Source organism: Schistocerca piceifrons, chromosome 3 (genome assembly GCF_021461385.2).
Source record: "Schistocerca piceifrons isolate TAMUIC-IGC-003096 chromosome 3, iqSchPice1.1, whole genome shotgun sequence".
Taxonomy (NCBI): domain Eukaryota; kingdom Metazoa; phylum Arthropoda; class Insecta; order Orthoptera; family Acrididae; genus Schistocerca; species Schistocerca piceifrons.
The window spans coordinates 662,539,458-662,611,546 of NC_060140.1; the positions used below are offsets into that span (position 1 = coordinate 662,539,458).

The 72,089-nt window shown below is 39.7% G+C and overlaps 1 protein-coding gene across 5 annotated transcripts; it reads left to right on the forward strand.

The window, feature by feature from the left end:
* Nucleotides 1–329: 329 nt before the first annotated feature.
* On the forward strand, nucleotides 330–60,569 carry LOC124789631 (SAGA-associated factor 29). Of its 5 annotated transcripts, none has more exons than XM_047257053.1 (6): nucleotides 330–432; nucleotides 5,400–5,559; nucleotides 16,962–17,096; nucleotides 31,129–31,410; nucleotides 42,180–42,408; nucleotides 60,375–60,569. In XM_047257053.1, the coding sequence occupies exons 2-6, from the start codon at nucleotides 5,521–5,523 to the stop codon at nucleotides 60,563–60,565; spliced, it is 876 nt and encodes a 291-aa protein (XP_047113009.1). In that variant the 5' UTR covers nucleotides 330–432; nucleotides 5,400–5,520; the 3' UTR covers nucleotides 60,566–60,569. The 5 variants fall into 5 exon arrangements, with proteins under 5 accessions (XP_047113009.1, XP_047113008.1, XP_047113011.1 ...); XM_047257052.1 differs by having other exon boundaries at nucleotides 336–432; nucleotides 5,397–5,559; XM_047257051.1 differs by having other exon boundaries at nucleotides 356–432; nucleotides 5,554–5,559.
* The last annotated feature ends 11,520 nt before the right edge of the window (nucleotides 60,570–72,089 follow it).

The following is a 72,089-nucleotide window of genomic DNA, read 5'->3' on the forward strand; positions in this document are numbered from 1 at the left end:
ACATCTACCGGTTTCAGTATTAGACCATCAACATGGTATAAATCATCAGTTATTAACGACATGCTTTTGCATCTATTATTATGGCAGTCTACCTAATTCTTGTCCCATTTAAATTGCTAATCAAATGCAGAGCCCAACTGGTTTTCTTTGCACAGATGATGGCGTGTCCAGTTTATAAATTAAGTGGTAATCGGATTTGTATACAGCTACAATAAGAGCACGTGTTGCCCCTAGCGTCTCCCGAATCAGTTGTACCACCCACAGGCGATAGAGTATATACATCTTCAATGATACCAAACAGGAGATTCGGTGCGTATAAAATCAAAGAATTTCGACTCCACAGTGTCTACTGCAGACAGCCGGACTTGTGTTTGTTTGTTTACAATTGGAGTAATGAGAAACGAGAAGCAGTTGCGACGTGTAGCGAATTTTGTTAGTGTACACATTAGAGAACGTGAATTTTATTAGCATTTATTATCGCATATGTTACATTGATTATCCCATCAAGATGTGAATAAAAACTGTTTGTTTACTTTCTTGCATGAGAATAAATGTATAATTCGTTTATTTATTTATTTATAAGTTATGATTTTAAAGGAAATACTTAAGTGAAAGTTAATTTAATGTTATTTCGTGTCCACCTAAATAGGGGATCTTTGAACACTACAAATACACAGCGTATTTGCTATATATATTTTCGCTGTCGGCGATTTGAAAAAAAAAAAAAAAAAGTGCATTACATTTACATTGTGTTTTATATTTTGCGTGTAGGTGCTGCGTGATAAACCCCCCCCCCCCCCCATTTCAACAATATTTCGTTGTAGGATATTTACTTGTAATAGGCAACAAAAGTCTCGTCCGAGAATGTTGAGCTGTCTGATACAACTTTAATTTACTGTGTAAATTTAGTTTGTATGACGAAATGTGCATTGAATATGGTGCTAACGTAGACATCATGCAATGTTACTATAACTTTGAGGTCAGAATGTAATATTTACACCCCACCCCCAGAATCTTGGTTATGGTGTCAGACTGATCTGTATGGTAGTCCAAGGTTTTTTTTGTTTTTATGATTTGTGTGTATTCATATGCTGATTTGAATATTGCTAGATATTATTTTGGTATTGATTATTTATATTTTAGTTTAATTTTGGGGTCTAGTGTAGCAGGGGATACAACCCGTCGGCTTTGGACAATGACGTCACAAGTCCCTAGATAGCAGTTTACCATTTTCGCTTTTGCTGTTATGTTTCAGTTTCGTTTTTTTACTGATTGCTTAATAAAGTGGATCTGTTTATTCTATCTCTTGAGATTTTTTTTTAAAAAGCCAAAAAACACTTATCAGCCACTGAAGGGAGCTACAACACTAAGAAGAATCGCTTCTCGATTGGCGACTTGTGACGTCAATGTCCAAAGCCGACGGGTTGTATCCCCTGCTGCACTAGTCCCAGATTGCCTATGTTGTTAGTTTTATTTAGGGATTATGATTTTTCTAATACTTTGTATTTCCCTTTATTGGTTGATTTTGGTTCTTATTATTTTATGTTTTTGTAAATTTGGCCTTTTTTTAGTTAAGATGCCAATATTTTTGGTTCATTTATGACTTCCTAAGGCCCATTTAGAGGCTCCTATTTCTGGTCGAATAATTCTTGCTGGTGTTTTATTGAAGCTAGGTGGTTATGGGAGGTCTGCATGGATAACCCTGTTAGCAAGAACAATGTCAGTGAAATATAAGATTCCAAGTTTAAGATCCATGTCGACATAGGAGTGTAATTGGTTATGGATATTAGTTGGTTATATATTTATACTCCAATTTTAAATTGTAATCCTAAGAACTCGTTGATGTAACTGACTTCTTTTGTGTTTCCTTGGAGTCTTATGCAGTGGCATGTAAAATCTTATCTGTTTGTAAGCCGCATCACTTCAAATTTAACACTCGAACTTTCAGTAGCTGTCTCTGCCATCGTTATGAGGAGTTAAAATCATTGACTGCCAGGACTGGCATGATATTCTCCTTGTGTTGTCTGATAGATTAAAGACCAATATGTGTGTTCATAATAGTGTAAAGCCTGCAAAAGAAGCTGGTTGTAGGATGAAATGTGCATTGGTGCCGAAGTAAATGCAAAGTTAATATCAACATTCGAAATTCTATTGAAAATATGCTTTGTTGCAAGATACTTTCTTAGTTTTCTGTATTGAAGGTCTGTCAGATTCTGTAGCTATAGAATTTGTTTCTGAGGTAGCCTCTCTCTCTTTTTACAATAGTATACCATAGAACTCTTGGGCTGGGAGAGGAACTGTGCTCAGTAGTTGGAAAAGCTTCCTTAGTTATGCCTGTCTACTAGAAGGATAGCAGATTTGATGCACAAAACTGGTATCTGGCATCTTTGACATCTATCTTTTGCAGAATTTTAAAACAGAATGACCTCCTTCATGCCATCCAGCATTAATTCCAAAAACATTGTTTTCTCAAAGCTCAACTAATACTTTTCTCACATGACATCGAAAAAAGCAATCAGGTAGATGCAGTAATTGTTGACTTCCTAAAGGCATTTGAGTCGTCATCACACCAATAATTTTTAACAAAAGTAAAATCAAATCTGTGTACTGGACTGGGATTTGAACCTTGGACCTTAGCCTTTAATGGGTTAGTGCTGTACCGACTGAGCTACTGTGAGGTGGGCGTGGATAACTCAGTTTGGTGGAGCACATGCCCCTGAAAGGCAAAGGTCCCACATTTGAGTCCCAGTCCAGTACACAGTTTTAATCTGGCAGAGAGTTTCGTATCATGGCACACTCTGATGTAGAGTGAAAATTCGTTGTGAAAAATAAATTAGTGTGAAGTATCAAACAAAATGTGTGACCAGACTGAAGATTTCTTGGGTGGAAGATGCAGTACATTATCTTAGATGGAGAATCATTGACCAGAAGTAGACATAACTTCTGGCATGCTCCAGGGAAATCTCCTCGCTTTTCGTGTTGTGTATTAATGACGTGGCAGACGATATTAATACACTACTGGCCATTAAAATTGCTACACCACGAAGATGGCGTGCTACAGATGTGAAACTTAACTGACAGGAAGAAGATGCTGTGATATGCAAATGATTAGCTTTTCAGAGCATTCATACAAGGTTGGCGCCGGTGGCGACACCTACAACATGCTGACATGAGGAAAGTTTCCATACACAAACAGCAGTTGACCGGCGTTGCCTGGTGAAACGTTGTTGTGATGCCTTGTGTAAGGAGGAGAAATACTTACCTTCACGTTTCCGACTTTGATAAAGGTCAGATTGTAGCCTATCGCGATTGCGGTTTATCGTATCACGACATTGCTGCTCGTGTTGGTCGAGATCCATTGACTGTTAGCAGAAATGGAATTGGTGGGTTCTGGAGGGTAATAGGGAATGCCATGCTGGATCCCAATGGCCTCGTATAACTAGCAGTCGAGATGACAGGCATCTTATCTGCATGGCTGTAATGGATCGTGCAGCCACGTCTCGATCCCTGAGTCAACAGATGGGGACGTTTACAAGACAACAATCGTCTGCACGAGCAGTTCGACGACGTTTGCAGCAGCATGGACTATCAGCTCGGAGACCATGGCTGCAGTTACCCTTGACGCTGCATCACAGGCAGGAGTGCCTGCGATGGTGTACTCAACAACGAACCTGGGTGCGTGAATGGAAAAACGTCATTTTTTCGGATGAATCCAGGTTCTGTTTACAGCATCATGATGGTCGCATCCGTGTTTGGCGACATCGCGGTGAACGCACATTGGAAGCGTGTATTCGTCATCACCATACTGGCATATCACCCGGTGTGATGGTATGGGGTGCCATTGATTACACGTCTTGATCACCTCTTATTTGCATTGACAGCACTTTGAACAGTGGACGTTACATTTCAGATGTGTTACGACCCGTGGCTGTACCCTTCATTCGATCCCTGCGAAACCCTACATTTCAGCAGGATAATGCACGACATCATGTTGCAGGATACAGAAAATGTTCGACTGCTGCCGTGGCCAGCACATTCTCCAAATCTCTCACCAATTGAAAATGTCTGGTCAGTGGTGGGCGAGCAACTGGCTCGTCACAATATGCCAGTCACTACTCTTGATGAACTGTGGTATCGTGTTGAAGCTGCATGGGCAGCTGTACCTGTACACGCCATCCAAGCTCTGTTTGACTCAATGCCCAGGCGTATCAAGGCGGTTATTACGGCCAGAGGTGGTTGTTCTGATTACTGATTTCTCAGGATCTATGCACCCAAATTGCGTGAAAACGTAGTCACATGTCAGTTCTAGTATAATATATTTGTCCAATGAATACCTGTATATCATCTGCATTTCTTCTTGTTGTAGCAATTTTAATGACCAGTAGTGTAGTAGTCTTGGGATTTTTGCAGGGGATGTAATTATCTGTAGTGCAGTACTAACTGAAAAAGCTGCACCAGCATTCAGAAAAATCTTTGTAAGATAGTAGTGCAAACATTGGCAGCTTGCTTTAAATGTTCAGAAATGTAAAACTATGTGCTTTACAAAACAAAAAAAAGAAATTTCCTATCACTCAATATCAGTGAGTCACAATTGAAGTCAGTCAACTCATACAGATACCTGTCGGATCCTCTTTACTGATGTTTCAGGTCAAGTCTGAAACCTGAACACTATGAAGAATACAGAATGCTGCAAAATGCCTTAAAATGCGAGTATCATGTATGCTAGTCCCTTTGTGTTCAGCAATATATTAGCTGTGTGATTCTGTGGAAGAACCTCTGTAGATGTGACATGTGGTAGATTGAGTCGGGCTTGAAGGTTTCTCATTTAACAAAAGTGGTTAAGACAACCATTCCTGATAGTTGGGAAATCCAGGTTCGAGTCCCAGTCTAGCACATATTTTCATGCGTCATAAATAGCTGTTGGCAATGTATGCTCACAATATGCAAATCTGTTTCGTAATGTTTACCACAGCTGTAATTGTCAGTGACAGTGTCTGCTCTTTAAGAGAAACATTCATGTTTTAATGACATTGTATTGTGAAGATACAGACACTGTACAAACAGAGACACTGTAACCATCAGTATCTTTCAGAAAGCAAATCACAAAGTTTCAAGATCCAGCATTAATGGAGGAATCTTGGTATATAATGAAACTTCTGATTACAGCATGCACAAACACATATATGCAGTTTTTCTTGCACACTCCATAAATTAATAAAACTGTAAGGAACCCTAATAGCGACACAACAGGAAGTACTATCTACCATACACTTCACAAGTGTTTTTGTTATGTTCCTTTTTTCCAGTGTACTGTAGATTTGTACAGCCATTCCTGATTTGGCAAATGATAGTGTTGCTGTATTTTGTGCAATGGAATTTATTTTGTTCTCCTCCAGCAGGTATTGTCCATTGTTGTGTTTATTGCTTGGGGTTATGTGATAGCTACTGGTTATTATATGTCAAACCGAAATTTAAGAAAAAGTCAGCTGATGTGTTAAATTTCTTATAATATTCAAAGTTATGGCATTTTCTGCTGATGCTGCTGCCTTCCAGGTGCAGGTAAGTTATTAAAATTATTATTTCTATTTTCTGTAAATAATTATGATTAACTACTCATTTTAGTCTCAAATTTCCCCCCTTTGTTTAAAATATAGATAATAGTTACATCATTGTCATTATGTTCAAATAATAGTTATTTTATTGTATAATCTGCATGTACTCCTGTATAGAACAAGGTTGTCCATCAGTCAAAATGTTAGGCTCTAATTTGGAAGGGTGACAGTTCATGTCCCTATCCAACCATACAGATTTAGATTTTCAGTGGTTTCTCTAAGTTACTGAAAGTGAAGACTGGGCTGGTTACTGTGAAAATGACTTGACCCAGTTACCCTCCTTGCCCATACCAGGTTTGTTCTGTGTATCTAGTGTTGATGGATTGTTGAACACAATATGATAGACTACTACGGAGATGGTGGTGGGGATAGGAGTAGGCCCTGCCTATGTGCATTAATTTTCATGGAGGAGCCATTAACATCATTGTGACATACAAAGAACCTCTTTGATAGTCTTTCTAAAACAGACATGATGTCCAACAATTGCTTCTGAACATAATGTTTTATCATTATGTAGGCTGTGCCTTCACATATAATACTAGTTCTCTGCCGTCTTCTGACTTCTGCTAGTGCAGGTGTAGAGAGCTGAACACTAGAAAATGTTTGCAGATTGTATGAAGAGAATATGCTACGGGGTGATTATACCTTTTCGGATCAGTGTAAGATGAGATAAGGAAAGGTACTTTGATAAAAGTGCACTGACAGTGTACTGTGGCATTTCTGTTGAATTCTGTTGTTGGTAACTGCTGGCTCCGTGAATGATGGGAAGTCAACACGACTTGTGAGTCTGTTGTCAGAAGTAAATCGGCATACTCATCTGTAATTTCCAATGGTTCATGAATGAAGGTAGCTGATATCTTGTTCCATTAAGTTACAATATAACTACAGGGTCAAAAAGAAGAGCTGCCAGAAGGTTATTGCATTGACCAACATATATTGTGCTGCACATTGGGCTATGACTGCAATCATATTTTCATGTGGATAATTTGTTGCCTTCAGCAATTACCAACCAAATTGTCACACTCCAACCTAACCTAGGCCTTGGAATTTGCTACTGGTCAATATGCCAGCTCATCATTACTTTGTATTACATCAGATTTTCTTCCTGGTCTCCATAATGAAAACAGATCAAATCACACATTCAGCCAAGAGGAATCATTAGAATCAGTGACTCTCAATGATAACCATTTATTATCATCCCATTAGTTACGACCAATGGAAACAAATTGCAATCGGCAACTCGTGGTGGAGTAAGCCTAGGACACTAGCTGGTCCTTTTTAACTAAATGAAGAGTTACACATAGTCCAAGTAAGACAGTATGGACCAAATAGTAAATAGGACTGCTGTGGTGTAATTTTTTGTATCATTAAGTTTCTACATCTACATCCATACTCCGCAAGCCACCTGACGGTGTGTGGCAGAGGGTACCCTGAGTACCTCTATCGGTTCTCCCTTCTATTCCAGTCTCGTATTGTTTGTGGAAAGAAGGATTGTCGGTGTGCTTCTGTGTGGGCTCTAATCTCTCTGATTTTATCCTTATGGTCTCTTCGTGAGATATACGTAGGAGGGAGGAATATACTGCTTGACTCCTCGGTGAAGGTATGCTCTCAGAACTTCAACAAAAGCCCGTACCGAGCTACTGAGCGTCTCTCTTGCAGAGTCTTCCACTGGAGTTTGTCTATCATCTCCGTAACGCTTTCGCAATTACTAAATGATCCTGTAACGAAGCGCGCTGCTCTCCGTTGGACCTTCTCTCTCTCTTCTATCAACCCTATCTGGTACGGATCCCACACTGCTGAGCAGTATTCAAGCAGTGGGCGAACAACCGTACTGTAACCTACTTCCTTTGTTTTCGGATTGCATTTCCTTAGGATTCTTCCAATGAATCTCAGTCTGGCATCTGCTTTACCGACGATCAACTTTATAGGATCATTCCATTTTAAATCACTCCTAATGCGTACTCCCAGATAATTTATGGAATTAACTGCTTCCAGTTGCTGACCTGATATATTGTAGCTAAATGATAAAGGATCTATCTTTCTATGTATTCGCAGCACTTTACACTTGTCTACATTGAGATTCAATTGCCATTCCCTGCACCATGCGTCAATTCGCTGCAGATCCTCCTGCATTTCAGTACAATTTTCCATTGTTACAACCGCTCGATACACCACAGCATCATCCGCAAAAAGCCTCAGTGAACTCCCGATGTCATCCACAAGGTCATTTATGTATATTGTGAATAGCAACGGTCCTATGACACTCCCTAGCGGCACACCTGAAATCGCTCTTACTTCGGAAGACTTCTCTCCATTGAGAATGACATGCTGCGTTCTGTTATCTAGGAACTCTTCAATCCAGTCACACAATTGGTCTGATAGTTCATATGCTCTTACTTTGTTCATTAAACGACTGTGGGGAACTGTATCGAACGCATTGCGGAAGTCAAGAAACACGGCATCTACCTGTGAACCCGTGTCTATGGCCCTCTGAGTCTCGTGGATGAATAGCGCGAGCTGAGTTTCACACAACCGTCTTTTTCGAAACCCATGCTGATTCCTACAGAGTAGATTTCTAGACTCCAGGAAAGTCATTATACTTGAACATAATATGTGTTCCAAAATTCTACAACTGATCGACGTTAGAGATATAGGTCTATAGTTTGCACATCTGTTCGACGTCCCTTCTTGAAAACGGGGATGACTTGTGCCCTTTTCCAATCCTTTGGAACGCTACGCTCTTCTAGAGACCTACGGTACACCGCTGCAAGAAGGGGGGGCAAGTTTGCTCAGATAATGACTAGTATGAATGTTTACCAAAATGACATCTTAAAACTAATATAATACAAAAGGAACAGAATGTATGATATGGTACTTTTGAATTCTTATGTGGCTCCTACTCTCATTCTCATGTAATTTTTTGTGTAGATAATGAAGGTATGTTGTAAAGAAATGATAGACGTCTTCATGTAGTCTCCGATATAACTCCAATGCCATCAAAATGCTTAAATACAGTTCTGTCACTCACTGTCTCTTCAGTAGTTACTATTTTATTCACGTAGTGCATGTTTCTTTATTACTTGCCAAATGGCTCTTACTGCAGGCTGATAGTGTTTAGCATGTCATTAAGTTTCATGTATAGAAAGTCATATTGAAGACTTTTATCACTGAGTAAAGTGGTACACTGATTAAGGCACTGGACTCAGATTTGGAGGATTGGAGTTTAAAATCCCATCTACCTACTTAAATTTTCCATTGTTTCTCTAAGCCACACATTTGGTGTCCAATTAAAACTTCTTGTCTGTGTCGAATGACATCTTTCTGTATAGTAGTGTTACATAAAGCACAATCTTTCTTCCACCCCTTTCCCGAGTACATTTCTGACTGGGATAAAATTCTATGTGAATTGATATGCATAATTTTACTGAAGGCAAACTGTATTTTCAGTAGAAAAAAGGTTACACGCCAGTATAAATTACTGAAGTGTAATAGTAAAATCAAACAATGGAAGATCCAGGATGGAATAGTGACAATACTATGACAAGGCTAGATTGCTACTCACCATACAGCAGAGCTGCTACGTCACAGACAGGCACGACAAAAATACTGCTAAACAAATAATCTTAAAGCCAAAAGACCTTCTTCCAAGGTAGACAACATACACACATGCACACTCATGCAAATGCAACTCGCACACACATGACCACTGTCGGGTTGCTGAGACCAGTAATAAGATTATTCACCCACCCCCTTCTGAGCTCTCTCTCTCTCTCTCTCTCTCTCTCTCTCTCTCTCTCTCTCTCCATCTCTAATGACCTCGTCGACGGGACGTTAAACACCACTAACCTAACCCCTCTCTCTCTCTCTCTCTCTCTCTCTCTCTCTCTCACACACACACACACACACACACACACACACACACACACACACACACAAGCGCAACTCACACACATGACTGCAGTCTCAGGCAACTGAAACCACACACACTGCAAGCAGCTGCACCATTGCATGATGGGAGTGGCGACTGGGTGGGGGTAAGGAGGAGGCTGGAGCGGGGAGGGGAGGAATAGTATGGTGGAGGTGGTGGACAGTGAAGTGCTGCAGGTTAGACTGTGGGCAGAGAAGAGGTGGGAAAGTGGAGGAGGAGTTGTGGAAAAGGAGAGAAATAAAAAGACTGGGTGTGATGGAATGACAGCTGTGTAGTGCTGGAATAGGAACAAGGAAGGGGCTGGATGGGTGAGGACAGTGACTAATGAAGGTTGAATCCAGGAGGGTTACTGGAACCTAGGACGTATTGCAGGGCACCTACTTGACACCATCCTATGCTAACCTATTCATGGGCCATCTAGAGGAATTCCTCCTAAAAACCCAGAATTCTAAATCCCTCACCTGGTTCAGATTCATCTTTGCTATCTAGATTGAAGGTGAGGACATGCTATTCACATTCCCCCAAAACCTAAACAGCTTCTCCCTCATTTGCTTCACCTGGTCCTACTCAACCCAACGAGCCACCGTCCTAGATGTTGACCTCCACCTCAAAGATGGCTACATTAGTACCTCTGTCCATATCAAACCTACTAACCAACATCAATACCTCCACTTCGACAGCTGCCACCAAGAAGTCGCTTCTGTGCAGCCTAGCCACCCATTTCCGTCACATCTGCAGTGATGAGCAGCCCCTCTTGAAATATACTGAGGCTCTCACTGAAGCCTTAACTGACTGTAATTACCCTCCCAACCTTATACAAAAACAAATCTTCCATGCCTTATCTTTCCAGCCTCCCACCACCTCCCAAAGTCCCACCATCCAACCACAGAGGAGCATTCCCCTCATAACTCAGTAACACCCAGGACTGGAGCAGCTGAATTACATTTTCCGTCTGGGTTTCGATTACCTCTTGTCACGCCATGAAATGAGAAATGTTCCCACAGTGGTATTCTGCCATCCATCAAACCTATACAGTATACTTGTCCATCAATACACAACCCCTGCTCCCAACACATTGCCTCCTGGCTCATACCCCTTAATAGACCTAGGTGCAAGACCTGTCCCATACATCCTCCTACCACCACCTACTCCAGTCCGGTCACTAACATCACCTGTCCTATCAAAGGCAGAAGTACCTGTGAAACCAGTCATGTGATTTACAAGCTAAGCTGCAACTACTGTGCTGCATTCTATATAGGCATGACAACCAACAAGCTGTCTGTCTGCATGAATGGCCACCGACAAACTGTGGCCAAGAAACAAGTGCACCACACTGTTGCTGAACACACTGCCAGACATAATGTCCTTCATTTCAGTGACTGCTTCACAGCCTGTGCCATATGGTTCCTTCCCACCAACGCCAGCTTTTCTGAACAAACCAAATTCTTACATATTCTTCCATTTATGCTTCTTTGACTTTTGTTTCTGTCAGTCACGCCACATTCCTTCCCCGTCTCTTCATTACTTGTATTTCCGTCACATTCTTCTTATGTTCTGACTCACTCCGTCTCTTGTGTATGTTAGTGCTAGTGCCCTCAGTGTGACTTGTTCTGCTTCTCATGAACTAATACAAGCTCTGCTTCTAGTACTTAACTACTACCGCTTTCCACTATTGATGCTATAGTGATTTCTAAGCATTGTATCCCATACTAAGTGTAAGTCTTGTTTTAAATACATGTGTTGTTATGTGAACACAATGTGAAATATGTAGAATTCCTGGTCAGGTATGAAAGCTCGAATCTAGGCAAAATAAATAGAGCAATTAATAATAACTTATACATATTTCATGTGTATAAAATTTTAAAATTTAATTGTATAACTAGAATATAAATTTGTGGGTAAGATTCACTTTCATACAATTTTTGAAAGCCCTTTCTCCTTTTATTTTTAAAAAATCTGATGAGTAATAAATTAAACAAGCTTCCAGCTTCACCAGTAACACATGTTTCTAGTTTGAGGACTCTATATGTTACACAAGAACTTTTTGTTCCTCTTGTCTTATAATCACTTATGTCCTTGGTGAGGACATGTCTGAAAGAACAGATGCCAGTGGCGACCGTGCAGCTATTTAGAATGAAATTACACTTAAATCAATACCATTATCTGCTGACGGGTGTTGATATACATCAACAGGGACAGTTGAAAACATGTGCTCCGACCGGGACTTGAACCTGAGATCTCCTGCTTACATGGCAGACACTCTGTCCATCTGGCCCACCGAGGGCACAGAGGATAGTGCGACTGCAGGGATTTATTGCTGGCACGCTCCCCGTGAGACCCACATTCTCAACTTACAGTCCACACACTACATTCGTAGTGTCCCCGTCAGAGAGCAAAAGAAAAGAAAAATCTCAAATAGAACAAGGCAACTATTAAGGAGAAGATAAATGTCAGGCAAACAATCATAGATACATGAAAATAAAATTAAAATTAGAAGACTTTTTTATGCCTGTATATTTCAAGAGAGAAATCAAAAACACAAACAGTTGATAATGAAAGCAATGACATTCTGTAAATAAAACCAGGCGAGATTTATGAAGTCATATTACTGATAAAGAGAGTAAAGACATCTGCACGTGTTGTTTCAGTAAAAGTGGTTGAATTTAGGGACACATAAAGTAAAAGGAGTTTGGAAAGTTATTTACCCAATGACTGTGGAGGAAGACAATCCACTGTATCTGAAACAATGCTGTAACTGTTCCGTTTCAAAGAACAGAAGCTATAGACACATCAACCTTCACTGTGTAATGTGCAAGATACTTGGTAGACTGTACAGCCTGCATAGATAAAAATGTTGGATTTTAGTAAATCAAAGGAAAAGTTCAGAAATATTTGTAATGCTATGAGCCAGCTTCACTTTATCAAGAATTCATGGATTTTGAGGTGGTTTTTGAACCAGTTTCAACAAAATTTGTACTTTTCCAGAAAAAAAACATTGATGTTCGTGGGCTGAGGAATGTCTGTATCAGAACACAGCTTCCACTAGACTGCGTCAGGACAGTGGGAAATTCAGAACTGAAGAACAGCTGGACAAGTAAATTCCATGTCACTATACTTGTCTCAGAAGCACTGTGACGCATTTCCAGATCTTAAGATGGAGGAGGTCATTTGTTACTGAATACACATCTGAATCACTTTCATGCTGCAGATGACCAGTGTGCCTGTAATACAGATAAACTTCCAACATCTAAGGAATGAAGAAGGGAGCAAGTTTGAAAGTAGGTATAAAGATCTGCTACAGTAATATATACTTCACACATTGAAAAGAAAATAGTACAAATCAACGATGAACTTACAGAACTGGTTGATGAATCTTTTTTTTTCTGAAATTGAACATGACAAGATGGACAAGGAAAGAAATAAACAGAAGTGTGTTTTTGGTAATGAACCATTCAAAAACTGAGGAAAGCTCAGCAAACAATGGAGAAATGCATGCTGGCAATTACTAGGAGAAACATGAATACAAACAAATGTACCAGCAATTAAAGACATAATTATGACTGTAATGAAACAGAAATGTGGGTAGACAGGACATGTAACCTGGAAAAGAGAAGGCAGATGTTTGTTGAGTTCCATGAAGTTAGAGACTGGGAAGTGGGCGGATGGAATTATAAAATACACAAGAGAAGGATGGATGTGTGGAGCTGAAGACTGTAATGAATGGAAAAGTGTAGAGAAATATCTTCATTCAGCAGTGGATGCCATATGACCAGCCATGGTGATAACATTTTACAAAGAGATTGCAAAATTTATTTGTTTGTGTTTCTGTAATACATTGTTCTTGTTTTAAGTATTAATACCTGTTTTAGATATCTAGTTCTGGGATATCTACATATTACAACTGAATATTTCTCATGTGTTCTAATGAGCTCATAGTACATTCACTCCCCCCCCCCCCCCCCCCCCCCCCCAAATGAACCATGGACCTTGCCGTTGGTGGGGAGGCTCTTGCGTGCCTCAACGATATAGATAGCCGTATTGTAGGTGCAACCACATTGGAGGGGTATCTTTTGAGAGGCCAGACAAACGTGTGGTTCCTGAAGAGGGGCAGCAGCCTTTTCAGTAGTTGCAGGGGAAACAGTCTGGATGATTGACTGACCTGGCCTTGTAACACTAACCAAAACAGCCTTGCTGTGCTGGTACTGCGAACGGCTGAAAGCAAGGGGAAACTACAGCCGTAATTTTTCCCGAGGGCATGCATCTTTACTGTATGATTAAATGAGGATGGCGTCCTCTTGGGTAAAATATTCCGGATGTAAAATAGTCCCCCATTCGGATCTCCGGGCGGGGACTACTCAGGAGGACGTCATTATAAGGAGAAAGAAAACTGGCATTCTATGGATCGCAGCGTGGAATGTCAGATCCCTTAATCGGGCAGGTAGGTGAGAAAATTTAAAAAGGGAAATGGATAAGTTAAAGTTAGATATAGTGGGAATTAGTGAAGTTCGATGGCAGGAGGAACAAGACTTTTTGTCAGGTGAATACAGGGTTATAAATACAAAATCAAATAGGGATAATGCTGGAGTAGGTTTAATAATGAATAAAAAAATAGGAGTGCCGGTAAGCTACTACAAAAGCATAATGAACGAATTATTGTGGCCAAGATAGACACAGAGCCCACACCTACTACAGTAGTACAAGTTTATATGCCAACTAGCTCTGCAGATGATGAAGAAATTGATGAAATGTATGATGAGATAAAAGAAATTATTCAGATTGTGAAGGGAGACGAAAATTTAATAGTCATGGGTGACTGGAATTTGACAGTAGGAAAAGGAAGAGAAGGAAACGTAGTAGGTGAATATGGATTGGGGCTAAGAAATGCAAGAGGAAGCCGCCTGGTAGAATTTTGCACATAACTTAATCATAGCTAACACTTAGTTCAAGAATCATGAAAGAAGGTTGTATACATAGAAGAACCCTGGAGTTACTAGAAGGTTTCAGATAGATTATATAATGGTAAGACAGAGATTCAGGAATCAGATTTTAAATTGTAAGACATTTCCAGGGGCAGATGTGGACTCTGACCACAATCTATTGGTTATGAACTGTAGATTAAAACTGAAGAAACTGCAAAAAAGGTGGGAATTTAAGGAGATGGGACCTGGATAAACTGAAAGAACCAGAGGTTGTAGAGAGTTTCAGGGAGAGCATAAGGGAACAATTGACAGGAATGGGGGAACAAAATACAGTAGAAGAAGAATGAGTAGCTTTGAGGAATGAAATAGTGAAGACAGCAGAGGATCAAGTAGGTAAAAAGACGAGGGCTAGTAGAAATCCTTGGGTAACAGAAGAGATACTGAATTTAATTGATGAAAGGAGAAAATACAAAAATGCAGTAAGTGAAGCAGGCAAAAAGGAATACAAATGTCTAAAAATGAGATCGACATGAAGTGCAAAATGGCTAAGCAGGGATGGCTAGAGGAGAAATGTAAGGATGTAGAGGCTTATCTCACTAGGTGTAAGATAGATACTGCCTACAGGAAAATTAAAGACCTTTGGAGAAATGAGAACCACTTGAGGACAATATTATGGAAATGGAAGAGGAGGTAGATGAAGATGAAATGGGAGATACGATACTGCATGAAGAGTTTGACAGAGCACTGAAAGACCTAAGTCGAAACAAGGCCCCAGGAGTAGACAACATTCCATTAGAACTACTGACAGCCTTGGGAGAGCCAGTTCTGACAAAACTCTTCCATCTGGTGAGCAAGATGTATGAGACAGGCGAAATTCCCTCAGACTAAAAGAAGAATATAATAATTCCAATCCTAAAGAAAGCAGGTGTTGACAGATATGAAAATTACCGAACTATCAGTTTAATAAGTCACAGCTGCAAAATACTAATGCGAATTCTTTACAGATGAATGGAAAAACTGGTAGAAGCCGACCTCGGGAAAGATCATTTTGGATTCTGTAGAAATGTTGGAACACGAGAGGCAATACTGACCCTACGACTTATCTTAGAAAATAGATTAACGAAAGACAAACCTATGTTTCTAGCATTTGTAGACTTAGAGAAAGCTTTTGACAATGTTGACTGGAATACTCTCTTTCAAATTCTGTAGGTGGCAGGGGTAAAATACAGGGAGCGAAAGGCTATTTACAATTTGTACAGAAAGCAGATGGCAGTTATAAGAGACAAGGGGCATGAAAGGGAAGCAGTGGTTGGGAAGGGAGTGAGACAGGGTTGTAGCCTCTCCCCGATGTTATTCAATGTGTATATTGAGCAAGCAGTAAAGGAAACAAAAGAAAAATTCGGAGTAGGTATTATAATCCATGGAGAAGAAATAAAAACTTTGAGGTTCGCCGATGACATTGTAATTCTGTCAGAGACAGCAAAGGACTTGGAAGAGCAGTTGAACGAAATGGACAGTGTCTTGAAAGGAGGATATAAGATGAACATCAACAAAAGCAAAACGAAGATAATGGAATGTAGTCGAATTAAGTCGGGTGATGCTGAGGGAATTAGCTTAGGAAATGAGACTTAAAGTAGTAAATGAGTTTTGCTATTTGGGGAGCAAAATAACTGATGATGGTCGAAGTAGAGAAGATATAAAATGTAGACTGGCAATGGCAAGGAAAGCGTTTCTGAAAAAGAGAAATTTGTTAACACCGAGTATAGATTTACATGTCAGGAAGTCATTTCTGAAAGTATTTGTATGGAGTGTAGCCATGTATGGAAGTGAAACATGGGCGATAAATAGTTTAGACAAGAAGAAAATAGAAGCTTTCGAAATGTGGTGCTACAGAAGAATGCTGAAAATTAGATGGGTAGATCACATAACTAATGAGGAGGTATTGAACAGAATTGGGGAGAAGAGGAGTTTGTGGCACTGCTTGACCAGAAGAAGGGATCGGTTGGTAGGACATGTTCTGAGGCATCAAGGGATCACCAATTTGGTACTGGAGGGCAGCGTGGAGGGTAAAAATTGTAGAGGGAGACCAAGAGATGAATACACCAAGCAGATTCAGAAGGATGTAGGCTGCAGTAGGTACTGGGAGATGAAGAAGCTTGCACAGGATAGAGTAGCATGGAGAGCTGCATTAAACCAGTCTCAGGACAGAAGACCACAACAACAACATCATCAACAACAATTAAGACCAGCTGTGATCTTGTGTTCAGCATTAGCTAGCGCTAATTATAAACATTAACTGCCAGCTGATGATGAACCTTCTGGTTCAAAACTGGCAATGGCACTATTTGGTTTTAATAACTAGCCTTACTAATAGTGAGTGGTTTTCTTTTTTAAATTTTTTTGTGAAAATTAAACTGTAAATAAACATTTGGTTCTGTTTCTGAACTGTACAAACATTGACGCAATTGCTTATGCTTAATACACTGATATATTTTTGTTTAGGAACGACTGAAAGCCTTATATCATCTTGTGCATGAGATTGAAGAAGAAAGAGTAAGGAGTGAACATAACCTTAATAACATATCTAAAGCACATGACAAAATAAATCAAGAAGAAAAAGTTTCTCCATATTACCAGGTAAAACGTGCTCTTTTTAGTAACATCTGGGAACCGTTTTGCTTGTGTACTTGTATTCAATTGCTGTTTATCAATGGTTACAATTCGTGTCATAATTTGACCATTTGGAAATTTATTCCTTATTGTATCATTTATATCGAAATAAACGTGAAAATTACAGCATACAATGATGTTGTCAATTCTGCAGCTCTGCAATGAAATGCGTGTTGTGCCCATCTTATTATGGGCTTTCAGAGGGAGACATGCATGCATTTATCATTGTCAGATGTAGAAGTAACTTGCAGGTGTGCCCCAGGGAAATGTGTTACGACCTTTGCTGTTCATATTGTATATTAATGACCTTGCAGACAATATTAATAGTAACCTCAGACTTTTTGCAGATGATACAGTTATCTATAATGAAGTAATGTCTAAAAGAAGCCCCATAAATGTTCACTCAGATTCCAATAAGGTTTCAAAGTGGTGCAAAGATTGGCAACTCGCTTTAAATGTTCAGAAATGTAAAACTGCACTTCACAAAAAAAAGAGAAAAAAAAAGAAAGAAAGGGCAGTATCCTATGACCATAATATCAGTGAGTCAATATTGGAATCACCCAATTCATATAAATACAATGTAACACTTTGTAGGAGTATGAAATTGAATGATCACATAGGCTCAGTTGTAGGTAAAGCATGTGGTAGGCTTCGGTTTATTGGTGGAGTACTGGGGGGAGTGCAGTCAATGTACAAAGTAGATTGCTTACTAATCACTTGTGCGACTGGTCTAGAATATTGCTCAGATATATGGGACCCATACCAAATGGGACTAACGGGGATATTGAACCTATACAGAGAAGGTCAGCACAAATGGTCACAGGTTAGTTTGATCCATGGGAGAGAGCCACAGAGATGCTGAAGGAACTAAGTTGGAAGACTCTTGAAAATAGATGTAAACTATCCTGAGAAAGTCTGTTTACAAAGTTTGAAGAACTGGCTCTAAATGATGACTCCAGGAATATACAACAACCCCCTACAAATTGCTAACAATGCGTATAAGATTAGAATAATTACTGCACACACAGAGGCATTTAAACAATCATTCTTACCTTGCTCAATACGTGAATGAAATGGGAAGAAACCATAATAACTGGAACAATGGTTTGCAGAGAACAGATTTAAATGTTGATGTAGATTATCTCCTGATAGTTTCGAACATCGGCCTTTAGGCTATATATATTTAAGGCATTCAATTAGATTTAATCCAAAATCCCTCCCCCCCCCTTTTTTTATTACATAATTTCAGTGTAGGGATAGCAAAACTAACGATATTAGTTCAGCTCATACGGTGTAGGGCATGTCAAACATTAAGGTAAATAATTTTTCATTACAGTTGCAGTTTCCCAAACTAATAAAACACTTACATCAGTAGTTTGCAATGCAAGCTTATTTCAGTGAAATAAAAAGTAACTGCAGATTGACCTTGCCCCACGTCGTGAAACACTAAGATTTTAAACATTTTGCACCTTGATTCAGAAGGGAAGAAACTGAAAATTATGTTCATTAACACAGAAAACAAACTGCAGATATAGACCATTTGCAATTCTGCACTTTCTTATGTTTTTCACCTTGAGATCTATGCAAATAACATATACTAACAAGAACGTTCACTGCTTTCGTAATGTGCATGTTTCATTTGTAACATTCGATTCTGAATATGATTTGTAATCCTTCTGGTGACCTTAGTCCAGTATCTTGTGGAAGCAGAAATATGGTCTGATTTCCGAATACCAAGCAACAACACACAATATATGTGCTAATCAAATCATCAGCTGTCATGAACTAATAGAGCTGTTTCAGAATCCTGAAAATAAAAAAAAAATGCTAGGAGAATGAAGGGCATTATGGTATGTAGTCAGAGCTGCTAGAAGGCAGCCTGTGACTGACTGTCAGAAGATTAATGGCATGTCTACCATGGAAGATTATGCTTAAATTTTCTTTAACTGGTTTAGCCCTTATTTAGACTTTAATACCCTACCCATCCCATCCCCTCTAGTTTTGTATGATCGCTCAGAGGTGCAGGATACTGCTAATACTCAATATGTAGACAGGTTTTGCTGATCCTTTATCTCCCACCATGTAATCTGTATACTTGATCATAGATTATCTGCATTCGTTGATGGTAATGACCTTGTAAACTCCACACACATCTTTTCAATGGAGTTAGGGGCTAGTTACTTCAGCACAAAGGGAAGAAGTTTTATTCTTCGCTGTTGTTGGAACCAGTTCTCGATAGCTCTGATGCTATGAATGAGATCCTGTAAATAAATTATCATGTGTTAAATTTCAAATATTATATTTCTGACTAATGCTGTGAATTTTTAATTTTGAGACTGTGGAAAAAATTGGACCCCTGCAATGACTGTGTCGTCTAAGCAAGAGGTTTAAAAGTCGTACTTGGAAAAGAGTTTTCAGATTCCATGATACTTCAGTGAGTGCAGCAGACAGAAAAACATGAGCACATGAGGAGGGTTGGGGATTGCGATCAGAGTACGGAGTGAATGAAGATGTAGTTTAAGATACCAAACATCTCACATTGGTAGGCTTTCATTCGGAACATATTGTCCTCAGAAAACAGACAAGATTAATTTAAAACAGCCTCAGGTTTTGTAATGCTGAGATATTCAACTGTGTCTGTTGTTAGGCTGGCCTGTTTGGGGTCTAGCATTCAATAAAAGCCATGTAAAGTGTTACTTTTTTTATTTTCGTTGATGTTAGAATTTTTGAATTTCTGTTAGATTCTGTTTCGTGGCTGCAAACGGTATTCTGCTTCACCTTTTCAGTTCAATAACTAGCCTTTACTTTATTTTTTTCACTCTCTTCCCACTCACAAAGATACAAGAAATATACAGATCTATTTTCAGGCGGAGATAGTCTGTGCGAACGTCACACATATTCAGTCACTTAATATGCTGCATTTACTGAAGGCAGCCATGGCCACCAGTGTTGCCTCTTCGTACCTTGTGTGAATGCCGTCACTCATGACTTATCGTTCTTTTTATATATATGCATAAATAGAAGGGTAATAAACTGTAACTGAAATAAGTCAGACAGTGCTGAGGCAATTAGCCTAGGGAATGAGATGCTGAGGTAGATGAGTTTTGCTATGTGGGCAGCCAAGTATGAGATGGCTGCAGAAGAGAAACGGTTATAAAAGGTAGACTGGCAAAACCAACAATAGCTTAAGAGATAAACATGCTAATATCAAATATAAATTTGAGTGTTAGGAAATCTTTTCTAGAATGATTTTTGTTGGTTTTACTGCTATTGTTTAATGCTGTAGGTTGTTTTCAGTACACACAAACACTAGCCCTAGCTAGGATTTACACATTATCTGAGTTACAGAAATGGAAATAATGTTATTAGAGTATTATTCAGTATTCTACTCTTTTTAGACACATTGCCACACTGCATATCCGAAATTTGGAGAGTACAGTGTCTCATGTTGTTGTTGTTGTTGTTGTTATTGTTGTTGTGGTCTTCAGCCCTGAGACTGGTTTGATGCAGCTCTCCATGCTACTCTATCCTGTGCAAGCTGCTTCATCTCCCAGTACGTACTGCAGCCTACATCCTTCTGAATCTGCTTAGTGTACTCATCTCTTGGTCTCCCTCTACGATTTTTGCCCTCCACGCTGCCCTCCAATACTAAATTAGTGCTCCCTTGATGCCTCAGAACATGTCCTACCAACTGATCCCTTCTTCTAGTCAAGCTGTGCCACAAACTCCTCTTCTCCCCAATTCTATTCAATACCTCCTCATTAGTTAAGTGATCTACCCATCTAATCGTCAGCATTCTTCTGTAGCACCACATTTCGAAAGCTTCTATTCTCTTCTTGTCCAAACTATTTATCGTCCATGTTTCACTTCCATACATGCCTACACTCCATACAAATACTTTCAGAAACGGCTTCCTGACACTTAAATCTATACTCGATGTACAGTGTCTTCTCATATATATATATATATATATATATAAAAAACAAAGATGAGGTGACTTACCGAACGAAAGTGCTGGCAGGTCGATAGACACACAAACATACACACAAAATTTAAGCTTTCGCAACAAACTGTTGCCTCATCAGGAAAGAGGGAAGGAGAGGGGAAGACGAAAGGAAGTGGGTTTTAAGGGAGAGGGTAAGGAGTCATTCCAATCCCGGGAGCGGAAAGACTTACCATAGGGGGAAAAAAGGACAGGTATACACTCGCACACACGCACATATCCATCCACACATACAGACACAAGCAGACATATTTAAAAACAAAGAGTTTGGGCAGAGATGTCAGTCGAGGCAGAAGTGTAGAGGCAAAGAAGTTGTTGAAAGACACGTGAGGTATGAGTGGCGGCAACTTGAAATTAGCGGAGATTGAGGCCTGGCGGATGACGAGAAGAGAGGATATACTGAAGGGCAAGTTCCCATCTCCGGAGTTCGGATAGGTTGGTGTTGGTGGGACGTATCCAGATAACACGGACGGTGTAACACTGTGCCAAGATGTGCTGGCTGTGCACCAAGGCATGTTTAGCCACAGGGTGATCCTCATTACCAACAAACACTGTCTGCCTGTGTCCATTCATGCGAATGGACAGTTTGTTGCTGGTCATTCCCACATAGAATGCATCACAGTGTAGGCAGGTCAGTTGGTAAATCACGTGGGTGCTTTCACACGTGGCTCTGCCTTTGATCGTGTACACCTTCCGGGTTACAGGACTGGAGTAGGTGGTGGTGGGAGGGTGCATGGGACAGGTTTTGCATCGGGGGCGGTTACAAGGATAGGAGCCAGAGGGTAGGGAAGGTGGTTTGGGGATTTCATAGGGATGAACTAACAGGTTACGAAGGTTAGGTGGACGGCGGAAAGACACTCTTGGCGGAGTGGGGAGGATTTCATGAAGGATGGATCTCATTTCAGGGCAGGATTTGAGGAAGTTGTATCCCTGCTGGAGAGCCACATTCAGAGTCTGGTCCAGTCCCGGAAAGTATCCTGTCACAAGTGGGGCACTTTTGTGGTTCTTCTGTGGGGGATCTGGGTTTGAGGGGACGAGGAAGTGGCTCTGGTTATTTGCTTCTGTACCAGGTCAGGAGGGTAGTTGCGGGATGCGAAAGCTGTTTTCAGGTTGTTGGTGTAATGATTCAGGGATTCCGGACCTGAGCAGATTCGTTTGCCACGAAGACCTAGGCTGTAGGGAAGGGACCGTTTGATGTGGAATGGGTGGCAGCTGTCATAATGGAGGTACTGTTGCTTGTTGGTGGGTTTGATGTGGACGGACGTGTGAAGTTGGCCATTGGACAGGTGGAGGTCAACGTCAGGGAAAGTGGCATGGGATTTGGAGTAGGACCAGGTGAATCTGATGGAACCAAAGGAGTTGAGGTTGGAGAGGAAATTCTGGAGTTCTTCTTAACGGTGAGTCCAGATAATGAAGATGTCATCAATAAATCTGTACCAAACTTTGGGTTGGCAGACTTGGGTAACCAAGAAGGCTTCCTCTAAGCGACCCATGAATAGGTTGGCGTACGAGGGGGCCATCCTGGTACCCATGGCTGTTCCCTTAAATTGTTGGTATGTCTGGCCTTCAAAAGTGAAGAAGTTGTGGGTCAGGATGAAGCTGGCTAAGGTAATGAGGAAAGAGGTTTTAGGTAGGGTGGCAGGTGATCGGCGTGAAAGGAAATGCTCCATCGCAGCGAGGCCCTGGACGTGCGGAATATTTGTGTATAAAGAAGTGGCATCAATGGTTACAAGGATGGTTTCTGAGGGTAACAGATTGGGTAAGGATTCCAGGCGTTCAAGGAAGTGGTTGGTGTCTTTGATGAAGGATGGGAGACTGCATGTAATGGGTTGAAGGTGTTGATCTACGTAGGCAGAGATACGTTCTGTGGGGGCTTGGTAACCAGCTACAATGGGGCGGCCGGGATGATTGGGTTTGTGGATTTTAGGAAGAAGGTAGAAGGTAGGGGTGCAGGGTGTCGGTGGGGTCAGGAGGTTGATGGAGTCAGGTGAAAGGTTTTGCAGGGGGCCTAAGGTTCTGAGGATTCCTTGAAGCTCTGCCTGGACATCGGGAATGGGGTTACCTTGGCAAACTTTGTATGTGGTGTTGTCTGAAAGCTGACGCAGTCCCTCAGCCACATACTCCCGACGATCAAGTACCACGGTCGTGGAACCCTTGTCCGCCGGAAGAATGACGATGGATCGGTCAGCCTTCAGATCACGGATAGCCTGGGCTTCAGCAGTGGTGATGTTGGGTGTAGGATTAAGGTTTTTTTAAGAAGGATTGAGATGCAAGGCTGGAAGTCAGAAATTCCTGGAAGGTTTGGAGAGGGTGATTTTGAGGAAGAGGAGGTGGGTCCCGCTGTGACGGAGGACGGAACTGTTCCAGGCAGGGTTCAATTTGGATGGTGTCTTGAGGAGTCGGATCATTAGGTGTAGGATTAGGATCATTTTTCTTCGTGGCAAAGTGATACTTCCAGCAGAGAGTACGAGTGTAGGACAGTAAATCTTTGACGAGGGCTGTTTGGTTGAATCTGGGAGTGGGGCTGAAGGTGAGGCCTTTGGATAGGACAGAGGTTTCGGATTGGGAGAGAGGTTTGGAGGAAAGGTTAACTACTGAATTAGGGTGTTGTGGTTCCAGATTGTGTTGATCGGAATTTTGAGGTTTTGGAGGGAGTGGAGCTGGAAGTGGGAGATTGAGTAGATGGGAGAGACTGGGTTTGTGTGCAATGAGAGGAGGTTGAGGTTTGCTGGAAAGGTTGTGAAGGGTGAGTGAGTTGCCTTTCCGGAGGTGGGAAACCAGGAGATTGGATAGTTTTTTGAGGTGGAGGGTGGCATGCTGTTCTAATTTACGGTTGGCCTGTAGGAGGATCCCGCACATCCAGGGCCTCGCTGCGATGGAGCACTTCCTTTCACGCCGATCACCTGCCACCCTACCTAAAACCTCTTTCCTCATTACCTTAGCCAGCTTCATCCTGACCCACAACTTTTTCACTTTTGAAGGCCAGACATACCAACAATTAAAGGGAACAGCCATGGGTACCAGGATGGCCCCTTCGTACGCCAACCTATTCATGGGTCGCTTAGAGGAAGCCTTCTTGGTTACCCAGGCCTGCCAACCCAAAATTTGGTACAGATTTATTGATGACATCTTCATGATCTGGACTCACCGTGAAGAAGAACTCCAGAATTTCCTCTCCAACCTCAACTCCTTTGGTTCCATCAGATTCACCTGGTCCTACTCCAAATCCCACGGCACTTTCCTTGACGTTGACCTCCATCTGTCCAATGGCCAGCTTCACACGTCCGTCCACATCAAACCCACCAATAAGCAACAGTACCTCCATTATGACAGCTGCCACCCATTCCACATCAAACGGTTCCTTCCCTACAGCCTAGGTCTTCGTGGCAAACGAATCTGCTCAGGTCCGGAATCCCTGAACCATTACACCAACAACCTGACAACAGCTTTCGCATCCCGCAACTACCCTCCCGACCTGGTACAGAAGCAAATAACCAGAGCCACTTCCTCATCCTCTCAAACCCAGAACCTCCCACAGAAGAACCACAAAAGTGCCCCACTTGTGACAGGATACTTTCCGGGACTGGACCAGACTCAGAATGTGGCTCTCCAGCAGGGATACGACTTCCTCAAATCCTGCCCTGAAATGAGATCCATCCTTCATGAAATCCCCTCCACTCCACCAAGAGTGTCTTTCCGCCGTCCACCTAACCTTCGTAACCTGTTAGTTCATCCCTATGAAATCCCCAAACCACCTTCCCTACCCTCTGGCTCCTATCCTTGTAACCGCCCCCGGTGTAAAACCTGTCCCATGCACCCTCCCACCACCACCTACTCCAGTCCTGTAACTCGGAAGGTGTACACGATCAAAGGCAGAGCCACGTGTGAAAGCACCCACGTGATCTACCAACTGACCTGCCTACACTGTGACGCATTCTATGTGGGAATGACCAGCAACAAACTGTCCATTCGCATGAATGGACACAGGCAGACAGTGTTTGTTGGTAATGAGGATCACCCTGTGGCTAAACATGCCTTGGTGCACAGCCAGCACATCTTGGCACAGTGTTACACCGTCCGGGTTATCTGGATACTTACCACTAACACCAACCTATCCGAACTCCGGAGATGGGAACTTGCTCTTCAATATATCCTCTCTTCCCGTTATCCACCAGGCCTCAATCTCCGCTAATTTCAAGTTGCCGCCACTCATACCTCACCTGTCATTCAACAACATCTTTGCCTCTGCACTTCTGCCTCGACTGACATCTCTGCCCAAACTCTTTGTCTTTAAATATGTCTGCTTGTGTCTGTATATGTGTGGATGGATATATATATATATATATATGTGTGTGTGTGTGTGTGTGTGTGTGTGTGTGTGTGTGTGTGTGTGTGTGTGTGTGTGGGTGGGTGGGTGGGTGTGTGCGAGTGTATACCCGTCCTTTCCCCCCCCCCCCCCCAAGGTAAGTCTTTCCGCTCCCGGGATTGGGATGACTCCTTACCCTCTCCCTTAAAACCCACATCCTTTCGTCTTTCCCTCTCCTTCCCTCTTTCCTGATGAGGCAACAGTTTGTTGCGAAAGCTTGAATTTTGTGTGTATGTTTGTGTTTGTTTGTGTGTCTGTCGACCTGCCAGCACTTTCATTTGGTAAGTCACATCATCTTTGTTTTTTATATATATATATATATAAGAGGTGACTTACCGAACGAAAGCGCTGTCAGGTCGATAGACACACAAACATACATATGTCTATCGACCTGCCAGCGCTTTCGTTCGGTAAGTCACCTCATCTTTGTTTTTATATATAATTTTTCCCACGTGGAAGTGTCTCCTATCATATTGGATATCTGGATTCATTCATGCAGGATTCCAGCTATGAAAATGCAGTCTTCTTGCCATTAGTATAGCCAAGACAGTGCAGCTTTGTAGGCATTGTTTGGAAACACTGTTGTGAATAGGGATTTGCCAGTGTGGGACTGATGTATTCTGCTAAATTTGCTTGATCTTTCTTTGTCATCTGGATGAAATATTCTGAATAAGTGCTACTTAAGACATCACATCGAATTACAAAAATAAACTTTTTTTAGTCGAAAAAGGTTGTTTCATGTGTAAGTTACCCCCTACTCTCACTTTTCACATTGCGAAGTATCTACGTCAGTTATGATTTTGGCAATGAGAGGGTGTTAACTGCACCAGTGCTTTGTCAACATAGTTTTTAAGTGCGCACTTTCTAAAATGGTAGTGTCATCTGAAACTAGTTACAGTTTTGCTTCTAGGGATATATCTAATTAATTCCTTTTGCTTTACTTTAATTGAGCTGCTAACTGTCACAATCAAGTGATGAATCTTAACCCTTCATCTAATGTGTATCCTGGCAACCCTGCAGGAGTTGCCATAATCGTCTGCTTCATGAGTACCAAATTACATCAGCAACAAAAAAAGAGAAAGTGTCAGAAAAGGTTCAAAGCAACTGTAAGTGTGACAAATCTAATTTTGTTCACTATCTTGATATCAAAAATGATAGGAAAACTTACAGAAGCAATGAACAAATTGTTATTTATGATAGGTAAGGGGGTGAAAAAGTAAGAAAGTACACAACTGCACATGCCTACTACTTCTGTTTTGTTTCTGCTTCAGTAGTCACAGATTCAATTTTTTCTTATTAATCCACAGTTTGGCTTCAATGTATTACCCTATAATCCGTAACATCTCCACATTTTGGTGGTATTCCTAGTATCTTAGTTGTGTATGGGACAAGACCAGATACAATCCATTTGAGGTCAACAGTGCATAGATCTTACTGTTTCTTTGGACAAGATCATTTTGCACTCGATTTGTGAAAATAAGCTTTCACCACAGGCCAAGCAGGATAGGGGTACAATTCATTTTTGTTTTTCAATGCCTATGTTATCTGCTGTCAGATTCACTTAGATGAGTGTCTGCTAGCACAACTCCACTGATGGCTGGCTGGAGCAGGCTATGGATAGCAGTGAGGACAATGTGAGCCATCCAAGAAGTTCATCATATTGCTAGTGCAGTTAAGATGTCACCAAACTGCAGAGGATGTTTGGTACCTCAGTGCTCATTCTCTGTCGCTTGGGATTGGTGCTGAGAGATACTGCTAAATTCTTATAATATTCTCTTTTCATACTAGTGAAATAATTTGTAGTAGTCATGTTTGTATGATAAAGAGATCACAAATTTAATTTTTCAACCCTAAGAATGTCGTTCCACACTTAAATTGCAACTGGTTTTATATTTCATATTGTGAAGTGTCAGCATTACTTGTATTCAGAGAAATGTTAGAGAGCTGGTTGTGGAAGTGTCATGTTAGCTCCTTGGAGTATGCTTGTCTCCTGATCTAATGCAGGCGTAGTGTCTGGTTCACATCTCGTTAGTCTAGCGAGGTGTGTCACTTCAGTTTTTATTTTCTCTTTGTAAATTGCCAGAATGCAATAAACTAGTAACAAAAGACTGAGAAAACCTTTGCACTGCATCAGCTGAATGATTACCCTATTTTTATTTTTCATCTTCAACAGTCTTCTGTAATGCAATAAACTTCATTCATTACTAGTTTGTTATTGTTATCATTATTATTTATTATTATTATTATTATTATTACTATTAGTATCATTCATTCACTCACAAGAGCTTTCCTAACCCTATTTAGTACCGATATATATGACAATGGATATGGAAGAATGGAATATTGGATGTTTTTCCACGCAAAGAACACACATTTATATTTGTGACTTGTGTTCGCAGCAGTAGGAAAGACTCAGTAAGAATAGGCAACATCAGCATGGTACAGGTTTGAGATCATGACAGTGGTTTACCTTACCCATGGCTCAACTACAGGTTGCAGTGTTACAACTGTGAATGGAAAACCAAAAATGATTTTTTTGTTCTGCTGCTGTTTGAATGGGCTATGCCAATGGATAAATTTGGGTTTTTATATTGCCACAGCTATTTAAACTTCTGAAGAAATTCTGAGTAATCAAATTTGTGTTTCACATGTGAATTTTGATTTCAAATATGATTGGTAAGCCTTCTGGTGACCATGTTCCAGTATCTTGTGGGAGCAGGTGTAGTGGTCTGCGTTATGAATACCAAGCAACAGTAAACAAAAAAGTCACCGGAAATATTCAAAAGAACTATCAGTGACATGGAATGACATGGCGTTGGATTTTTTCATCATTTAGGGACCAAACAAGAATGTAACATTATGAAAGCAATGGACAGACTATTTAGTATATATTATTTGTATATATCACAAGGTGAAAAATGTATGAAGGTGCAGAGTCGGACATTGCTAATATGTGCAGTTTAGTTTCTGTGTTAATTGCACAAATACACTGTCATTTGGCCATTGCACATACTCCTGTATGGAGAACATAGTAATAAGCATTGCTGGTGTAGAGAAACAACTGAAAGTGTCGAATACAAGTAAGTCACCAGGTCCTAATGGAATCTTAGTTTGGTTTTATGAAGAGTACTCTGTAACATTGGCTCCTTACTTAGCTCGAATTTATTGTCAATCTCTCACCCAGCACATAGTCCAAAGCAACTGGAAAAAAGCGCAGGTGACTCCTGTGTATAGGAAGGGTAAAAGAATGGACTCTCAAAACTACAGACCAATATCCTTAACATAGGTTTAGTGCAGAATCCTTGAGAATATTCTCAGTTTCAATATAATAGATTTCCTTGAACGGGAAAAGCTTCTATCCACAAATCAGCATGGTTTTATAAAGCATTGCTCTTGTGGAACTGAGGTTGCCCTTTTCTCACATTAGATCCTGTAAACCATTGATAAAAGGTGACAGGTGGAGTCCATATTCTCAGATTCCCGTAAAACATTTGACGCAGTGCTACACTGCTGACTGTTAATGAAGGTACAAGCATACGGAATAGGTTCCCAGATAAGTGGCCGGCTGCTGTAGCCGAGCGGTTCTAGGTGCTTCAGTCCTAACCCGTGCTGCTGTTATGGTCGCAGGTTCGAATCCTGCCTCGGGCACGGATGCGTGTGATGTTGTTAGGTTAGTTAGGTTTAAGTAGTTCTAAGTGTAGGGGACTGATGATCTCAGATGTTAAGTCCATAGTGCTTAGAGCCATTTGAACTGGATATGTGAGTGGCTTGAAGACTTCTTAAGTAACAGAACCCACTATTTCGTCCTCAATGCCAAGTGTTCATCAGAGGTTAGGGCATCATTGGGAGGCCCCCAGGTAAGTGTGATAGGAGCGCTGTAGTTCTCTATATACATAAACAGTGTGGTTGACAGGGTAAACAGCAGTCTGTGGCTGTTTGTTGATGATGTTGTGGTGTATGGAAAGGTATCGTCATTGAGTGGCTGTAGGAGGATACACTATGACTTAGATGAAATGTCTAGTTGATGTGATGAATGGCAGCTAGCTCTAAATGTAGAAAAATGTAAGTTAATGCAGATCAGTACAGAAAATAAACTTACAATGTTCAGATACAGTATTAGTGGTGTGCTGCATGAACAGTCACATTGATTAAATATTTAGGCGTAACGTTGCAAAGCAATGTGAAATGGATTGATCATGTAAGAACTGTAGAAGGGAAAGCGAATGGTCAGCTGCCGTCTGTTGGTAGAATTTTAGGAAAGTGTAGTTCATCTGTAAATGAAACAGCATATAGAACAGTAGTATGACCCACAATTGAGTACTGTTCAAGTTTTTGGGATCCGCACAAGGACGGATTAAAGAAGACATCGAAGCAGTTCTTCAGAGGCAGGCTGCTAGATTCCTTACCAGTAGGTTCGAACAGCATGCAGATATTGTGGAGATGTTTTGGGAAATTAAATGGGAATCACTGGAGGGAGGGCAATGTCTTTTTGAGGAGCACTATTGAGAAAATTTAGAGCTGGCATTTGAGGCTGACTGCTGAATGATTCTACTGTTGCCAACGCACATTTTGTGTAAGGACCATGAAGGTAAGATTAGAGAGATTAGGTCTTGTACGGAGGCATTTAGACAGACATTTTCCCCTCACTCTTATTTCGAGTGGATCAAAAGGGAAAGGACTAGCCCTGGTACAGGATGCCCTCCACCGTGCACCAATTGGTGGCTTGCAGAGTATGTATATAGAAGTAGACGAAGACAAACAAATTGTTTACAAAAACTTGCATGAAGAAGGAAAGTAAATAAGATATAAAGCATTAACAATAACATTAAGCAACATAGTGAGGTATTTTAATTCAATCATAAACTATAAAATTAATTTTGAATCAAAAGCAGTGTTTTGTATCTTAGTGTAATACATTACTAATCGTACTGAAAATGGGTAGTCTGCCTCTATTACTGTCGAGCGTGAAATGCAAATCGTAAACATTTGTTGTGGAGAATCATTCAACAGCCATAAAGCATTGTATACTTTCCAAAGTGACGAGCAGTATCTGGCACTTTTTGCAACTGGTGAGTGATCACAGCACACCCACTGCAGATACCAGCAAATGGGTTCTGGAGAGCTCTGGTGCAATGCCATTTTTAGGCAGATAGTCTGCCAAGAAATCTGTCATATATATGTTATTGGATGGAACTGTTACTACCAATATTCCACAAAGTGAAATAAAATATAGGTGTGCTACCATTATACTTGTGACTGCAGCGTTCAGACAGAAGGTGCTATAAAAATTTCGGCTGCCAGGATTGAATTTGGATGACATGTAGTTTACCACCAGGCCACGGGTGTGGACATTGCAGAACAGCTCGAACAGAAAACAAGACTTCTTCCTGGAACTGTTGCAACCTAAAATGTTGCCAGATTGTGAAGAAAGCTGGATTGGCAGCCATGTATTAGGCTGGTTGCCTTTCCTTTGGTTTTAAAATTCAGGCTTTTCTGCTGTTTGCTTATCCATTTTACGATAGCATCAGTGCTAATGCAGAGTGAATGTTTCTTTCTGAGACATTTTATGTTTGTTAGTAATGGTTTTGCTTCTAAATTTAAATTTGAATGTATATTTGTATATATTTCAGCAAAAATTGAAAGGCTTATACAAAGCGGCAGTATCTGATGCTGCTCAAGAAGAGGAACTTATAAGAAATGCCCTTAATAAAGTGAATGAAATTCGGGCAATTAGAAATGAAAGGAGAATTCAAGCAAGAAATGCTGGTAACAAGGAGACAATTCGTAGAGGGGCTCTCATGAAAATGTTGCAGAGTTCTGCTCAGACCTTACCACTTTGGGTGGGAAAATTAGGGGAAAAGCCACCACCACTGTGTGGAGCAGTTCCAGCTGAACCTACATATATTGCAAAGGTTAGTGACATGCTGAGAAATATACATTATAACAACAGTATTAAGTATTTATTTTTTAGACTAATCGCTGTATCATACTTATAAAGTTGACTAAATTGTACCTGTTTACCTTTTTTTAATTCACATGAAAATGGAAATTCCTTGTTGGGATATACACAATGCAAGGAGTAAAGGTAGCAAATCACCACTCAATTGAAACATTGATTGGTCAGTAATTACATAAACAAGACTGAAAACATTAGTAAGCTTTTGGATAATGTCCTCCTCTGGAGCTAACTAGTGCAGAATACTCATACACCTGTATGGCTACATTGTAGTCAGCAAGGACAATGTAACCATGAAAGTGTATGTGTAATCTGCACTAGTTAGCCGTGAACAAATACAGTGTTCAAAAGCTTTACAATGTTTTCCGTCGTGTTTGTGTGGCTACTCTCCATACCCCCATCCTCAGTATGTTACAAAATTAAAGAAACCAGTGTACAGGGCATATCATTGCCCCATGTTGGTATTTAGTGTCAGTGCGATTTGTGTTTTCTTAGACGTAGGAGAAGTTTATTAACAAAATATCATAATTTATTCACTCTCCAATATTCTTTGTTTACTGATTTCTGTTTGGGAAGGAACTCTGATGAATTTACATCCTGCTCAGTGCATCAACATAATGAAAAATTTAGTTTGACATAAATTATGAACTTGCTTTCCCCTTACCCATTCCCATCCTTTAGACAAACAGTGAAATTTATATTACTTAGTGAATGTAGGAGTTGTCCAACATGCACACAGAAACAAAGCATTAACATTAAGTAATAAAAGGAGAAGTATAAAGATATTGATAGTAATGATTCCAGTTTACTTAATCTGTACTTTTGTAAATTTCCCAGCATACGTGGCAAGTTTGAAAGAAATCAGCAATTTGATTTTTCAGTTCATTATATTATTAACATGGACTTCAGTGTGTGTATCCCTTATTGCAGACTGTTCCAAGTCAGCTGCTTGGAGCACAGGTGCCCGCGGGCATTCACAGATTCACCTGGTGAGCAGGCACTTAGGGGGTAGGCTGCCTGCAAGGGTTCATTTCACTGCACACATGCACCCGCCATGTTACGTGCCTGGAACTTAGTTGCATCTTGTGCTTTTTAATGGACATAGTGACGACAATGAGCTCTAGAGCAGCCCATTGCCATTTTCATGAAGTGGGGAAGAACAGAACAGTTTTTGTTTGCAGAGAAAGAAGTGTTGCCTCAGTGCCTTGTGTGTCATAAAGTTTGAATACAATGAAAGAGAATATTGTACAACGTCACTACATGTGTCTTTACATGAAGCAGTACGGTGAGCTGGATAGTAATGCAAGAAAGCAAATCATTGTCACACTGAAGGACGAAGTTCAGCAACAGGTAAATCTGGTGCAAAATAAATAAGTATAACAAATGAATACATATTTCTTCTATGCACTCTGTGTGTGTGTGTGTGTGTGTGTGTGTGTGTGTGTGTGTGTTTTTTTTAGATTGCTGACACTGATGAAGATTCAACTGATGTGTGCAACTTCGTAGCTTGCTAGAAGTGCCACATCATAGCACCAACTGGAACACCATTCTCAATGGGTCCATTGGTGAAATCATGCCTGCTCTCTGAGTGCTTAATGCCAGCAGACAATTCAAAATTTAAAGGAGTTTACCTCTCCAAACAAACAGTGTCTCATTGGATATGTGACATTGCCAACTGAAGCGGAAGTTCTAGATTTTTTATAGCTTTTTGGTTAGCCCTCGATGAAACCACAGATGTCGCAGACGTTGCTCAGCTCACATTATTTGTGAGGAATGTTAATTCGGAACTAAGATTTTCGAGGAGCTGCTAGAAGTAATGCCAATGGAGTACACAACTACAGGTCATGACATATTTGAGGTTCTATGTGAGTGTGTGGATAACATATGCTTGCCATGGGACAGGTTCTGTTCCATGGCAACAGATGGTACTCCACAAATAGTTGGGAGCAAGCAAGGCTTTGTGACCCTTGTGAAGGGAAAAATCAAGATGGAATTTTGGAAAGAAATATGAAGCATACGCTGTTTTGTGCAACAGGAAGCCCTTTGTGCTGAAAATGTAAAATGTGCCGAGCTCATGAAAATCATGGTGAGGTGTGTAAATTTTGTAAGGCACCCCAGTCTCAACACTGCCAGTTCAAAAAGGCCAATATTACTGAGTGACGAGACGTGGGTAGTGGATCCAGCCTTCCTAATGGATATTACAAGACATTTAAACAACTTAAATATGTCACTTGGAGGAGGATCTATTTATTGTTGATATGTGCAATAAAATTAATACATTCATGGACAAACTTCATGTATTTGAAAGGCAACTTGGTAGTGGAAACTTAACTTTTTTTGGGTGTTTTTTATCCCTTAAATTGCCTGAAGAAATAAGTTTTGTTGATTATCAACAAATTATTGAACAACTTCATCAAAGTTTTGAGGCAAGGTTTCAGGACATGTTATGCCTACGATGGTATCACGATCTTTGTGCTGAGGATTTGCCCAAATTACACAGGACTGCAGCTGACATCATATATACTTTTGGCTCAACATATGTTTGTGAACAACTATTTTCCATAATGAATAGATTAAAAACTGCAGAAAGGTCCCAGCTGCATGACCCAACACTTAAAAGAGTATTCTGTGTCTTGCGGCAGCTCGAGGGCTGACACCCAATATTTCATTAATCGTGAATAAACAGAAATGTGTTTCTTGGTTTCCTCACTAGCCAGTGTTTTGTGTACAGTGCTGCGTGTAAGCTGCTTGCCCAGCCCTTTCTACCTGTGACATTGTGTACACATACACAAGCTGTTTACTCATTCTTGCCCACAGGTGCCCGGCTGCACACAGCTGAACTCTCGAGCTGGAACAGCCTGGCTTTAGTGCGTGCTTGCCACATGGGTTATTTCTTTAAAGTCTGTTCTTAGTTTCATATTTTTTCCATTTGAAAAAATATGTGCCTGGTACATGTCTTCTTTTTCCATTGAAAATCTTGTGTGCATTCTTCCTCCTACCTTTCATCTTTGCTGCTCACTTTCTTTAGTGTACACTTATACATTCCTCCTCTGACTTGTTGGAAACACTCGTGGTTGGTCTTTTGCCATTGCTCCTTTGGAATTCTAAAACTTTTGAGAGTCTTCACGTAAATTAACCTTGTCAATTTCATTCAGTTTCAGTTCTATTGTTTGATAATTCCTTATCTGTATCTTAACAAAAAAATCTCCCAATTTACATAAAAATGTCATCGGCGCTCCCGTCTTTTATCCACAACCTCAAGTAGTATATTCATGCATTTATTTGAGCCTTCAAGTGTTTTGTAAATGTCCTTAAACCATTTGTTCAAATCTTTATTTTTAAACTTCCAAATCCTGTTTCAATTCTTGTGGTGGGTTTCTGTATGAGCTCAACAAATACACGTCACTGTCAGCATGTAATTTATGAAATCACCTACCCCATCAGTTCTGTTATGAGATTTTGATGGCATTGAACCACAGTGATATAATACTTTTTAAGAGAGTAAACCATCATTTGACTGTATATTATTATAATTATCTTCTGTATTATCTAGATTTTGGCTTTAATGGTGTAACAGCTTTTAGCATTGTTCTTGATAATGGCATAAAAGCCGAAATCTGAATAGTACAAAAGATAAATATAATAATTCATGGTCAAATAGTGATTTACTCTTTTAAAAAGTTCGGTAATGTGTTGTAGCTAACACTGACTGCTATGTTGATTTCAACCTTGCATCCAATACCAATGCTGCTATCATCACAGTTAAGGACCCATCTACTTCAAAGCTATTGCTGGCTCCACTGGTCTCAGTCATTGCCTCTGTGAGATGTGAAGTCAATTACACCGCATATTCACTTGCTGGAGATGCTGTTAGTAATCCCAATCTATATACGAAATGAAAGTTCGAGTATTCCTCATTCCGTCAAAAAATTAAATGGTTGCCAACTGCTGCCAGTTTGCACATGAGGAGTCCTTGCATAGGAATCTTAGGTGATGAATCAGTTGCTCTTCCCCATTGCAGCTGACCACTTTATTTTATTTATTTATTTTATCTGAGATACATATTCCATAGATCCAGTATGGAGTGATTATGCATGGATGTGGAACGAGTTAAAGCAGATACAATATAGATATCATACAATACAATACATACTGGTATATTACACGTGGTAGATGAATGATTCAAAACTGGTACAATACAATAATATAATAGTGATAAAAAACAATACAGATACAATGACTAAGGAAGTAATCTGAATTACTACTCAAATTATGTATCTCTGCTGAAGAATTCATCTAAAGAGTCGAAATAGAACATTTTTCCAGTAGGAATTCCTTTATCCTTTTTTTGAATAGTGTTTTATTTTCTTTTAGACACATTATATTACTCGGGAGTGTGTTAAAGATTTTTATACTTGTGTACTTAACCCCTTTTTGTACCAGAGGCAGATTTTTCCGTTCACAGTGCATACTACCTTTCTGGCTTGTGTTATAATGATGGTAATGCCTCATTTGTTTCATATTCAGAGGAAGTGAGAAGTGTGAAAGCCATGAGTGAGAGGAGATATTGTGAGGTAGTGGTTAATATACCTAACTGTTTAAAAAGATTGCAACATGAGGTTCTTGGAGAAACACTACACATAATTCGGACTACTTTTTTCCAGCTTACAAAAATTTTTTTTGAAAGTGGTGAGTTGCCCCAAAAGATTATTTCATAGCACATCAATATATGGAATTAGCCAAAATATGCAGACTTTGATATGTTGATGTCTCCAATTTTGGAGATTATTTGGATGACAAATGTTGCTGAGCTAAGCTTTTTTAGTGTTTGCTGTATGTGGAATTCCCAGTTGAGCCGGTTATCTATGTGAACGCTTAGGAACTTTATGCACTGAATGCTCTGTAACTGTTGGCTCTTGTGTGCAATGTTAATCTTTTCTGGGCATATGTAACTGGATTGGAACTGCATGTAATTTCTTTTACTGAGGTTTATTGCTAGAGAATTTGCTGTGAACCAGGTCAGAGCATTTTCAAGTGCTTGGTGGCGGTTTTCCTGGCTGTCACTATACTTGTGTTATCTGCAAACGTTGTGGTATTGCTAGCACTGTTTGAGGACAGGGGTAGGTCATTAATATATATAATAAATAGGAGGGCACCAAGGACTGACCCTTGTGGAACACCATGATGTACTGTTCCCCAGTCAGACTCTACCTCTCCTACTTGTAGATTGTTAACACCTAATACTATTTTTTGTTTTCTGTCTTCTAGATATGATCTGAACCTGTTACCCATTTGTACATGGATTCCATATTGGGCTGCTTTTCCTAAAACTATTCTGTGATCGATGCACTCGAAAGCCTTAGTCAGGTCACAGAATATGCCAGCGTGTAATTTTTTCTTTTCAAGGCATTCTAAAACATTATTTGTAAGTGCGTAAATTGCTTCGGTTGTAGGTATACCTGATCTGAAACCAAATTTTTGTTTATTAATTAGTGCAAATTTTTCAAGGTGATTGACAATCTTGACGTATATTAATTTTGTAAAGACTTTAGAAAATGCTGTTACAAGAGAGATAGGACGATAGTTGGAAACATCTGTGTGATCACCTTTTTTGTAGAGGGGCTTCACAATAATATACTTCATTCTGTCAGGGAAGACACCTTGATTTAGAGAGGCATTGAATATATGAGCTAGAACTTTAGAGAGCTGATTAAAGCTGGCTTTTAGCAATTTACTGAAAATATTGTTTACACCCTTGAATTTTTACTTTTTAGAGAAATTATGGTTTTTCTTACTTCTTGCACAGTTATGGTGGCCGTACCTATCATTTCTATAGAGTTGGGGAAAAGTTCTTTCAGAGTTTTTATTGCCTTTTCTGAAGAGCCTTTGCATGCTGTTTTCTCAGCAACAGTTAAAAAGTGCTCATTAAAGATTTTAACCACAATATCTTGATTTTGAACTAGCTTACCTTCATTGTTTGATACAGTTCCCCACAGTCGTTTAATGAACAAAGTAAGAGCATATGGACTATCAGACCAATTGTGTGATTGGATTGAAGAGTTCCTAGATAACAGAACACAGCATGTCATTCTCAATGGAGAGAAGTCTTCTGAAGTAAGAGTGATTTCAGGTGTGCCACAGGGGAGTGTCGTAGGACCGTTGCTATTCACAATATACATAAATGACCTTGTGGATGACATCGTAAGTTCACTGAGGCTTTTTGCGGATGATGCTGTGGTATATCGAGAGGTTGTAACAATGGAAAATTGTACTGAAATGCAGGAGGATCTGCAGCGAATTGACGCATGGTGCAGGGAATGGCAATTGAATCTCAATGTAGACAAGTGTAATGTGCTGCGAATACATAGAAAGAAAGATTCCTTATCATTTAGCTACAATATAGCAGGTCAGCAACTGGAAGCAGTTAATTCCATAAATTATCTGGGAGTACGCATTAGGAGTGATTTAAAATGGAATGATCCTATAAAGTTGATTGTCGGTAAAGCAGATGCCAGACTGAGATTCATTGGAAGAATCCTAAGGAAATGCAATCCGAAAACAAAGGAAGTAGGTTACAGTACACTTGTTCGCCCACTGCTTGAATACTGCTCAGCAGTGTGGGATCGGTACCAGATAGGGTTGATAGAAGAGATAGAGAAGATCCAACGGAGAGCAGCGCGCTTCGTTACAAGATCATTTAATAATCGCGAAAGCTTTACAGAGGTGATAGATAAACTCCAGTGGAAGACTCTGCAGGAGAGACGCTCAGTAGCTCGGTACGGGCTTTTGTTGAAGTTTTGAGAACATACCTTCACCGAGGAGCCAAGCAGTATATTGCTCCATCCTACGTATATCTCGCGAAGAGACCATGAGGATAAAATCAGAGAGCCCACACAGAAGCATACTGACAATCCTTCATTCCACGTACAACACGAGACTGGAATAGAAGGGAGAACCGATAGAGGTACACAAGGTACCCTCCGCCACACACCGTCAGGTGGCTTGTGGAGTATGGATGTAGATGTAAACGTAGAGGTATATTGTTAAGAACAATATTTTGGGTCTTGTTGGGGTAATTTTCACCTGTCTCATTTCTTATCACTTCCCATATAGTTTTGATTTTATTAGTGGAGTTATTAATTTTTGAGCACAGATACATACTTTTCGATTTCTGAATGACTTTGTTCAATATTTTACAGTATTTTTTATAGTTATTTATAAGGTTAGGGTCATCTGATTTTTTTTAAGCAATGTACAACTCACCCTCTCTTTTGCATGAAATCCTAATTCCAGTTGTAATCCAAGGCTTGTTGGTGGATTTTTTAGTATGGGTTGTATATATTCTTTTTGGGAAGGTACCTTCAAATATTAGAGCCATTTCATTACTGACAATGTTGTATTTGGAATTGGCATTTTCTACATTATATAATGGACCCCAGTCTATGTTTTGGAAACATGATTTAAAGATCTCAATAGTTTCATCAGTAGATTTCCTAGTAATTTTCCAGTTGGGACCACTATTAATCTCACAAATACTTTGAATTGTTAATGGTGACTCTTTGTCCATCGTGGTCAGAGAGACCGTTCAGGACTTGCCTGACAGCTATATCATCAATCTTGGTTATGTCAGTAAATACATTATCAATTAATGATTTTGTTTGTGAAGTTATTCTGGTGGGGAAATTTACAACAGAAGCAAGATTATATGAGGACATTAAGTTCTCAAGGTCTATCCTGTCTATGGAGTTCGTTAGGAAATTTGCATTTATGTCTCCAACAACTGTGACATCTCTACTGAGTTTAAATATGTATATTAAGAGCGCATCTAACTGTTTAAAAAAAAAAAATGCTAAAGTAACCTGAAGGTGGCCTGTATAAAGCTACTACTGCTACATAAGAATTATTTAAAGTCAGCTTTATGGCACACACTTCAAACTGTTGATCTACACAAAAATTCTGCTCATTAATTACACTACATGTGATGCTATTTCTGGCATAGATTGCTACTCCCTATACAAAAATTCTGCACATTAATTACACTACATGTGATGTTGTTTCTGACATAGATTGCTACTCCACCTTTTTCTATGAATTTTCTACAGTAAGATGTTGCTAAGTGGTAATTATCTATAGCAAGTCTTTCAATATCTGACACAACGTGGTGTCACTAAAGCACAGACCATGGGCACAATCTATACCTTGTGGCTCCTGGATGTTAATTAAGAGTTCATTAATTTCGTTGCTCAGGCTACGTATGTTTTGATGGTAAAGAGTCAGGTTTTGATTTCCAGAACCACTTACACATTTATTCCTAAAAAAAGAAATATCAGTTGACAGAGTGGGTTTGGTATTTTTCACTGTCCATTTATTCAAGTTGGTCTGTTTCCATGTACTAGGAGACTGGGAAGCATCAGCTTTACCTGGTGTTTTCAGCAGCCATTTGTCCAATGTTGTCTGTCTATGCCCATTCCTGCAGTCTTCTCGTGTTGTGGAGCACTCGTTCTTCTAATGTGTGTGCTTTGAGTATTCGTTGTTCCCAGCATTTATGACGATTTCACAAATAATGGATGCTTTGTGACTTTTTCCACGCCAATTGAGGTGAAGGCCGTGAGCAGTGTAAAGTTCTCTACAAAAATTTTGCACGTTAACCATTTGTACATTTGCATAAGAGTTGCAAATTTCTGCATGTTGATTGTTTGTATATGCTACTGCCCTGTTCACACACGAGAATTGAGGCAAGTCATACCTGTGTGGAATATCGAGAACAATGACGTTTGAGTCATTTAGGTGGTTTAGAGCAGATTTTAAGGCATTAACAGCATGCAAACCATCGTTGTGTGCAACGTCATTTGCACCACCACAGATTACAATTAAGTCTTCCTTCATTGTCTTTCGAGAAATATTGTTTACAGTTAAAACCACTTGGTCAAAACGAGTGCCAGGTTTAATAAAATCTGAAACATTTACTTCACTGTTTACGCCTTTTTTTTCTTCGTGTGCAAGGCCTCTAAGATGACTATCACCCATTAAATATACATTTATTCTTCTTGCTGCATTTGTTGTTTTAGTTAAATTAACTGTCATCTTGAATGTTGAATTTACCTTGCTTCTGTTTACGAGTGATGGCTTTGGCTGGTGAGGTTCCATATTTTGCTTAATAACAGACTTTTCTTTCAGATGGTGCACTATTTGATCTTTTGTAGATAGGCCTACTGTTTTTTGGAGTACGGCAGGAGAATTTATTACTAAAGACGACGAAATTTTACACGCTACAGTTAGCGTTACCGGTTCACCCTGAATGTGTTGGAATGCTTGAAATGGTGACGGAATCTTCGGTCACTGTGTACACTTTATTTCAGTCAAATTCACTTACGCCCTGCTCGGCGGTTTTTAGTTTTCTATGATCATTTTCAAGACATTTGAGTCTGTCAGCTAACACTTTGCTTTCTGCCAAGGATCTGCACACAATTTCTTGCAACAAATTAATAGTTTCAACTAGTTTTGTTTTGTCAGGATGGACTTCACATGTTACACACTTACATGTTTAGCTGGATGATTTTTCACTGTGGATTTTTTGCGTGGCACTAGACTTGAAACTTTGTGAAGCCCTTTGTTGATCATCTTCTTGCAATTGATGCCGGATAACATTTGAAAATTCGAAATAACTGGAGGCACAAGTTTGCTAAACTTCTCTCTCTGCCATCTTTGCATGGGCCCAGTGCAGTCCCACTAACTGAAAGTGTAGACTGCATCATTGATATTCTCCAACCATTGCATAGAGAATGTATGTGTCATCTACATGAATCCAGATGTCTCAGTATTTATTGATGTTTTTTCAGACTTGGCAAAAGAAATGGAAGCTTTTCATTTCAGTAATTTTTATACTGAGTAGGCATTTATACAAGTTAAATACTCGCCATACCTCCATGTACAAGTTGTTACTAATATTGCTACAGTGTAGGTTATTGTCAACAATTTATTTTTTATTATGATGGCTTGTGTTCAGGTCTGTCATCTCTGTGGGACTCACTGCTTTTTCATAAATAGTGTAACATTCAATGCACGAAATAAGTCACATTTATTAATATAATATCTTAAGTTATATACCTTTGAACATGTGTCACTATTTCCTTTTTCGGAAGGAAACTGATGAATTTACATTGTTGATATTGTGGCTGAATAGGCACATGCTGTAATATAAATTCAAAATATGTTATTCCTTTCCACTGTGTAGAAAGCTACAGATCAGACTGAGTCTAGTTACTTCTTTGCATTAATAAAAAAAATAAAAAATAAATAAATTTTCAACAATATTGGAGAGGATGACACAGAGGAAATGTAGAATTTCTATAGCCAGATGTCTCTGAAGATTTTTGTAGGTGGACCAAAATACAGTAAAAGTCAAATTAGGAGAAGAGGGAGAGATATGTAATTGTGCAGTACTCCAAGGAAGTAAACTCTGATCATATATGTATTACCATTTCAGGATGCAGTTATTTTATAATGCCATTTAAACTCAGATATGATTACTTATAATGTTAAATTAGGTTATGTTAGAAAATGAATATTTTCTGTTAATTTTTGCACCATTTGTTTGAAAAACTCTTACAAAGTAATATCTGTTTGTAATTCTAGCTGATGAAGAAGCTTTTCCAAAACAAATTACACTCATACCCTATTTTATGAAATTACTTCAACAAAAAATGCATAGTTCACTATTTTCAGATGGGAGATATGGTGGCAGCTTTAGTTAAAGGTGCTGAGGAAGGGGACAATTGGATTCTGGCTGAGGTTGTGCAGTACAACCAGGCAACAAATAAGTATGAGGTGGATGACATAGATGAAGAACAGAAGGACAGGCATATTCTTAGTAGGAGGCGTGTTGTTCCTCTTCCTTTGATGAGAGCTAATCCAGAGACAGACCCCCATGCTCTGTTTCCTAAGGGAGCCACAGGTATGTTTCGTAATCACACAGTGAAAACATTTACAATTCTCACTTGTTTGGAAAGTAACTTCAATTTAATATGAATGCAGTGTGTGTGTTTATAATATTACTAGTGTAAGTCATAAAATTGGGTTAAATGAAGTATATGTTATATACATAATTTGGGCAATGAAAAGTGCAGAATACCTGGTATCAACAGTGTGGCATGTGAATGTGGTGAAAATCATGCAGGGCTGACAATTCACACCATAGCCGAGCTTTGCATCAAACGTAGCTGGCACATCATGTATGTAAATCTTGAAAAATTAGTGATAACTGTAGCCCTTACTGAAGGACATAAGGTCTCTGCCACATATTGAGTTACTATGATTTTGTAATAAAAGGAGCAGAAGAAATTTGCATTTGTATCTATAAATGTGACATTGACACAGGAAGGGTATGAAGTGCCAAAAATTGATTTTTTCATTTTTTTTTCATGGATAAGGTAGTAACAGTCAAAGTGAACAGCACAGAGAAAGTTGTTAGTCCAATGGCAATTAGAACAGCTTAACAGCTTTAAAACATTTCTGCTAGGTGGCTCCTGTAATAAGTACCAGGTTCAACATGCAAAGAAGGTAGTAAGTCCACTCTGCACCAAACAAGTTCAACAGGTTAATGCTTGAGAATGACAGAAAATGTATTGTGTGCCTCCAAAGTCATTTCCTTGTAAAATGGTAAGCTTAAATTCTGTTTTTGATTCATCAGTTTTCTGACTTGTTTGATGCGACCCACCATGAATTCCTGTCCTGTGCCAGCCCCTTCATCTCGGAGTAGCACTTGCAACCTACGTCATCAGTTTTTTACTGGATGTATTCCAATCTCTGTCCTCCTCTACAATTGTTACCCTCTATAGCTCCCGCTAATACCATGGAAGTTGTTCCCTGATCTCTTAACAGCAGTCCTGTCATCCTATCCCTTCTCCTTGTCAGTGTTTTCCACATGTTCCTTTCCTTTCCTCTCCGATTCTGTGAAGAATCTCCTCATTCTTTACATTTCAGTCCACCTAATTTTCAACATTCTTCTGTAACACCACGTCTCAAATGCTTTGATTATTTATGTTCTGGTTTTCCCACAGTCCCTGTTTTACAACCATACAATGCTGTGTTCCAAATCTACATTCTCAGAAATTTCTTCCTCAAATTAAGGTCTGTGTGTGATATTAAAAGACTTCTCTTGGCCAGGAATACCCTTTTTTGCCAGTGCTAATCTGCTTTTTATGTCGTCTGTGCTCTGTCTGTCATGGGTTATTTTGCTGCCTCGGTAGCAGAATTTGTTAACTTCATCTACTTATATTATCACTTAATTGTTGCTGTTATCATCAGTGTCCCAGAAGGAACTACTTCTACAACTTTGCTGCTGGAACTGATAAATGTTTGAGTGTGTCTCCTCTTAAAATAAGCACCCTCAGCTGGATTCAAATTCCCAGAGAACATTTCCTAATGATTCAAATGAGGCAGCCATTCAGTCTGCTTTAAATGTGGAAATTTATTATAATATTCAAAAGGCACGAGTCATTCAAGGCTATCATAAGTCTTCAGAATTAGCAGACCCTGGGGAGAAGAGTGATTCTCAGTGAGGTAAAAAGGCAAGACGTATAATCAATGATGGACTTTCTCAATAAAAAGTAACCTGCATTTTACAGAGAATTTTGTGACTAATGGAAAGAGTTTCTTGTAGGGGTATTGATTATGGCGAAGAGTTCTCGAGCTTCCAGCCGGGTGGCGGTGTCTTCAAACTGCGACGTTTCGACGAGTGACATACCCATCATCTTCTGGCGAAGTGCTGAGACTTTGCGGATGCCGGTTCCTTTATACCTGCGGTGTGCCCCCCACCACCTGGCCGTGGCAGGCTGGGTCCAGAGGAGCCAGCGGGCGGGGTGGAGGGGGAAGCGGGTGCGCCGTTCGTGTCTCCGTCAGAGCATTCTGATCGCGTCTCGTGAGCTGGACGGTTCTTGTTGCGTTCCTGGCGTATTGCGGCTAATGCTGGATTCCAGGCCACGCTCAGTTGATAGCCTTCGTCCCTGTTCACAAGATTCTCATGGACCCATATTTCTATTGATTCTTTAATGACGCTATCCCAATAGCTCCCGGCTCGGCACAGCACTCTGGTGTTTTCGAAATCAAAGGTGTGGTTTTCTTTGATGCTATGTTCAGCTATAGCAGGTTTTTTCTATCTGTCCAAGTCGAACATGCCTGATGTGTTCCTCGCACCTTTTAGAGATGCAGTGCTGCATTTGACCAATGTACTGCACACCACATTTGCAGGCAATGCTGTATATACCAGGTGTGTTTAGTTTGAGTGGGTCTTTAGCTGAGCCCAGCAGCTCTTTCGTCTTCGGCGGTGGTCGGAGGACGGTATTTATGTTTGATTTTCTTAATAGCCTCCCGATTTTGGCTGATGTGGGCCCTAAATATGGAAGAAAGGCGAGTCTCTTGTTAACTTCCTCTTGCTCTTCCTGAAATTTGTCAGCCTGTCTCCTCTTGAAGGCCCTGCCAATCTGTGTTTCACTGTACCCGTTTTTCCGAAATACCTCTCTTAGGTGGTGTAATTCGTCTGAGAGGCTTTCTTTGTCACAAATGACGTGCGCCCTATGTACCAAGGTGGTCAGTACTGACTGGCGTTGCGCCGGATGGTGGCAGCTGGTTGCATGGAGGTACAGGTCTGTGTGCGTCTTTTTTCTATATACTGAATGGCCCAGCGTGCCATCCGCTTTCTTCCTGATCAGTATGTCCAGGAATGGAATACAGCCATTCTCTTCTACTTCCATTGTGAAGGTGATATTCTCATGTATGCCGTTTAGGTGGTCCATAAACTCCTCCAGTGCCTGCCTACCATGCTGCCAAATCACGAAAGTGTCGTCCACATAGTGGAAGAAGTGCCTGGGTTTACGGTGAGCAGTTTGTAGTGCCAACTCCTCAAAGTGTTCCATATAAAGATTCGCAATCCCTGGAGCAAGGGGAGATCCCATGGCCACTCCATCCACTTGTTCATAATGCTCTCCATTGCACTTGAAGTAGGTGGTCGTAAGTGCATATTCAAAGAGCTTCATTGTTTCAGGCTCAAAGTGCTGATTAAGGAGCGCCAAGGCGTCTTGTAGCGGTACTTTCGTGAACAAGGAGGTGACGTCGAAGCTCACGAGTAGGTCATCACTCTGTATTCGGATGTCCTTCCTGGACATACTGATCAGGAAGTAAGCGGATGGCAAGCTGGGCCATTCAGTATATAGAAAAAAGACGCACACAGACTTGTACCTCCATGCAACCAGCTGCCACCATCCGGCGCAATGCCAGTCAGTACTGACCACCTGGGTACATAGGATGCACGTCATTTGTGACAAAGAAAGCCTCTCAGATGAATTACACCACCTAAGAGAGGTATGTCGGAAAAACGGGTACAGTGAAACACAGATTGGCAGGGCCTTCAAGAGGAAACAGGCTGACAAATTTCAGGAAGAGGAAGAGGAAGTTAACAAGAGACTAACTTTTCTTCCATATTTGGGGCCCACATCAGCCAAAATCGGGAGGCTATTAAGAAAATCAAACATAAATACCGTCTTCCGACCACCGCCGAAGACGAAAGAGCTGCTGGGCTCAGCTAAAGACCCACTCAAACTAAACACACCTGGTATATACAGCATTGCCTGCGAATGTGGTGTGCAGTACATTGGTCAAATGCAGCACTGCATCTCTAAAAGGTGCGAGGAACACATCAGGAATGTTCGACTTGGACAGCTAGAGAAATCTGCTATAGCTGAACATAGCATCAAAGAAAACCACACCTTTGATTTCGAAAACACCAGAGTGCTGTGCCGAGCCGGGCGCTATTGGGATAGCATCATTAAAGAATCAATAGAAATACGGGGCCACAAGAATCTTGTGAACAGGGACGAAGACTATCAACTGAGCGCGGCCTGGAATCCAGCATTAACCACAATACGCCAGGAACGCAACAAGAACCATCCAGCTCATGAGACGCGATCAGAATGTTCTGACGGAGACACAAATGGCGCACCCGCTTCTCCCTCCACCCCGCTCGCCGGCTCCTCTGGACCCAGCCTCCCACGGCCAGGTGGTGGGGGGCACACTGCAGGTATAAAGGGACCGGCATCCGCAAAGTCTCAGCACTTCGCCAGAAGATGTTGAGTATGTCACTCATCGAAACGTCACAGTTTGAAGACACCGCCACCCGGCTGGAAGCCCGAGAACTCTTCGCCAGCTGTATACGCCGGGAAAGCATACATTCACATTTACGGTATTGATTATGTTACACTTTCTATTCCAATAATGTATAAACTACTAATTAACCAATCACACTATGACTAATCCTCAAAATTCAGTTTTCAGTGTATTGAGTGAGTGGATTTCTTCAATTTGGAATAATTTTTTAAATAAAGTATCAGTTATCACAAATCGTTTTTTGCATCTCCTGGAAATTTTCATTTTTGGTGCTTACTATCTTTCCCGTGTCAACACCTAAATTGGTTCAGAGGTACAGGTATCGGTCTCAGTGGTACCTGGAGATGAGACTTGACATGAAGCATCTCCAAAGAAATATAACCAATAAATGTAATTCTTAAGCAGATAGAATTCCACCCCTCTATCATGTCTCACTGGGTGGAGATGGAACTTACTGCCTTACTGCTAATTTCCTGCATCTGCATATGAATCCTGCCCACCAGGTGACATCACTCCATCAGTAAAATGTAGAATTCCAAATGATGTATCACTCAACCAATAAAATTTATAATTCCAACTGATGCGTAATGCTCCCCAGTGTTGATGAGTAATTTTTTCAAAAGTTTAATTACTTTATATTATTTTTCTCACATTACTATTTCTTCATGGCCATGGATATTAAAAAACTTGGACTTCTTTGGATTCTGCAGTAGATACTTGAAATATAAAAGTCAGCATAATATGCAGTTGTGTAAATAAATACAACATTTCTCCAATCAATGTGACATGTATTTTTCCAATACAGTTCTCTTCATGATGAAGTACCTTTCTTTCTCTAGGAACACTGCTGTAATTACTTGACTCTCAATCTCAACATAAATATCAAAGTTTTTGACTGATCTCTCTGTACATCTTGTGTTCACTGTGACATCATAAGCATTGCCACTGCATGCTCTTTACTTGGTGGCACACCATGCTTCTCCCAACAAGGACATCTTGAAGCTTGGAACAAATGCAATACCCAGCAATTCATGGTAATATTGTAATTACCAACCCACCTTGAAGACACATTGTCCATCCTTATCCACTCACATGCAAAAGCAATGAGAAAAACCTCCAAACAGTTTTTGATTCCAAAATATTTAAGTAATAAATGGTTCCACCTTCTGTGATCATCATTCATCAGCTAATTAGACATTGAGTAACACATCACTCTGCTGGAGTGATATGTTACATGACTATAAGGGAAGCAGCCATTGCTTCCAACAGTCAGTCACCTCATAATGAAGATCGTTATTATCTTCAAAAGCTTGAGATTTAACTCAGATTTGACCAGAATTCTGAGAAGATAGGCACACATATTCTTGTCAGTTTGTACATCAGCACTGCAAGTAAATGGTTTCATCAGCATGCCTCTTTCTGTGAGCTAATTGTTTGCTTCCAATTTGATTTCCATTGCCATATTTGTTAATGTGATCAGATAAAATTGGCAGGTATTAAGGAAGTTTGACACAGTTTAGAAAAGAATGAAAATTTTTTAATTTTATTTTATTTGATTTCAGTCAGAGCCCATGTCACCCGATACAATAATTGCACATAAGGATACATACAGAACATGGGTTTGATTTAACTACAAAATATAAAACACAATTAAAAGAGATATGGGCTCAACAGAGTAGTCTGACTACACCATTACAGTAAAAGCAATGACATTTTTTAGCAACAGATCTATTCGTGGAACTAAGTGCCTCTCCAAGAGAAAAATAGCTTTAAATTTATCAGATTTTATGAAAATATGTACAGTGTCCTCGCCTGTTCATCTGTGTGTGTTATTAGTTTGGAATCCCATAGTAAAGTTTCATTGTTCTTGTAGACTTGAAACAATGGGTAGAAGTTTCTTTTCTGGCACTAAATAATTCAACTTTTTGTTGAGACTATGACTAGCAAATGGTATCATTTGACACACATCTTTCTGGATCCCATTCTCTGTGGAACAATTCATCTGTGAGAATGTATTCTGATATATTGTTGCCAATTTAAACTGTTAATTCATTTTAGGGTGATTGAAAATTTTAGCTTCTAGCACTGTTTACTTTATTTTGTTTAATACTTCATCTTCACCATCACCCCATATCCATTTAACCTACAGTTTTAATAAGTTTAACATCCTAGGATCATTCATGACCTGACCTATTACAAATCTTCTGTAGAAACCAGGTAAACATAAAAATGATAGTAGCTGTTCCACGTTTTAGGTTTGGGACAGTACTTGCCGGCTCTTATTCTTTCAGGGTAAAGATGTATTCTTGCAATTTCTAATTTTAATTTTTGTCTCAGGTAATGCAGGTTAGAGATTTTTATTGTTTTTCTCTTTTCTTATAATAGACATAATGGTCATAGTAGTAATTTACCTTCCTAAGAATTAGAAACAAGAAGTAAATGATCTATGTGTATTATTAAATCCTCAACTCTCTGCCCAGATATTTATCTCAAGTTCGAATAAAAACTTTTGCTGAAATATTTACTCCAGAAGCAATACCTTAAACTGGTATGACTTACTTTTTGAACAGAAAGGTTGTAAACAGTTCCGATTCTTGAGCTAATGGAACCTGCCACCATCCGTATGTTAGGTTCATTGAGGTAAAGAGCTCTTTTTCCTCAAACTTAGATAATAACTTTCCAATAGGTACAGTTCTATCCCTTTCAGTCTGTGTCCTTATTCAGTTTTCTTGATTCTAAAACCAAATGAACTCTGACAGTTGGTTTCTTAATTACTGACAACGAATTATTATACACACTAAGATTGTGTTTTACATAATTATCAACCATCTTCTAAATTTCTTCCCTAACAGTAGCCCTAAGACTCATGCATATGGAATAAGGTTTGCAGAAGAAAGATTTATCCTCCTCCATCTCAGACTTATCTATGTAATCTTTATTTACATCTGGTTTATCTGAAAAACTTTCTTCTATTCTTATTTCATATTGAGCTTTTTCTTCTCGAGTCAGATTATGTGGTTTTTGAGAATTTCAATTTGATACTTTTCTGTAGTTCTTGCAAAAGCTTTTCTCGCCCATTGGCTACAGTATTATCACCTGATACTACCAAATGAATATGCTATACTTTTTCTTCCGTAAACTCCATTCAGTTATTTTGGGGAACTATAGTGGCCTCTACACCACAGACTCCTCATACAACCCCTTTCCTATCAAAATCTGATACCAGTTTCTTTTCCAGTAACCAGTCTAAACATTACAGGATAATTCTGTTTAATTTAGATGTTACCGACATTGTTTGGGCAGAAAGTGTATAAGGTAATAGTGAAAGCTGGTTGTGTTTCCTCGTTAACTGGTTTTCCCTTATTTACCATAATTCCAACAACATATATCCATGTTATTGGTAGCACGCGACAACAAAACATTTCATGATCATGCTAGAAATTTCTGCAACAATGAAGATATTTCACGTACAGAATTGAAATTAATGTCTACTCTTCTTCTGCAAATTTTGCCTGCTGTAATAAATCTTAACTATTCCTTTTGAAGTTCCATCTTTCCTTGCTCAAATAATCACTCACAAGTAGATAGTGGATGTGTGTGTGTGCTGCTACCTTTTTTTGTACAAGGGCCTACAAGTCCAATGAAATGTCCTGGAACCTAGCTCCTGCTTCAGAACATGCATTATTTTCTGGCAACTTGTTCTGAAAAGGCCACTGTGTTGGTCTATTTACATATTAATTGATTGTATTCTCTGAATTAAATGTTAAATTTCTGTTATCGAATTGGTTATTCATTGTTATATTTTTTCTTAATTTTACAGTATTTGCCCTACATCTTCTAGACATGCTGTTATCCTCCTCAGCTATATCCCCTTCTAAATAACTGAAGACAAAAATCTACTTTTTTTCCTATCACCCTAATGCTTTGATAGTGCTCTTGATGAAGTGTGGGATGGACATTCCCTCTGTGATTAAATTCCTTACATCAGTTTATCACCGATTCTAAGTGAAATTCTTCTGATAATTCTATGGGAAGCCCACAACCTGTATTACATTCTTTTTAATTATATGAAGAATTTTGTTTAGAATTGGCAATAAATTTGAGTAAACAGTTCCCAAAATTTAAACATGAAGGCCCACAACCTGTATTACATTTTTTTAATTATATGAGGAATTTTGTTTAGAATTGACGATAAATTTGAGTAAACAGTTCCCAAAATTTAGACATGAAGGGGTTGTCCATCTTACATATTTTTTTTTCAATATTATGAGAAGGAAAGTTGCTACTCACTATATAGCAGAGATGCTGAGTAGCAGATAGGCACAACAAAAAGACTCTCACAATTAAAAAGATATGAGTGATGACTGGGTGGGGGTAAGGAGGAGGCTAGGGCGGGGAGATAATATGGGAGGAAGGGTCGCAGACAGTGAAGTGCTGCAGGTTAAACGAAGGGCCGGTGGGAGGTGGTGGTGGGAGGGGGGGGGGGAGGGGGGAGTAGTGGAAAAGGAGAGTGATCAAGAGAGTGGGTGTGGTGGTGGAATAACGGCTGTGTAGTGCTGGAATGGAAACAGGGAAGGGGCTGGATGGGTCAGGACAGTGACAAACGAACGTTGAGGCCAGGAGGGTTATGAGAACGTGGGATATATTGTAGGGAGAGTTCCCACCTGAGCAGTTAAGAAAAGCTGGTGCTTATGGGAAGGATCCAGATGGCACAGGCTGTGAAGCAGTCATTGAAATGAAGGAAATCATGTTTGCAGCACGTTCAGCAATAGGGTGGTCCACTTGTTTCTTGGCCACAGTTTGTCAGTGGCCATCCATGTGGACAGACAGCTTGTTGGTTGTCATACCTACATAGAATGCAGCCCAGTGGTTGCAACTTAGCTTGTAGATCACATGACTAGTTTCACAGGTAGCCTTGCCTTTGATGGGATAGATGATGTTAGTGACCGCACTGGAGTAGGTGGTGGTGGGAGGATGTACGGGATAGTGGTATTACAAGGGTATGAGCCATGAGATAAGGGATTGGGAGCAGGGGTTGTGTAAGGATGGACAAGTATCTTATGTAGGTTCGGTGGATGGCGACATACCACTGTGAAAGGGGTGGGAAGGATAGCAGGCAGGACATTTCTCATTTCAGGGCATGACGAGAGGTAATCGAAACCATGGCAGAGAATGTAATTCACTCGCACCAGTCCTGGGTGGTACTGAGTTATGAGGGCAATGCTCCTCGGTGGCTGGATGGTGGGACTGTGGGAGATGGTGGGAGACGAAAGATAAGGCACGGGAGATTTGTTTTTGTTCATGGTTGGGAGGATAATTACGATCAGTGAAGGCTCCAGAGAGACCCTCGGTATATTTCAAGAGGGACTGCTCACCACTGTACATGCAACGACCATGGGTGGTTATGCTGTACGGAAGTGACTTCTTTTTATGGAACAGGTGAAATCTGTCGAAGTGGAGGTATTGCTGGTGGTTAGTAGGTTTGATACAGACAGAGGTACTGATGTAACCATATTTGAGGTGGAGGTCAACATCTAGGAAGGTAGCTTGGTGGGTTGAGCAGGACCAGTTGAAGCAAATTGGGGAGAAGTTGTTTATGTTATGGAGGAATGTGATAGGGTGTCCTCACTTTCGACCAAGATAGCAAAGATGCCATCAGTGCATCTGAACCAGGTGAGGGGTTTAGGATTCTGGTTGTTTTGGAAGAGTTCCTGTAGATGGCCCATGAATAGGTTGGCATAGGATGGTGCCATGTAGGTGCTCATAGCCATACCCTGGATTTGTTTGTAGGCACTGCCTTCAAAGGAGAAGTAAGTGTGGATGAGGATATAGTTGGTCATGGCCACTAGGAAGGAGGTTGTTTGTTTGGAATCTGTCAGGTATTGGGAAATGTGTTAAGGCCATGGTCACATGGTCATTGGGTATGTTAGTGTAAATGGAGGTGGCATCAATTGTGACGAGCAGGGCACCGTGTGGGAAAGAGACAGGAACTGTGGAGAGTCAGTGGAGGAAATGATTGGTATCTTTTACATAGGAGGATAGGTTCCGGGTAATAGGTTGAAGATGTAAGTCTACAAGAGCAGAGAATCTCTTAATGGGGGTACAGTAACTGGCCACAATGAGGCATGCTGGGTGATTAGATTTATGGACTTAAGGAAGCTTGTAGAAGGTAGGAATGCAGGGAGTGGTAGGAGTGAGTAGAGAGGTGGTCTCTGGGGAGACTGGGATTGGGCCTAAGGATTTGAGTAGTGACTGGAGATCCTGTTGGATTACTGGAATGGGGTCACCGTGGCAAGGTTTGTAGGTGGAAGTATCTGACAGCTGGTAGAGTCCTTCTGCCAGGTAGTCCTTGCGGTTCAAAACAACAGTGGGGGAACCTTTGTCCATAGGTAGGATTATAAGGGGGGATCAGTTTTTAGATGGTGGACTGCAGTTCTTTCTACAGATGTGAGGTTAGTTTGCATGTTGAGGGATTTGGAGAATGATACTGGGGCAAGGTTAGAGGTTAAGAAATTCTGAAAAGTTAACAGGGGGTGGTTTAGGTGCAGTGGGGGTGGATCATGGTTGGCTGGAGGAGTTAACTTAGTTAGGCAAGGTACAGTATTGGTCTTTGGTTGAGTCTGATTGGTAGTCTTGGTGGCAAAAAAGATTTTCCACTATAGGGACTGGGAGGAGAGAAGGTCTTTAACAAGTCCTGCATGATTGAATTTGGGAGTGGGACAAAAGGTGAGGCCTTTGGAAAGGACTGATATTTCTCAGGGGCTAAGGCTTCTGGAGGAAAGATTCATGACTGTGTTGCAGGTCTGTTTAGGTTCTGGATTCTGTGTGATGGTTTGAGTTTTGGAGGGTGGGGTAAGTGTGGTAGATCTGTGAGACAGGGTTTGTCAGCTGTGAGGGGACGTGTGGGAGGTTTGGAGGTTGTTGTAGAGGTGGTGGACAGTGTTACTCCAAGGCGGGAGTAGGAAGTGAGCAGGATGGAGAGCTTTTTGAGGTAATGTTGTGCATGTTGCTCAAGTTGCTGCAGGGCAGGAGATTCAGTGTGTGTTATGGGTTCCAGGAATTTGGGATTGCACAGCAGGAGAATTTTGCAGATGGAGAGAAGTTACTGAAAGGAGGTTTGGGCTTGTTTAATATGGTTTAGCAAGACTGTGTTGGTGAGGGCATAGGATTGGTGGAATCTGAACACGTGGAGGGCATTGTGGAAAGAAGTGTGGCAGCTAGAGATGGGTAATTGGATGATAAGGCCATTAGGGGGGATTCCATGAGACAAGCAACAATGCAGGAACATTATGTGGGACTGGGATCTGGCTAGGGATGAAGAATCTTCTCTGTATTGATGCAGATGGAAGGAGCAAGGATCCATGGTGGTGGAAAAAATGCAAAAAATTATGTAAATAATGTAGAATTACGTCCGAAAAATTTCTTAAAGATACACTTAAATATCTGTGAAAATTCATGAAATGGATGCAGGAGGGGGGGGACATGAAATCTGAGGGAGATGACGATAGTGAAAGGCGAAAACTCACTAAAACTGACAAGAAGTCTCAAGGATCAAACTAAAGAGGTCTGAGGGTGGATAAGTATGAAGAAGGGAGATGGCAAATGTGCAGGATGAGATGAAATTAGTGAATGCGAACTGGGATAGAATGGAGAAAGTTTGGGGAGGTGTTCGTAGGATGAGATACAAGATCGTGTGGCACTGGAAAGGTGCGGGGGTTAACACAAAAAAAAAAGGGTGATGATGCAGGGAGAGTGATTAGTTTCAAAGTATAGGATTAATTATATCGGCGGGAGTAACGTGGAATATAAGATGCTGTACCAACAGTCAGCATGACCGAGCGAGGTGGCGCAGTGGTTAGCACACTGGACTCGCATTCGGGAGGACGAAGGTTCAATCCCGTCTCCAGCCATCCTGATTTAGGTTTTCCGTGATTTCCCTAAATCGTTTCAGACAAATGCCGGGATGGTTCCTTTGAAAGGGCATGGCCGATTTCCTTCCCAATCCTTCCCTAACCCGAGCTTGCGCTCCGTCTCTAATGACCTCGTTGTCGACAGGACGTTAAACACTAACCACCACCACCACCAATCAGCATGGTCTTATAGCTGTCTGTTGCATGCAGCCAAGAAGGTTGATACAGTGTGGCTTGTAAGTAGAGTGTGTAGTGTGGTTTGTAAGGCGGCAAGAGAAACACAGGAAAGAAGAGGAAAAAAGTACGGATATAGAGTATTGTGATGCATATATTTTCAGAGCAATTTCAAAGCATTGGATTGATATGAAAAAAGTGGATTTTGTTCAGTTATTTAGAAGGGGATGCTGCCGACTGAGCAGCAGCACGTTTGGAATTCACTGCAAGGAATTACTTCCAAGAAGAGTCTAAAAATAAATATTGGTCATCTTTTACTCATAGAAAATTAGCACTCAACTTGTTAGATCCTGATTATTGTAATACTAGTTGAGGTAGCTTTAAGAGATCAGCTGACAAATGAGGTGTACTAACAGATGACTCTATCTTTTCTTGCTCTTTTTCTTCAGTCATATTATTCTAATGTTCCTTCAGTGTTCTGAAAGTGGAGATAGCTATTTTGTCTAGCTATTTTGTTTGAATCTTTACAGTGTTCTGAAATATTTTACCTCATGATAGTGTCTGAAATTTGTTTCTGCACTTCTACAAATTCTCATCTAGTAAACTAACAAAATTAATTATTTAATTAGTAATTAATAATTAATTTTAATAATAATTAACATAAATATTAATATACATTGAAGATTAACAATACTATTAATAACAATTTTTCAATAATTAATAAACTTAATGATCTCATAATGTAATTCATCATTTAAAGTAAGCATAGTAGTTTTTAATTCTACTATTTGTTGATTTATGTACGCCTTTTCATGACTGTCTCAGCAATACGTTCCCTGTAACTTACTAGCTTGCCACTCTATCTTTTCATCAGTTGCATCTAATTTGACATTTGTCTCAGCAGCATTAATATTTGTTTGTCCTATCTCTGCATTCAGATCAGAACCTAGTCAGAAATAGCTCATAATCTGACACTTGACTAGAAATTCACTGCTTAAATTAAACTCTTTTCTCTTTCTCTGACGAAGTATCTTACAATACAGGAAAACAAAAAGAAAATAAAAATGTTCTGGTGTTTATATAACTCACCCGGGTGCACTGTGCTGTACACTGCATTGTGATGTGTACTGCACCATGTCTGTGTTGCTCTCGGTGAAGCTGTGAAGTAATTGTGCAACTGTCTCCGGAACTGGAAATTGCTGCATGTTCACTGCAGTCAGTTAACATCTGCAAAGTAATTGGCTGTCGTTGTTCTGTTCCTTCACTTTTAAAAGTCTTTGCTGTGACCTCTCTGGTGCTTAGATTATCATGCACAATTTCATTCTTCGATCTGTCATGTATTTGGTTGCTATTGGCAATGCAACCCCTTTACGAGTATTGTTCATCTACGTCTACAAGAATACTCTGCAAATCACACTTAAATTCCTGGCAGAGGGTTCATCCAACCACCTTTACAAAAATGCACTATTACTCCACTCTCGAACAGTGTGAGGAAAAAAACGAACATCTATATCTTTCTGTGCATCCTCAGATTTCCCTTATTTTTATTATGATCATCATTTCTTCTCCCTCCTATTTCTCAACAATACAGAATGTGCAGCTCTTCTTTGAACTTTCTCAATGTACTCTGCAAACCCTATCTGGTAAGGATCCAACATTGCACTGCAGTACTCCAAAAGAGGATGGACAAGCATAGTGTAGGCAGTCTCTTCAGTAGATCTGTTGCGCATTCTAAGTGTTCTGCCAATAAATCACAATCTTTGGTTCGTCTTCCCCTCAACATTTCCTGTGTGTTGTTCTTAATTGTAATTCCTACGTATTTAGTTGAATTTTCAGCTTTTAGGTTTGATTGCTTTATCAAGTAACCGAAGTTTAGTGGATTCCTTTCAGCGGTCACTCACATTTCTCATTACTTGGGTTCGATTGCTAATTTTTGCACCATACAGATATCTTTTCTGAATCATTTTGAATTTTTTTTTATCTTGCAATGACTTTGTTAGATGATAAACAAGATCATCATCTGCAAACAGTGTAAAACGGCTGCTCAGAGTGTCTCCTAAATCAGCATTTATACAGATACAGAACAGCAGAGGGTCTGTAACACTACCTTGGGAAACACCAGAAATCACTTGCATTTTACTTGATGACTTTCCATCAGTTACTATGAACTATGACCTCACTGACAGGAAATCACAAATCCAGTCACACAACTGAGATGATATTCCATAACCACACAATTGATTACAAGCTGCTCTTGAGGTACAGTGTCGAAAACAGGTGTTTCTTCAGATACGTTTCCTTCCTGTACTCTTCTTTTAAAATTTTGCTTAATATTTTTCTCTTTTGTCATTATTTGTGGTCTACATATTCTCTTGTGAAATTTAAGTTTTTGTTACACTTTCAGAAATAAACTGTTGTCATTTGGACTGCATTCTGCAATTGAGGCACCACAAATCAGGCATAAATTCAGTTTCTTCTCCGACTATAACACCTTTAAAATTCTGGATTGCTATGCCATACGTCTATGAAATAACTTGTGAGACTCCAGTTAACAGCTTTTATATTCTCTTCACCAATAGATACATTAACCTGACTGCATTAATACTTTCTTGATTCAATATCCAGAATATCAGTGAAAAACTAAGTTCATTTTATGTTCCTTATAACAAGCTCCCATGCTTTAGAGGTCTTCTCATTTCCAAGGCTATATGGCATGGAATATTTATTTCTATGTCCGAGTCAGTATTCCCTCTCATGAAGTCACTGTGATCACTGTCCCCTGCTGCAGATGCACATTGTTCCTTGATTTATGAGGATGAATCAAAAAGTAAATTGCACTTCCAAGTTATGGCCATTTATTTAACCACAATATCTTCACAACACTGCTGTGACAACGTACTAAGTAAGTTCATTTTTCCACATAGTCCCCAAGGGACTTCCCAGAACATCTAACCAACTTATCAGTTCTGGATGCATAGGAATCACATCCAGTGCCATGTAATCACCTACATAGAGCTGCTTTCACCTCTTCATCGTTTCGGAACCACCATCCACTGAGATCCCCTTTCATCTTGCTGGAGACATAACAATGACATGTCGCTAGGTCTGGACTGTATGGAGGATGTTGCCATACCTTCCACTTGAATCACTGCAGCAGTTCTAATCTTTGACGAGACAAGTGTGGTGTTGCATTATCATGCAACAAAAGCACACTGGTGCTTAATTTTGCCCGTCGCATTTCTTTAATTGCCTTATGCAAAAGGTGCAATGTTTTAACAGTACGGAGCAGAGTTGATTGTAATGTCCTTGTCAAAAAACAATCGCCATCACCTTTCCTCCTGAAAGTTGGACTTTAGCCTTCTTTCACTGTGGTGATGTGGTGTACACCCATTCCATCAATGTTCTCTTTGTTTTTTGGGGTGAAGTGATAGACTCACATTTCATCCCTTGTGATGATTCACTGCAGAAATTGTTGCCCTCCACAGAATACCATTTCACAAATGCCAGTGACAGCTGGAAATGTTGCCCCGTGTGAACATTGGTGAGCAGTGCTAGGACCCATCAGGCACACAGTTTTGGTATCCAACTTGCTGGTGAACAGTGGAGAACACACGGCCATATGAAGTGTTCAGCATGCTGGCAGTTTCTTGCAGTGTTATGCAATGATCCTGTCTGATGATCACATCCACACCATCAACATTTGCAACATTACTGGACGTTGCGGGCCTGCCTTTGCATTATTTGTCAGTGAGATCCATTTGCCCTGTGTCAAATCATGTACAACACTTAACAATACCTGGGCGAGAGGTTGTGTGCTCATCATATACAGCAGTGATTTAATGATGAATGTCCATGCAACTGAGCTGTTTAACCTACAGAATTCTGATTGTTGCTTGCACCTTCAGTTTGGAATGAACATCCAGTTGACATGCCATTGAACCTAGCCCACTCCTGTCGGATGTGTCAACAGTTACTTTGCATGCTACTCATTGGCCATGGCCAGGACATACAGCATGCTTTCGCAGAGAGCTAGTGTAACTTACTTTTTGATTCACACTTGTAACTCACCACATGCAAAATAAAGATAAAATCAACAAACGAAATCTGTACATTTATACTTGACATGTTATTCTATGTTACTATTATCATACTGTATTATTAACTTTCAGTTGCAAGTATCATTTGTCAGTAAGAAGATATAGGGATACTAATCATTCTTCAGGAGGAGTATGTATCACCACAGGGTTCTTCTAACCAGCTCCACATTTCCTGAAATGCAAGATTAAGAACTTGCTTTCCAACTTATCCATTCAGCCCACTAATTTCCTTACTCATTTTGTGTTATTCCCCCCACATTTTCATCCTTACCCATTCCTTCTGCCATTGTGTTTGTTGGACTTATTTATTCTTCTGCACCATTTTTTCTGTATTTTTAATCTGTTTATCACATTTCATTTATATTACTATTTTAACTAGCTGGTTTCTCTTCTTCTCCCATCCATCTCCACCTCTCACTCCTTTGCATCCAAGTCTGGCAGAGTGCTTATGGATGCAACTTTTTGACCACACTCTTATGCCTTTTTCTTTTGGTTAGATACCCTTCCTTCATTAGTAGTGCTGTTTGTTTATTTTTATGTATTTCTACCTACTGTACTGGGAGTTGCGCCTTTTGAATGTCAGTGCTGGCAGTCCATTTATCTCTTAGTGAATTTAATGAATTGAATATTATATCATCTCACATTAGCATTTTATTTAAATGTTTAATCTGCTAATGTGATGGGGAGTGATAAGATGCTTGTAATGATTTAAATAAGTTAAGCCTGTCTCACAAAGGGATGTTACAGAGTGGTAATCTGCGATTTTCAGCATATTTGTAGGATTTGAAGATTGGTGCCCAGTTATCAGTTTCCTAAAACAGTGTGTTGCAGGTCACAAAAAAATCAGAAAAATTCATTTAAAGACTAGAATATTTTTGAATTCTGTTAGGAATAAAACATTTGATGGTAATTGGCAAATTCAGTGATTGCTCAGTGCTTAGCATAATCGGTTTGAAATAATTAAGTCACTGGAGCAGATGTTGCTAGCAGCATACTTTTTTAAAATTCCATATATTTGGTAACAAATGTAAATGTTAATTAATGAATAGAAAACTCTAATTTTTAATAAAAATAACATATTTTTCAGAATAAAATTAAAATGCAAAACACCAAATAGAGAACCAAATGCTTTTTCGTTTAACAAAGAGACATTTAACATTTCTGTATGAAATTTGTATTGGCCCATTTCTGTTAAAAATTATGATTCAGTATTTGTTAGTTAACATTTCCATTTGTTAATAATTTTTGAATTTAAAAAAAGAAAAATATATATGCTTCTAACAGGATTCAACCAGCAACTTTGCGATTATAATCCAATTACACTACTCCTCAAACTACTGGTGAAAATGTTTTGTGTTTTAATAGGACTCAAAAATTTTCAAATCATCAAAGGTGAGTTTTAAATTTTTTTTTAGGATTTTGTCACACTGCTGTAGGAAACTGATGTTCAGACACTGACCCCGAAATCCTATAGGTATGAAGAGAATTGAAGAGGACAGAGCAGTCTGTAAGGTCCCCTTGTCAGTATAAATCTGAAATTAAGTTATGTGCAAAGTATTAATAGATCTGTATTTTTCCAGTAATGGCATTATATCCCCAGACAACTTGCTTCTACAAAGCAGTTGTGAATCAGCTGCCAACTACTTCCACTGAAGAATATGAAGTTCTGTTTGAGGACTCATCGTATGCAGAAGGCTATTCACCACCTCTTACTGTGGCACAACGTTATGTTATATCCATAAAGGACAAGAAAAATAAAATTCAAACTTGACACACATCGTTTATCATATTATTTATTCCTAATTCCTTGTCAGATTGAGAATATCTATGCTTGTGTTTGCATGCATATGATCTGTGTATTTTTGAAATGAGATCACAGTATGACTGAATATCAAGCATATGGTACTATCTGACTGTATCACAAATGAAAAGAAGAGATGAGGGTGATATAAAACAGGAAGTAAAGTGGCATGTCAAAGTTTCAGGTTGGCTTAAGCCAGACACATTTGTAAAATAAAATGCTAATGATCAGTAATGTCAATTCAGTGGTGATTATGTTGATTTACTCTAATGAGTAGAAGATAAAATTGAGTTTTTTTCAAATGCTGAGATTTACAAATGGTAACAAATTTACTTCAAAGAGTTTTTGTGGGTGGCTTCTAAGTTCCAATTCTCAGTTTCAATCAGCATAGTAAGAAAGTTAAAAATCTTAGACAACAGGTAGTTATATTAGCAGTCTTGCATTAAAAGAGTTGTTTACTTTCCTCTGAAGACGACTATTTTAGCCGGAGTGAAAATGCAACAGTGAACCACTGTGTGTAAAAATGATTTTTTTTTTCCAAAAGGCTTTTCCTCATTGTCAGATTAAAAAATTTAACTGTCATACAAATATTTCTAACTTTCTTACACAAAATGCATTTGTTGAAATGATAGTTTGGAAAAGTTTGAAGGTAGCATTTCCAAGTTCATTCTATTATCCTTATGCAGCAAGTATCCAAAACAAACAAGACCTGCTGTAATTCAAAAACACCTGCTCATTCTAATATGATGAAAATAGGTGGTGATATTTAACACTGACATCAAAGTATGCACAAACATAATTTATACCTAGAAATAATTACTACCATTTAGTAAAATTAATAACAAATCATTCCTCAGGCCTGCAATGTACTCTATGTATCCAAAAATTACTTTCAGTCACCAAGTGGTCGAGAAATTGTCACAGTTGATACTTTGACCTCATATAACTCAAAAATGTTGAATGACACTTTTGAAATTTTAATAGTGTTAAGCACAAAAAATTGCACACTTCATCCATTGGGCTAATACTAGTTTCAAAATACTACCAACAATAAAATATGCAACAGACATAGGAGATGATAGCTAGAACTGTAAAGTTGCTTGAAACAAACTACTTATATTTGAATAATATTCCAGCAAAGAGAGTAGAATTTTTGAAAAATTCTGATTTGACGCAATCGGTGTATGTCCCTAAATTAGAACTATCAATTTCAGTCAAATAACTTTCCATCCTGCACTGAACCCATACCTTTATGATGCCTGTTTGATGGTAGTACATGGCGATATAGCTGTGTCAAATGAATTGTACGATACCATTAAAATTCTAATGAGCTGTGTCAAATGAATTGCACGATACCATTAAAAGTCTAATGATGTTTCTTTGTAATTGCAAAACTTATTTTCGTTTAGAGAATTTTAGATATCATTATGATGTTTGGCAACTGTTATTTGAAATTTCATTTATCATATTATATTTTTTTCATTATATTGTGAAAATCCATTTCTTTCATTTTCATGTTGCATGTGAAAACATTAATTATCATGTGAAATTGCATCGCCTTCTATCATCAGTAAATTCAGAAATTTGAGCATTTAACACTATTTAGATATCAAAACTACATTATAAAATTATACCTAAAATTATTTCATTGCATTAAAATTATAAAATTGTTAATGTCTTGAATATTAATTTTTTTGTAAATGTGGAATTGAACTAACTTAAGTATTCACCTTTGACTCATTGCACCATTGAGTCATGCTATCTTTGTTTACTGCATGTTTGGTATGACTTTTAAGGAGTCTTCAATGTGTGCTGAGAAAGGACAGAGGCATGGCTGTGACTTGCCTCTATGTAAGATGGAGTGTAGTTATTGTTTGGTGAACTGAATTCTGTCACGTGTATGTGAAATCAAAACATTAATTTTTGTAAATCTGAGAGTAACTTCCACCTCTATTATTAAGAGGATTACAGAGGATTATATACTAGGGATTGGCAAACTTGCTGCAATTTTAACAGATAATGCTTGAAATGTCACAAGTAGTAAATATAATTTATTTTTTATTTTTTTAAGGAACAACAAATAAGGCATAGTTTGGTTTCGCGTTTTCATCCAGAGGAAAGTCCAGTATAGAGAGTATTCAAAGAACTCAACAGGTTTATTACAACCTAACTCCCCACAAACAGACTAAATGGATAGAGTATTTAGGTCCATTTCAACAACCTGTCAACAACCTTCCCCACACTTCCTCTGTTTTCATGCCGACAGAATTAGTGTTTTGAAAAACTAAAACCGATGAGTGGCCCAAACCACTACCACAAATGCCTCAGAATGAGGTATCATTGGAAGAAAAGGTGAGCCAAGCATTGTAACTCATAGTGAGAGGGCAGAAAAGAGAGAGAAAATATATGACAAGAGATTAGGGCGTATGTGTATATTCAGAAGTACTACTACACACCCACCTCAAATCAACCAATCGGAAGAAATTAAACTGCAAGTGGCAACTGTTATATATGGGCCATACGTGATATCTGACAGTCCACATCTTGGACACTATCTTTTGGAACACCCAAATTTAGGAAAGGCGCAAGGGTTATATCTGCACAGGGGTCTAAAGAATTTTGTACACTGAAAGCAACATTTTATGGGACATAGTATACTAATGCCAAATATGACAATTGACTGAAGGTGATAGATACTGATAAAACTGTACAAATGTAAATATTAATTTTAAGTTTAGATTTAAGAAAATGGACTAAGAAGGGAAATGTGAACTATTATATACAAAAATCTGAACTGTACCATAATATGAGCTTGTGGTGACAGCTCTTTGACATTCTTTGCCACGAGCTAATTAAAACTATACTATTTACAAATATGTACCCTAATATCTATAAGTAGCAACTCCAATAACTCAAAACTCTAGAGCTAAACACGAATATTAACATGGAGTGGAATTGGTAACAATTTGAGACATAACAGTACATTGTGCTATTGTGAAGGATTTATGACATAATTCAACAAGCATGATTCTCAAAAGGTAAGTTTTACCAGCATAGTTTTACCAGTGACAAATCCAACGAGGCGTGCAAGTTATGGTGCCAATGCAAGAGTTAATATGTGAACTCACTAGTATGAGCTTCATCAGGCCGAGTCTAATTTTAGTACTTGTAGACAGTGTAAGATACAAGAATGATATTTCACGTGAGTGTGAAATAGTGTGTTCTAAACTACTCTGCCAGTATTTTGCTTTGGTATGAATGGTATGCTGGCTAACCTACAGGTAGTGATGCATTTAGTTATTATGTATAGTGGTAAATATTATGTGAATGAAGTGGGCGCACATCTCAATTACTAGAGGAGGGTATTTATGAAGGTATGTGTAAATACAGTGATTGGAACCGTGAGGCCACAGCTGATATGAAGTATAATTGGGTATGAATGTATGAGTGTGTGTGAAGACGAACAATATGTGGAGTAGCTAGGCATGCATGAATATTCATTGTTGTGGATGTAAAAGTAACAATAGCTGTAACATAAGTGCTGAAATTGTATGCTATGTGTCTATCCTGATACATACAGTGAATCATGGAAGAATGACAAGAATCAAGCTACATATCAGTTGATGGTGTATATTTTCACAGACTCATGTAAAAACATCTAACAATATAAAGCAAAACTAACCTTTCATTATTAAGCATTAAGGTACCTGGATTCAGTTAAGAATGATTTTGAAGTAATAGGCCTAACATAGGAAGAGGCACCAATGTTAGCACTGAATAGGGGATCATGGAGGAATTTTATAAGGAGAACTATGCTCCAGACTGAACGCTGAAAGGCATAATCAGTCTTAAATGATGATGATGATGATGAAGATGAAGATGATGATGATGATGATGATGATGATAACCTTTCACCTCTCCCCACTCAGGATGTAACCATTTGCATTTTACATTAATTTAATACAGAACCAGTGGTAGTACCAATACTAACATAAAATACATTTTTCAACCCTTTCAGAACACCTATACTAAATAGAATACTCCATGTTGCTCATCCATGAAGACAGTACATTAGTAAATAGTCGCGCATTTATGTGTAAAACTATGGAAGAAATGTGGATTACTAAAATTTGCCACACAGGAGAACGAGATTAATCATGTAGATATTTACAGTTATAAGAATGGCTGATCAAAAAACGACCAGAGGTAGATACATATATATCACTATTCAAGAGGTAAAATGACAGTTGCAATGATGAACGTATATTTGCACAGTTATAAAAAGGATCAAAATTTGAGAGAAATGAACAATACCACCCATGCGAGTTGGAAATAATGTTTTGACGCAGTATATTGCGAATACAATGTCGCCTACTATTTCGAGTCATCTGTGTAAATATTGCAACTAGTAAGAAGGTAGATATTTGGGTACACTACATTTTCATTATAATTTCTGTCTCGATGAAACATTTCCATTGTAGATTGGCCATGTCTCTTCTATTTGTAGAATATGTAAGCCTATATTATGTTGAGTCTTATCTTCATTCCTGCAATTGAAAGACAGCTTCTAAGTATATTAAGCAGTACTCTTACTTCTCTGGATGCTGTTGATCTAGTTGCAGGTGTGTGGATTACAGATTTTTGATTAAGATTTTCTGATAGCTAGTTTGGTGTTGATAATGTGCAATGTTTCTGTTGCCTATAAAATGAGAAACCATGAATTAGCAAACCATCCTTTGAAAAAATTATTCCGCAGTATATACTGTGAATTAATAGGTGATGTGAAAATCCCAAATGTAATTTTTAAATAGGAAAGTTTTCAAATGTAAGAAATCAAACTTTAATGTACCTTTATATGTAAAGAGAAGTGTAAAGTATATATGTAAGTCAAACTTATATGACTGTTATCACAGCATTGAAGAAGAGATAAATGAGACTTCGGTAAAGTGAAGTTTGTAGATATGGGAAAATTATACAGTTATACAGTGAATACCTGTAAACAGTTTTCAGTTAAAGTGATAAAGTTACTTGTGCAGTGGGGTGTTGGCTTTGAAGTATAATTTCAAGTATGAGTGAAGCTAAACATGCCCCAAAGGAACAGCAATCAGTGCCACAAGATGGACTACATCGAACTAAATTACAATTATGTGCGAAAGTTGCTGGGCTAACATCATGGCTGTATATACCATTTTCAGCTTCCACCAGGCCATGGATGAATCGTTATAATATCCTGGAGATACAGGTACATCAAGCAGGCACGGGCTAAAACCAGTGTTTGGCCTAGTGTACTTGCGCCGCCCAACGGTCTGAAGCTTGCCATGGACAGACAAGAGTCGACTATCATGTGCTAATTAGACTTCAGCAAAGCTGTTGACATTGTTGACTTTGCCATTTTATTTATCAGACTTAGCAGCCTAAATTTCTCGCCAAATGCTGTATAATGGATTCGGTCATACATGATGTCTCACTAGCAATGCATTTGTGTCTGGCACCATCAAGTCATGATGGAGGCAAGTAGTAAGAGGCTCATGCCTCATGGCTTATGCTAGATCATATACTCCTCATTGTATGTCAATGATGTGTCATCAGTTTTATCCTATTGCAAATATCACATGTATGCTGATAACCTCCAGTTGTAGCTAAGTGCAAAACCAATAAATCTGAAGACAGCTATCATGAATTTCAGTACTGACCTATGCTCACTGTCAAAATTGATACAGAATATAAGGTTATTCTCAGCCCATCCAAAAACCAAGCGGTACCAGTTGGTCATTCCAGGCTCATTGGCCCAAGAAATTGGGAATTCCTATCATTTTTAATCCTAAATGGGACAAATATAAGCTTCTCTACCTCAGCAAAGACTCTAGAAGTAATAGTAGATGAAAATCTAAATGAGACTGAGCATGTCACAGCATTATGCAAAAAAGCATGAGTGTGTGTCTTCATGCCCTACAAAAATACACTCCTGGAAATTGAAATAAGAACACCGTGAATTCATTGTCCCAGGAAGGGGAAACTTTATTGACACATTCCTGGGGTCAGATACATCACATGATCACACTGACAGAACCACAGGCACATAGACACAGGCAACAGAGCATGCACAATGTCGGCACTAGTACAGTGTATATCCACCTTTCGCAGCAATGCAGGCTGCTATTCTCCCATGGAGACGATCGTAGAGATGCTGGATGTAGTCCTGTGGAACGGCTTGCCATGCCATTTCCACCTGGCGCCTCAGTTGGACCAGCGTTCGTGCTGGACGTGCAGACCGCGTGAGACGACGCTTCATCCAGTCCCAAACATGCTCAATGGGGGACAGATCCGGAGATCTTGCTGGCCAGGGTAGTTGACTTACACCTTCTAGAGCACGTTGGGTGGCACGGGATACATGCGGACGTGCATTGTCCTGTTGGAACAGCAAGTTCCCTTGCCGGTCTAGGAATGGTAGAACGATGGGTTCGATGACGGTTTGGATGTACCGTGCACTATTCAGTGTCCCCTCGCCGATCACCAGTGGTGTACGGCCAGTGTAGGAGATCGCTCCCCACACCATGATGCCGGGTGTTGGCCCTGTATGCCTCGGTCGTATGCAGTCCTGATTGTGGCGCTCACCTGCACGGCGCCAAACACGCATACGACCATCATTGGCACCAAGGCAGAAGCGACTCTCATTGCTGAAGACGACACGTCTCCATTCGTCCCTCCATTCACGCCTGTCGCGACACCACTGGAGGCGGGCTGCACGATGTTGGGGCGTGAGCGGAAGACGGCCTAACGGTGTGGGGGACCGTAGCCCAGCTTCATGGAGACGGTTGCGAATGGTCCTCGCCGATACCCCAGGAGCAACAGTGTCCCTAATTTGCTGGGAAGTGGCGGTGCGGTCCCCTACGGCACTGCGTAGGATCCTACGGTCTTGGCGTGCATCCGTGCGTCGCTGCGGTCCGGTCCCAGGTCGACGGGTACGTGCACCTTCCGCCGAACACTGGCGACAACGTCGATGTACTGTGGAGACCTCACGCCCCACGTGTTGAGCAATTCGGCGGTACGTCCACCCGGCCTCCCGCATGCCCACTATATGCCCTCGCTCAGAGTCCGTCAACTGCACATACGGTTCACGTCCACGCTGTCGCAGCATGCTACCAGTGTTAAAGACTGCGATGGAGCTCCGTATGCCACGGCAAACTGGCTGACACTGACGGCGGCGGTGCACAAATGCTGCGCAGCTAGCGCCATTCGACGGCCAACACTGCGGTTCCTGGTGTGTCCGCTGTGCCGTGCGTGTGATCATTGCTTGTACAGCCCTCTCGCAGTGTCCGGAGCAAGTATGGTGGGTCTGACACACCGGTGTCAATGTGTTCTTTTTTCCATTTCCAGGAGTGTATAAAAAGCTCTTCTCTCTTGGCCTGAAAAAGAAACTTAAACAAACACTTACAGTTTCAGTTATTGATTACGGCATTATTGTCCTGCAAGAACATTCACAGAAAAGCTTGTGGTGCGTGGAACTAGTTGTGAACACCTGTATTTGATATATCTGTTATGTTTAACTCTTTGATCATATTTCATGATCATATCCACAGCCAGCCTGGCTGTGTGTAGAGAAGTGCAGAGATCTCCATACACCCTGTCTTTTCTATTGTCTTATCAACACACACTGTCCCTCATATCTCTCCTCAACCTTAATGCTCTTGTCTGAACAATGTAGTAGAAACATTTAGTGAAACTAAAATTCTAATTTTTGTTGTTAATAGGATCACTAACTCTGACTTCAGAGCATATCTGCTTAAGCTAGAGAGGGTTCTTGATGCACTCTATAGACAGTACCAGAAATTAGTTATATGTGGTGACTTCAATATTAATATTTTATCTGATAGTGCAAGAAAAAGGATGTTGGTAGATCTCCTAAATTAATATGATCTGATGCAGAGTGTTTTTTTTTTCCAACTAGGGGGAAGGGGAACAGTAGCACAGCCATAGACAATATTTTTATTCATTCTTCATTTCTAGATGGGCATTCTGATAGTAAGATAGTGAATGGCCTTTCAGACCATGATGCACAAATTTTAACACTAAAGGGCTTTTGCACTCAAACAAATGTCACACATAATTACACACTATGTAGGAAAGTTAATCCAACAGCAATAGAGAGTTTCTTAAACCTTGTCAAGGAAAAAGAATGGCAGGATGTTTATAGTGCCAATAACATAGATGGCAAATGTAATGCTTTCCTTAACACATTTCTCTTGCTCTTTGAGAGTTGCTTTCCATTAGACATTCTGAATGGGGTACTAGCAGTAAAAAGCAGTCTGGGTGGCTGACTAGTGGGATGCGGATATCATGTAGAACAAAGTGGGAATTATATTAAAATGTTAGAAGCTACAGTAGCCCATTACAAACAGTATTGTAAGATGCTTAAAAATGTTATAAGGAAAGCAAAGAGTATGTGGTATGCAAATAGAATAGCTAATTTACAGGATAAAATTAAAACCATATGGTCAGTTGTGAAGGAAGTGTCTGGTCAGCGGCACAATGTTGACAATATAAAGTCATTTCGTAGTAAAAATATCTCCTTTACTGATAAATCAGACATATGTAAACTATTTAACAATCATTTTCTGAGCATTGCTGGTGAATTAAATAAAAATTTAGTTTCTACAGGGAATCGTTTAACTCTCTTGGCAAATGCCTTTCTGAGATTGATGTCTGAAATACTCCTTTGTGGTACATACAAGGGGGAGATTGAGTCGATAATTAAATCACTGAAGACTAAGGGCTCCGATGGATAAGATGGAGTCTCTAGCAGAATATTAAAGCGCTGCACTGCACATGTTAGCCCTGTATTTAGCCGTATTTGTAATTTTTCCTTTAGGAGTGGTCAGTTTCCTCAACGATTAAAGTAATCAGTAGTAAAGCCGCTTTATAAAATGGGAGAAAGGGATAATGTAGACAATTTTAGATCCATTTCTATGCCATCAGTGTTTGCTAAAGTTATTAAAAAGACTGTGTATGTGTGTATAATTGATCATTTTATATCACATAATTTGCCTTATCAAATGTACAGTTCGGCTTTAGAAGTTGGTTAACAACTAAAAATGCTGTATTCTCTTTTCTCTGAGGTACTGGAGGGATTAAACAACAGGTTTCAAATGCTAGGCATATTTTCTGATTTAACTAAGGTGTTTGAGTGTGTTGATCACAAAATATTTCTCCAGAAGTTGGACCATTATGGAATATGGGGAGTAACTGACAATTGGTTCACCTCTTATTTTAGCAACAGACAGCAAAAGGTCATTATTCACAGTATTGAGATTGGCTGTGATGTGGGGTCTGAGTGGGGTACGGTCAAGTGGGGGGTGCCCCAGGGATCAGTGTTGGGGCCACTCCTGTTCCTTATTTATGTAAATGATATGCCCTCTAGTATTACGGGTAACTCTAAAATATTTCTGTTTGCTGATGATCACGGACGTATATAAGGGGGGGGGGGGGGGTCCAGACCTCCCTCTTCCTGAGTTTACACAAAAAACGCCAATATTAGAAGAATACCTGCTTTTGAAACCCCATGCCACAAAATAGTCGCACACTGCATGTTGTTGATGTAGTGACAAGCCATGGAGTAATGAGGCTGAAAAAAAAATAGCTGTGCCCTGTGGCTGGGTGTCTACCCCCACCCTCAGTGTGTGCAACGGAAGTGAGTGCAATCTTGCCAACCATAGCGTAATTCCACTACGCATATTGGAGTTTTTTTGCCTTCGTGACGTAGCGGCAAAATTCTGAAATTGTTAAAAATGTAGCGGAATTCAACTTTCTTTGGTGAAATGTAAAACCCTCATAAATTTTCACTGCCAAGTACAAAATATGTAATATATGCACGGGAATGCAGATACCAAACAGCCTTTCTCCATGATGACAGGCATTAAAACTAAAAGACTCGCAGAAACGTCAAGAGACTTGTTGAAAGTATGACTAGACATCCAAAACAAGAACCGTTATTGATCATTATTATATTTCATACACAATTACAGAGGAACATTTCCATACGTTTGAAAAACATATCAATTATTATCTGAGAACTGAAGGTGATCAAAATATTGTTGCGTCAACAAATTCATGCATTTCACTGTGATTTTAATAAACATTGAAACGTTTAACACACACAATGCTAAAAAAAAACCTTGTAAATTAATTCCTTATGCCTTAGCCAGTTCAGATTCCATATAAAGAGGAAAATTACCTGTCACATCAAACTACAAATACTATATTAACACCAACTATTTGAATGAAGCACGATATTCGGGTCCATCACTGGACACTGTATTCCTAGCTGTCGCTGATCATTAAATGCCCCAACTGGAAAGATATGGAATATATTTGTTTATGGCTTAAATTATTTATTTAGCCTGTATATTGTCAGGAATTATGTAGACTATATCATAAATTACATTTGAAACTGAAGTTGAATTTGGATGTGCTCATAGCGGAATTAACTTATTTTTGACTGGCAACACTGAACGGAACCAATCCAGTGTGTTCTGTCGCTAAAAGAGCCTTGGACCCCAGCGGATACTGTCAAGTTTCCAGTCACTGGACTACCAGGCACTCATGGCTTGTGTATTCAGACATCATGCAGGGAGAATTTTGCAAAATATGTTGTTTTACTTGGAAAAATGCAAGGCGGCCGTGGTCATCAGGAACTTGGAGACTGTTAATAAGCCATTTACTAACTGGAAGAAAGCTTTAGACAGCTTTAATCACCACGCTGATACAAAATATCGTAAATTTGCTGTCGAGCAGGCAGCAAATTTTATAAAGGTCATGGAGGGAAAAGCTGTTGATGTTACAGAGTCCTCAATGTGGAAAATAGTAAAATTGCTGAAGAGAGCAGAAGAAGATTGAAAGCTATTGTAGAAACAATTCTTCTCTGTGGAAGACAGGAAATTGCCCTAAGAGGATGCTGTGATTCTGGATAAGTTGGAACAAACGAACCTGCATGTAATGACGGTAATTTTGGAGCACTACTTCGTTTTCATGCTCGATCCTGTGATGAAGCACTTAAGAATCGCTTACTTACGCTAAACATCCACAGCAGAGCCACGTATACCTCTTCAGGAATTCAGAATGAAGTTATTAAACTGTGTGGTAATGCTATTCAAACACAAGTACTAAAAAGGGTCAAGAAGGCAGTTTTTTTTTTTTACTGTACTGGCTGACGAAACAAGAGACATATCACGCCAAGAACAACTAGTGTTATGTTTACAATATGTAGACTGCTCATCTGGAAAATCGATTATCAGGGAGGATTTTCTTGACTTTATCTACGTGGAAGATGTTTCAGTGCAAGCATTGGCAAACACGATCATAACACATCTCTTATCTTATAACTTGGATATGGACAAATTGGTAGGGCTTTGATGGCGCTGCAGTAATGAGCAGCCGGTTATGAGGCATGAGAACAATATCCGAGAGCGCAATTCGTACACTGTGTGGCACAAGTTCT

Bases quoted from the DNA above. Each gene is read 5' to 3' on its own strand.
- LOC124789631 (XM_047257051.1), top strand. From the start codon at position 394: ATGAGAAACGAGAAGCAGTTGCGACGTGTAGCGAATTTT. The intron at 17,097-31,128 runs GTAAAACGTGCT...TATATATTTCAG, and splicing joins AAGTTTCTCCATATTACCAG to CAAAAATTGAAAGGCTTATA. The intron at 42,409-60,374 runs GTATGTTTCGTA...GTATTTTTCCAG, and splicing joins GTTTCCTAAGGGAGCCACAG to TAATGGCATTATATCCCCAG.